General features: G+C 35.3%; 1 protein-coding gene across 1 annotated transcript; it reads right to left on the reverse strand.

The window, feature by feature from the left end:
* Nucleotides 1-3,791: 3,791 nt before the first annotated feature.
* LOC149562231 (uncharacterized) lies at nt 3,792-41,481 on the reverse strand. The gene is made up of 3 exons (XM_089825772.1): nt 40,986-41,481; nt 4,566-5,782; nt 3,792-4,404 (listed from the first exon to the last, which is right to left on the reverse strand). Exons 1-3 carry the CDS (start codon nt 41,018-41,020, stop codon nt 4,325-4,327), a joined length of 1,332 nt encoding a protein of 443 aa, XP_089681898.1. The 5' UTR covers nt 41,021-41,481; the 3' UTR covers nt 3,792-4,324.
* Between the last annotated feature and the right edge of the window lie 30,608 nt (nt 41,482-72,089).

Here is a 72,089-nt window from a genome sequence, read left to right on the forward strand (position 1 = left end):
TGGTTTACTCCTTATCGTAGTATCAAATAGGGGCTCCAAATTTGTTGGACTTTTTTAGAAAACTCTACGGACGAGATTGGAAACTGACTTGTCTTTTGGGTATGCATACCATCCTCAAATGGATGGCTAGACTAAGGTGGTTAACATGACCTTAAGAAACCTTTTAATATGTAGCCAAGGCACATGGATAGTTATGGGACCAAGTGATTCATCTAGCAAAGTGTGTCTTTAATGACACAGTTAATAGAAGCACAGGAAGGAGGTAGTAAATGGACTACATCCTAGGGGAGTTATGGAAGTTAGAGATCTAACGAGTTTAGATAAAAGAAGTGGGTATGTTGAGGAATACTCAGAAGATATAGACAAGTTAAATAGACACTAGTTGAGAACACTCAAAAGATTAAGGATGGATTTTTTATGAAGAAAAGAGATATACAATATGAAGTTGGAGAATGGTGCATTTAAACAAAGAAAATTTGCCTAAAGGACCTCACAATAAGCTGCAAAATGAGAAGAATTGAACATTGCAAAATCTTGGATAAGTATGGTAATAATGCCTATAAGTTAGATATGCATGCACACATAGCATTGTCTCCAATATTCAGTATAGAAGATTAAATACCTTATAAGGGCCCCCCTCTAATGGAAAACACAATTGTACCTTATGTTGGAGACATTGCACTTGAGTTGCAATAGTTGCCTAGTCAAACTCCACCACAGGCCAAAAGGATATTGGGTTCTAGAGTTGCCAAAAAGACTAGACATCAGGTATACTTGGAACATTTGATTAAATGTAAAGGCTTACAAGATGCAGAGGTTGCATGGGTCCGAGATCCTAACTTCAAAAAGTTAGACATTGATTAATCACTCGTGTCACCCCCTATGACGTGAGTTAATGGTGCATGAACACGTGGGGTTGTGAGAATGAAACCCTCAAGATTTGGTTTGAAGATTCTTGTATGGATTCTTGAATGTAATAAGGGTAAGTGTGAATCCCATTGAGATGTTTGAGTCAAGTGTGACGTCGTGGAATCAATGTTAGAGTATGAGAATGTTTAAAGCATCATGCTACAACATTTTGCATCAAAAGGAAGTAAGACTTGATAGTTTGAGTAAAAGTTGTGTACAACTTACAAAAGTTGCATTGCAACATTGCAAATTTTCCTTTATGCAACTTTTAGCATTTTGAGCAAAAACTTTATTGTCGCTTGTAGTTAGTTGAGATTTGGTCATGAGGCCTGCATATGGCTCCTAAGTTGATTGTATGCAAGGTGAAAGTTAGTTTATACATTTTTCAATACTAAGCAAGCGACAACTCTTTGCATTTTATGTACAATTTTCTTTGCAACTCAAGCATCTTATAGTTAATGGATTGAATAGGGGGTTTAATGACTATAACTAGTTAGATTTGAATTAGTCCTTCATTTATGTACAATTGTTTTCTTTGTTTTGAAGTTTTAGTGTATGCAATAAAATTCAAAATGTAACTACATAGTCATTGATAGTTCAAGGTTTGAACACAAAGTACCCCTAATTTGGAATTTGACCATGGAGACCTAGCAACCACTGGGGAAATGAAAGTAGAGGCTATGTACATTATGTTTCAATTGGAAGTTTGTAGAGAAGTCACTTTGGTGAATTTTGAAATCAAGCCCTAATCAAGCAAGCAATGTGCCCAGCTAGGTACTTGGCATAGCAGATAGAATAGACTGCAAGAGTGGATTGGAAAATGCAAAGAGAAGAACTAGAAGTGTTGGAAGAGATCAAAGAAACTATATGCAAAGTTGAAACCAAGCTTTGAATCCATTTTGCCTTTATTGTGCAAGAAAACTCAATTCAATACCTTGTCAAAGTTAAATAAGCATAACTCAAGGTTTGGGCATTATTTAGAAGGTATTATCCTGAAACCTAGAAACAAATTTAGGTTTCCCAAAAGGTATCTGAGATGTTCATTAGTTTTGGTGGTCCTTTGGCAAGTATTAAAGAAAAGCCCTAAAAACTTAAAACCTAAGCTCGATTAGGGGCTTAGTGTTAGTAGGTCATTCTTGCCAATTAATGAACTTGGTAAACTTTGGCTTCAAGCAATTGCCAAGTTGGATTGAACCAATTGTGTTATGAAGTGTTTAGACCCATTCCACTCTTGAATGAAAAATGAAAGTATTTGAGGAAGTGTAGAGCAAGTGATGAAGGGTGTTCCCCCTAATACCACAAACACATTTATTTAGAAAATGTGTATCTTCTTTTAAGAAGACAACTTCAAGAGAAAACTAAAAGAAGCCATTGAAATCAACAATCACCCTACTAACCTCAATTGTGATCAAGGTTAGAGCCTTAGTATATATCTTGGCAACCTTTACTATCTAGCCTTAGAAACAAGCATTACCCTACTCCTTGAGTATCCTTCTAATCCAAACCTTCTTCCCTCCCCTTTCTTCTTGTTTGGACTCTCAACCTCTGTATTCCTCTATGTCCTCCTTGCCCAATTTTGATTTTCATTGATGTGTCCATTTTGTTCTCTTCTTTCTTGTGTCCCTTCTTATTTCTATCTTTGCCTCCCACTTCGTCTCTTACTATTATCCTCTTCTCTTCTCTAACCTAACTTCAGTCTACAACTTCAATATTTTCACGTCCTTATGCTCTCTAAGGAGGAGAAAAAGAGTGTGATATGAAACAACGATGTTTAAAAAGCTTACATATTGATTCTCAAAGAACTCACACAATCAAATGCATAAGGAAAAATGATAATCAAGTGTTAAGTGTTGAAAAGTCAATTGAGTCATTATTTGCGCCATTAATGGTTCCCTTAAACAACCAAAAAGTTCACAAGATACCAAGCAAGTTTTGCACAAATACCACGATAACGATACATTATAAGTACCAATAGACTTGCACAATTGATCTAATTGCTTAAAGTTTTCCAAAAATTGAGAAGCAATTCTCAAAAATATTTTTATTGAACTTTAAATTTACAAAATGTACCACAGCTATTGGAACGTGCTAGTAGGCTATTAATGCTCTTCCTCTTAATCTCAATGATTATGGAAATATAATGGCATTGTTGTGAAAATTGTTTAAAATTGTCCTATCTCTCATAAATTAAAATTTATATGAAACCACTCCATATGCTCAAATCTAAACAGAAAAGACACAAAGATGGGGACATCATCTGGATTCATCATCTAACGTGGGAAACACGGCCAAATTCAATGTTCCCATTTATACCCCATGCTATTTCGCCGTGAAAGAAATAATGGGGACTTTTCTGCAATTTTTTTTAACGTCTGAGCATAGTTAATCACTCTTCCTGCCTACCTGATAGGTTGCCTTGTAATAGTAATCGTATTAGTTTCAAGCAAAAAGGCAGGCTTCCACAAGCTTCTTGTCAGAATAATGGAGTAAAATGTTTCTGTTGGACAGAGAAGCAAACTACGAGAATTCTGCAAGCTCTTCAACTTGATAAAGGGAAACCCACTTTAGATTGTTTCGACAACATAGGAAGCTATCAATCAGGGCGATGGCTCTTTCACCCATTCGTCTGCTTAAAATTCACACGGAAACTGCAATTTTCGCTGAGATCTCCACGATCTTGTAGCGAAATTTTGCGCCAATTTCAGCGAAGAACTCGGCACTGAGTAATTAAGCAAGCAACTCGCAAACCTCTTGGATTTGCAGGGTCGGAGAGTAATTGCCATTTTTTTCAAACTATGCAAGTGAAACTGTTAAAGCCGTTGTCAATATCAAATATCATGTCAAACTTGTACAGACAAAAGAATCACATTGCACTAATGAGATGCTTTAATTGCCCTGAAGCTATTTGGACATTTTCAAACTGTCTAATAAAGGTTGCAGATGAGTTTACAGGAGCATTATACATAGGAAAACTTCTTAGTATCTGCACTGAAGTACCTGATCCCTAGATTTCTGTTGTAGTCGATGGGTATTATACTACTGAAGAGATCTCCATTCTTGAAGATGGGTTAACAAAAACCAAAGCATTTGGCAAAACGCAAAGGAGGCGCGCTTCTTGTAACTCGCAAATTATCATTTACAAAAGCTCACAAGCAAAGGAGGCGCACTTCTTGTAACCCTCTTAGATTGTTTCGAAAGCTGTCCCTTATTACATTTTTTTTTCAAAGTTATTCACTTCTACAACATAAACGCCATTGCAGGGAAAGTCGTAAGAAATTTCCCTATTTCTCTCATAATTACACATTTGCATGATAGAAGGGACATGAAAACTTGAAACGCCCTGTTAAAAAAATCAGAGAGAGATATGCATATGAACAAGTCTAGTTCTAATGTACAAATAGCTTGAAAGCTATGGTCAGAGCATTAACTTAGAAAAATACTGTTCGAAGTCTTGATCAATTGTTAGGGCTCTTGAACCTTTAAGTTTATGCTCTTCTGCATGAGAAAGGAATATTGGAGATTAGTATCTAAAATTTAAATGTTGATGTAATAAACAGCAACATAGAATGATGGTTTAAATACTACATCGGATTAGAAAACACATCAACTTGCATATATTTACAGATATCCCCAAAATGATAGAATGAGAGCTTTACCTTCCTTACGGGTCACACGTCCAGAAGAAAGAACATATGATGGCAATGGCTCATTGATGTCAGAACTAATTTTGTTGCTTACGGTCTGTCCATCTGAATACATTTCTACATTTGCGTCTATTCCTTTATATGATTCATTTGATCTGATTGAACCCCCAACGTGCCTGCATGGAAAAGTGATGCCCTTTGAATAGCAGTCCAGAGAATTTTGACTGCTTCCATATTCAACTAAGGAACTATTGGCAGTTGATGCTAATAACTGGGACTCTGCCCCTATGTGGCTACCCTTCCTACTTCCAGGACCAAATTCCCACATGCCACTTCTTGTATTAACAGACTTGTGCCTTTTACCGATGGCAAGATTTACGGAATCTAGAGAACCTACAAAATTTGTTTTGCCGATATCTATTGCTGGTAAATTTACATCATTTTCCTCCGCTCCAAGCATACCATCTTTGGTAATAAGACATCTATCAACCTGATCATGTTCTGAATATGATTGACGAGTTTGTTTGCCCTCATCATGTATGCAATCCTGTAAATTTACATGCAGACAATCCAAATCTGTGGTTGTTCTCCTTTTAGATTCTTTTCTTCCTACTGAATGCATAGAATCCTCAGAAACCTCTAATCCAACAAAGGTTGTACAACTGTGTGAAGAACCTGAAGATTGGTTACGAGGAATGTTACAAGATTGATTAACATTATGATGATATAATTGACTGTAACGACGTGAAGCATCACTGGCTATATCTTTGGATGATTCAGAAGTGCAGGAATATCCTGTTGGAAAAGATCCTGGTCTTCCATCTGCAGGATCCAAACTGGATTGTAGTAATGAACTAGATTCTGCACCGTTGACAGAACTTGGGAACATAACATTTCCATCTCTGTTAACAGTGCTGTATCCAACGCATTCAGACATATCAATATCTGCATTAGAGTCTAATTTTCCTGCATTTGATTCCAATACAGTGCTCTCATTCAGAAAAGTGACTTCTGACACAGCACAATCAGTTTCAGGCCATGTGACAAAATCTAAACGTCTGGAGGAATCATTGCACAAACTACAAGCATCAAGCAAAGGACATTCTCTCTCAGAATAGATTAGCTTTGTTTTGAACTTGTGTTTTGATGATGGTAAGTTTATTTCTTCTTCCAACTTGCGCTTTTTACTTAATTCTCTGCAGATGAAATCGACCTGTTTGTCCTGATTCCTGGAAAGCAATAAGGAAATGAGCAAAATGCAATAACTCTATGATAATCAAGGATAATTGATAATATATAAAGAGTAGTACATCTTAACAGAAGAATATAGACAGTAAGAAGGAAAAGCATTCATGCACAGAGTAACCAGCAGTGTGCTCTTCTTATTATGGTAGATGGATTACATGGTAGCAATTTAAATAACTTTATTTGAGATTACATAGTAGCAATTTAAATAAGTTTATTCATTATGAAGTAAGTAGCTTCGATTTGGAAAGCAGTTGAATTTTACACAAATAACTTATATTATATCCTGGTGTACCATGAGGACAAATCCCCAACCCTCTGCAATACTTCCAAGCCATCATGACAGTTGTGAACATCCCTGGCCTTAACATTTTCTTTCAAATCTGCAAGATGCCTCAAAAAAGTAGAAATCAATAAAAAAAATCTGCAAGATACATCTGATACATTCTTTGACCATCACAGGGACATGTAAGCATTTCAAATGGAGAAAGGGCAACCTCAGTTGTTATAGAGAAGAAAACATAATTACGAAAAAAGGGGTTTCAAAAAAAACATAGGGGTAAATCTAAATGCCTACATGTAGAACATTTGCATTCACTTTGTGCCCGCTGCCAGTTATGAAGTTTCACTTTTTGCATCTAATTTTCTCATTCTGAGTTCCCAGGTCAGCAGTTTGAAGACATTCACAATTGTCAAATTTTGATTTCAGCAGCATCACATTAGAGGGGTAAGATGGGCTCTACACTAACCTTGTACTACAACAATCAATTTACTTCTCTTTTATTGTTCCCTTTTTTCTTTAAATTTAGGCAGTGACTATTTCAGTTTGCTCTTGCAAAACCACAAGTTACCATACAGTGAGCATCTGAGACATATCTTTAATCTGTCTTCAACGGTAAAAATGAACGATAGTTATGAAAATGAAATGGGCAGTGAAGAACTAAATCCAAAGGGAGTTGACAGCAATATTAGGGGTTCTCATTCTTATGGGAATACAAACACAAGTGCCGTTGCATGAAATGTCCCTTTTTTCAAATAGGATTTAATAACAAACAATAATAATAATATTATAATATAAAATCATTAATAAATAAAATAAAATATTTTAAAGGTGTAAAATATTACAATTACGCATAGTTACACCACCGTTGGGGACTGGGGGACAGCAGAACAGGGAGATGGGTTTCCAGGACATAGGGACAAGGCACCCCAATTTGGGGATGACGGTTACGATGCCTGCAAGGTGGCAGGGGGTTGCTGTATATACCATATACTATACATAAGGTACTTAAAATGCTAGTTATGAAAAGTTGTATAAGACTATTAAGAAGTAAAACAGTAAAATTGTAAATGTCAAATACTAAATAGTAAATACTTCAACATTAAACAATGAGCATTGAAGTTTTGAATATCGAATTACTAATTAGAAATTAGAATACTCGATACTAAATGAAAATTTATATTGTCAAATCGGCAAATGGACGATTTCTATTATATCAAAAATATCGTTAAGATGATTACAACGAGTAGCATGATATCAAAACAAGTAAAAAAAGTCGAGATGTAGTGAAAAGAGGCCTCCAATCGTCCCTTGGGAGGTCAGGCCTGAAGGTCAACTCCTTATCATTTGAACTACTAACAGGCAGTGATTGGCAACAAAGTAATGATCAACAGCTGAATGGCAATGCTGCTGAGGACTTGGGAACATCCCCACATCCTGAGGACATCCTCATTCCAGGAATGCTAGGGTTTAGGGGGATGCGTCCCCGTGTAACACTGAATTTAAAAATTAGCATAATTAATACTTATGGAGAAAGATAATTTTGAACTTAACTTGGTGCCATTGAAATTCAAATTAAAGAACCATTGGAAAGAGGAGAGGCATGGTCATTTGGGTATACCTTGGTGCTTGATCACTGGTGCGAACAGATAAGTAAACATTTCAATGTAATATAAGGACATGGCATTATGGACTCCAAGTAGGACCGACAACTAGCTACACATAAATCACATGGTTATTAGCTTTGAAAATGTCTTATGGATAAAATCCAAAAGGAGATTTTATATTACATCGAAATCATAATAATAAATGCATTTGAGTGAATTAAGGACAACATATACATGCCACATGACATGAGAAATAATAATTAGGCAAGTTTCATAATGATGATTTTAACAACCCCCGTCACATGGTAAAGGTATGTCATTGAAGGAAAATCGAACCATGCTCAGAACAAATACAAGTCATATTTCTCACACTCAGCTCAGAACTGTCCTGGCTAACTCTAAAAACTTCACAAGGGTTTGGATAAGGATTCGGCACTTCTTCTTAAGCTACAAAAAAAGAAAAATGTCTTTTTTAGGGGAAATAAACCAACACTTTTGGGGTAGAATCCTTAAACCCAACAATGATTTCATGCTTATGGTCGTGAAGCAGATTTGGGAGAACATCTAAGAACAGGTCATCAGCACAAATGAATAGCGACATTCCTGGCCTGCTTGTGTCTATTTTATTGGTAATCGATGAGTCCAAATTTGTTGCCCTCCACTTACACCATGCTATATTTGATAAAAAAAATCTAAAAGATTTGATGTTGGCAGTGGGGAATGGAGATGAGAATTCAATCGTCCCATACCCAAAGAATTATAATAATCAAAGAAATCCTAAAAATGTCTGTAGCCAGGAAGTGAACAAAATTCCAATTCTCTCTCTGTGAAACAAGAGGGCATTTGAAGAGAGGATGACGGTTACAGCCAGGAACATAGAGTTTCTACAAAAATGGCTAGGGCTGAAACTTGTTGGGGTGATGAATGGTGGAAGGAATATTTGAAAGCCGAGGGTTATGAACCTTTTAAGGCCGAGGAAGGCAATGTCAAAGCACAGCCAGAGGATGAGAAGAGGCCAAGAGGCAAGCCGGGAAGACCAAGGAAACTGAAGTTGAAGAATGCCACAGCTCATGGAAAAGTCCCTGAGGAGCCAGCGCCATCATATGCACATGTGAATAGATTGCCACCTCATGGGAATTGCTATATTGTAAATCAATGGCTACTCGAAAAGAAGAAACAGAAAGTGAGGTAGGTCCTCATGAGGATCCCGTGATGTTGGGCATTTTCATATCAAAAGTTCAAGTTTTTGCATGTTACTATGGTTCTTTAGTATGAATAGCTGATATCAATGTCTATAGGGTTTAGAATAGTTACAGTATACAGTGAATATATCTAACTTTTGACTAGTAATTGGGGCAGGCAAATATGCCTTTTTGGTATGGACCAATGTCAATGTAATTAAACAATACACAGGTCGATAGAATGTGGGGTAGGTCAGTAGGGCATGGTGCTCTGCCACAATTTGGAAGGATATCAGAAAATAGTGTGTGTAAAGTTTCTCCCAGTATGCAGTTTACAGTCAAATTTAGACAGGAGATACAGTTAGATATTCAGTTGGTCTGGAGCTATGCTTGACTCTGGTTTTGCAAACTGTAAACATTTTCTAAAGCAATATAAAACATTGATTTTGGCCTCTTACTTAGCCAAGAAACTGTAACACAATTAAATTAAGTTTAATGAATGGTCAAAAGGCATGAAATCAAAAATTGTGACCTCAAACATGGGATACAAAAGGGAGAAGAGAACGGGTGAGAGAGAGGAAGGAAGAGAAAAGGGAAGGTGTGAATCAAGAAAGAATTTATGGAAAAGAAAAAAGAGATGACAAAAGAAAATAAGGAAGTGACTCCTTCAAAAGGTAAAGTTATTAAAAGTTCATCTCTTAGATTGACAATCATGAAAGGTTGTGACTCTTTGAAAAGGCAGAAAATAATGAAGGGTTGTGACTCTTCAAAAGAGTGGTAATTGTGAAAGGCCGTGACCATTGCAAAGGGTAGACATGATGAAGAAGTGTGACTCTCCTTGAAATTGGAAGATATAGAAGGGAGAAGGTTTTACCGGAGGAGGACATCCAAGGGAGATCAGTTTGGGGAAAAGTATATTATTCCCAAAGGCAACAATGAAGAGTGGGGATCAATTTTTTATGAAAGGTGGTGACCCTTTTCAGCAATAAAGGAGATTTCATTCCAAGTATTGAAGGACTTATCAACCATCATCCATCATCCCTCAAGAAACCAAGCATCACTCTATCAAAACAACTTTCATTCAATCATCATCCATAAATTTATCAAACCAGCATTCACTATATTGCCTCTTTTCAGTCATCTAATCAAACATTACTTAATCACAACTCACCAGAACTTCAAATCACCAAACCAAAGTATTCATTCAATCAATCATTCAACAACAACTGAACAAATCATATTTTTCTTACAACAATCCCATTCAAGAATAAAGAATCTGAATATTATCTGCAAATTGTTATACGGTAACAGTTCTCAAAATAGACAGCACAGTGGGTCTTATTTATGATTTCTTGCTTATGAATAATAGTCCTATCTATGATTCTGTTTATGAATAATGTATATGAATATGCTATTATTGTGTGATCTTTTATTTGAAGGATACATGCAATAATTTGTAACTCTACGTGTTTTTTTGTAATCAAACATGGTAAGGGATATAGGGGAATACAAGGACAGAGAAACTGTTCCTGGGTCCTCTTCTAAGCACACCACCTCATGGTAGTGACAGATTGTCCCATTAGGCCAAGGGGGTGCAAGGAGTGCCCTGCACTTGGTCTTTGAAGGGAATGGCGCTCCACAGACCCTACTGTAGTCCCTTCAAACCTATACCTTGGTTGACCATTATGTTAAGAAACTCCAATACTCTAACCATGAGGAAGATCTGGGTGGCAATGGAAGAGGGGCATGGCTATGTGATTCCTTGCTAGGTACACCCTTTCATATGGATGGAAAAGGCCACATGATGGCTAAGAGGGATGACATCCATTCAGTATAGGATTGTTTAAGGTACCCTAATATGCCCCTTAGCTTAGCTCTCCTATGGTTGTATCCCATCAATAAACTAAATATACCTTATGATTAAATTAATGTTCCTAACCCTAGTAGGCAAGATTAGGCAAGATTATGCAAGTCTAAGGAAGATCTATTTCAATGATCTCCTAAAATGATGCAGGTACCTGGTAGTTACTAGTTCTATTCTATTTCTTGTTCTATTTGGACTTTCTGATTTAGGGCAAACCAAGGGTATTTACAAAAGGGGGCATTACACTGCAACACAAACAAACTGCTGCGCATTTCCTTCGAACTCTTTTCAGGAATTTACAAAATGCCCTTTAACTCCAAAAAGCTCTTGCAACAGTTTGTCACCATTTTTTAGCAATAATCAGGTTGAAAATGCAAAGGGCAGCAAGCATTGAGTGTATCATACTTGCAAAATCAATTTTCATGGTACTAGTGTTAAGACACCATTTATTAGGTGACAGTGGACATGAAGTAGAGTTTGTGGGGATATAACATTGGAAATGGCCAAGTTGATTGAATGCACACCATTGCCATCTATTTACAAGTATTCCAATATAGAGGCTAAGAGTATCATGATAGAGGGAAGAGCAAGGTCACTCTATTGCAAATGGGAAAAGGGCAGTGGTAAGGATGTTGAATTTGCGATATGAATAGGCTGATAATTCAATGGCCAATCTTTCTATATCCATGTTATCCCATTTCACACAGGGAGAACTCATAAATTTAAAGACATATTAAGGAATACAACTACAATCTGTTAATGTTATGCCTAGAAATAAAGATAAACAAAAAATAAATAACACTAAGAAACAGAAAGACACAATGATATATCCTAAGAAAACCCTTCAACTCAAGGGCAGACTCTCATACGCATGTCTCTTCATATTTCCAAATGCAAGCAAATGAAAGAGCACCATGAAGATAATCAGGATATCTCTTGCAGCTACAAACATCAACATTCCCTCTTAGCAAAGGACATGTCATTTGCAGATTTCAAGATGTGTGTCAACAACAAACCTTATTACAGATTTTTCTCAACATGATATAGTCATCTTAGCATGGTATTCACCATGGCTATTCCTAGAGGGCGAAGAACCAGAAAACTAAGTCATGGAGTCGCATACATGACTTCCACCATGGATACTCCCAAAAGGTGGATCCACCATGGCTACACCCAGAGGGTGGAATAAAGGCTTTCACCTCAAATTTCTCTTGTAAAGAAGAATGCAATCGAGGGATTGCACCTCAAACTTCTCTCTCACAAAAAAGAACTCATTAACAAGGGATTGCACCTCGAACTTCTCTATTACAGAGAAAAACTCATTAACAAGGGATTGACCTCGAACATCTCCCTCACAAAGAAGAATTTATTAACAAGGAATTGCACCTCAAACTTACCCTCATACAGAACTCATTAACAAGGGATTGCACCTCGAACTTTTGTGTCACGGAGAACTCATTAACAAGAGATTGTACCTCAAACTTCTCCCTCGCATAGAACAACTCATTAACAAGGGATTGCACCTCGAACTTCTCCCTCAAAGAGAAGAACTCATGAACAAGGGATTGCACCTCAAACTTCTCCCTTTGAGAGAAAAACTCATTAAAGCACATATAAGATTATCTGAATGTTGAGACTCCCTCTTAGCCAAGACTCCCTCTCAACAAGGACAACATGACTTCCTCCTAGAATGCATCAAATTCTTTCTCCCCTTAAGTACTATCTCTCAATATGCTCCTCAATCCATCCTTGAAACATTTAGTGAGATTAGTAATAGTTCATAGAATCAACCTAACACGAAAGGAAATACAAATGCTAGAAGCATACATAATTCACTTATTCTAATGTATGAATCAATAATTGCATAAAAAATCATGGACATTAAATACTTATTGTAATACCCCAAAATTGGCTCATTGCCATCTCAACCAATTCTGGTCTATTTCTGATCAATCTTAAAGTCCTATTCTAATAGGCAATTCTAATTCTGCTATTCGCTACTTGACTTAATTGTCAGATGCAGAAAACCTAAATCTACATTCATCATGCTTATTATTTAATTCCTATAGTATTTACTCATATTAGTCACATTAAACCTATTGATTAATATTTAATTTAATTATTAAGTATTTATATTTTAATTAAATTAAATTATATCCTAAGGCTAATGTACTATGGAATTAAATTTATTTAATTTAATAAATACGCCTATTTTAATTAATTAAATGTAATTATTTAATTAAATGAGAAAGGTATTTCTAATTAATTAAAAGAAATTATTTAATTAAATGGAGTACTTACTTCTAAATAATTAAACAAAGTTATTTAATTAAATGGGAAGCCATTCCTAATTAATTAAATGAAATTATTTAATTAAACAAAAGTGTCTCTAATTAATTAAAGATTATTTAATTAAATAGAAAAAAATAATTATGAGAGTATATCTCATTTTACTAAATTAAATATCTCAACAAAATCTCTCTTCAGTTCAAAAAGGGAAATTTCCAGTTCACTATTGATCAAAAATGAGTTAAATCAGTTAACTCCTTTTTCTACTCAAATTAAAACAGAAAACTCCTTATTTTACTCAAATTAAGTCTGTTAACTCCCTTTAATTTGGGAATCTCCCTTTATGACTGAACCTCATCTTCAATCCTGACCGTTGATCTGAATCGATCTCAACCGTTGATGGATTCCAGGAGAGTCTATTTAAGAGACCCTCATCTCCTCATTTTAGAGGATGAATTTGGTGAATTTGCATCGAATCGCTGTTAAAATTCATGCTCACGTTTGCTTACATTTCTTGCATACATTCTCATTCTTAGTTTAATCTCATTTTAGTTTAATCATGCATATGCTTAATCTAGTTTGCTTTATTTGTTCTTAGATTACATTGCATCTTTCATTTTAGATTAATTTGCATTCTCATTCTTAGCTTAATTTCATTGTCAAATCCTTCGTTCTTAGAGGGTCTGGTTGCCTGCACCTTGATTCTGAGTATATTAACAGGCAAAATCCCTTTAGATAGAAGGCAACAGGTCGCTTTGCGGGGCAAATTTCGGATGAACAATCCAATGTTCATTCCGAGATGAATCCGCATGCAATGACCGTTTTGAAGTGTGTGTGTTAGCATAGGCCGCATTTTCACATATACACTTATCTCTTTAATTATTTAATCTCTCTCACAGTCCATCAATTGTAACACAAACGCAAGCTACAAGACTTTGCAAGAACACCTTTGAATGATCATCATTGTACCTATACTTCTCACAACACAAATGATCTCCAAATGCAGAGTTCTTCCCACTACAGAGAAAAAAATCAGCATTACATTCTATCAATATATAGTAATCCCATAATATTTTGCCTAAAGAATCATCAACACTCACAGGGCTCTCCAATGGATGTTAAAACACCGTCCGAATAGAAATTTTTGCAAGGTCACCGGGAGACGGGGAGACTTTGAGGTCTCCGGTACTGGTACTGGTACCGGTACGGCAATTTTTCAAATAGGAGACGGGGGTACTTGGAGACGGCAATTTTTTTTTAAAATAAAAAATAAAAATAAATTTTTAATAGTTTAAACTTAAAGAGTCTAATACTAAAAGTAAATACAAAATTTCAAAATAGTAATACCGTAAGACTAAAAGACTAAAGTAAATAATAAATTAATAATACTAGTGTTGTCACATTAAAAATTAAAATAGATTCATAGAGTCAAACTGTCAAAGATTATAATAATAATAAGCGGTCAGATACAGAAGTATATTACTGAAATAGATTTTAAAACCTGACAAATTGGCATTGCTACAAAAAATTTGTGAAAATTATTGAATTATTCAACATTGATGCATGCATAGAGACACACTTAGGATTTCTATTTTCTAACTAAGATTTAGGATTGCTTAGTTTAAAAGGGAGTAAATCATTTTGTAATAGTGTTTTTTTTCCAGTTACACAGATTCAACTAACAAAGATTCCTATATTGGTACTAGGATATTGCCAACAGCAGATAAACAGGTACGAATAACAAATACGACTTATACATCAAACTGAAACATGATATCCTCTTGAAAAAACAGAAATATGGGACCAAATACATTCATGTTAACATACATAAAACCTCTAGTCTATCACTGTTATCGCTGAGTCTTTATCAGCAAATAGATGCTTGGTTTTCATGAGGAATAATACTATTATCAAGCATTTGCATATCAGATTTCTGTAACATATGTAATACTATCTTCTAATGCACTAACAACAGTTTTTGCACCCTAATTCCTCAGCCGCATAAATTTATGTGATTTGGGATCTTTACTGCAATCCTGTACAACTTCCAATATGTTGTCTTAGACTTGTATCGTGTTCCTGTAGGTGACGTACATCACCAAGCAGTTGTTACGGAATTCATATAGTACCTTAGATTTTTGCATTAAAAACATTTAAATGAGGGCTAAAATATATAAAAATTATTTAATATTATATTTTACATTTATATTTTATTAGGAGACTTCGGGGAGACTTCACTTTTTGGATTAGGAGACGGGGAGACTTCAAGAGACTTCGTCATGAAGTCTCCAACCTTTTTTGAGGTCTCCGGAGACGCGAAAAGTCTCCGAGACGCGTCTCGGTCTCCGAGACGCCACTTTTAGGGGGGAGACGGGTCTCCTGGTAACCATGAATTTTTGCAGTGACACAAAGGGATAAGCATTACAATACAGACAAACTGACTGCAGATCAGATACCAAGATACTCATGTTAATAGATATCTTTCAAACAAATGCAGCACTTGCTTATGATTGAAGTCTTCAAGGCTAATCAATCAATAAGCCTGCTAGTTTTTTACAAGAATCTAACCATCTCAAATGAAGTAAACTGATTGCAAATAACACAGCTCCATGATTATGCACAGATCATCTAATTTGATCATATGCCAAAACTTGTGATTATCCCTTAGCACTTGTATTCTCAGAACAAGATTAAAACAAAGACACAGAAACATATGCCTAACTCCCCTGAACTTTCTTCCCATCAAATGATCTCAACAACAACCTGGTTCTGAAAAACCACATGATGATAATGAAACACCGCTGTATAACAGAAAAGGCCAAAACTGAAGACCAATCGACGGCAGGTTGATAATAAGAAAACAGCAACAATGGTCATTAGAAAGGACATAATCAAAGAACCGACCATATTGAAGAACCTTTGGTATAAATGAATCAACAGCAGCCAAGAAAGAACCACCGACTCCAGTAAATGAATCGTTGATACTTCATTTTCACTAAAATGATGATAAATTCTGCCAGCTAATCAAAGACATTTGAGGTGCTATGTCAGCACACATAGACGCCAAAAAATGAACTCTTTGAATGCACAAAGACAACAAGACAAAGGTGAACAATGCATAACATAAAATAACAAGAGCAGAAGACAGAAAGCCTTTCACAGTTCAAGCCCAACAAAATCATCACAAAGAGTATGAAGCTATCGAACCAAGACCAAAATTGAACAAAAGAAATTCCCTTATGTGGTGTTATCCATCCTGCTTTGATACCATGTTAATATTATGCCCATAAATAAAGAAAAACAGTAATAAACAAAAATAAAGAACACTAAGGCACATAAAGATAGAATGGTTTATCCTGAGAAAACCCTCCAACTTGAGGGTAAAAACCCAGCCATGCCAAAAAATATCTCTTTTATTAAATAATAGAGGTCTGAGTACAATGCTTCTAACAGAAAACAATACTCATCACAAAAGCAATGATATATATCTAGAATTGAGAGACTTCATATCACAACCAAAAGTTTCTTCATTTTCCAAATACATGTCTCTTCACATTTCCAAACGCATGTTTCTTCATACTCTCAAACACGAACACGTGTCTCTTTTCCAAATGCAAGTATATGAAAGATCACCATGCAGGTAATCAGCATATCTCCTGCTGTTACAAACATCAACGCAATCCAGCCACTCTTATGCAGCTCCTAGAGAAGACAAATTGTGTACCTCTCTTCTCAACAAATCATATTTCAAAAGTGAACATATTGATGCAGGTTATAAAGCAAACATGGATTAAAAAAGGTTCTGTTGTCACAAATGGGCGGATTGATATTTGACACTTGCCACTCATTAATATCCAGTTATATTTATCTTTCTTGGAAAGATTGTCTTGACAAACAACATCATACAAGTGTGATAATATTTAGCACTTGGTCAGAGAAGCCTAAGAATGTTGATTACCACTCTGGCCATGGAGAAGGTTGGGCCTTCCAATGTTGTGCAATTTGTGATAGATCCAACTTTTATTTGGAAGTTAGCTAATTGATGCTTGGAAGCAGTTTAAAACACACATTTTTCAATCCATAATGTGTCATACATTGAACAATGCTTTAAAAAGCATTAGAAAAATAGATTGGGTGAAAATGGCCTAAGCAAGAGGCATGCAAATGTTCATATATAACCACCAGATGTCACTTGCATTATTCCAATTCTTTTGAAAGAGTTCTTCCAATTAATTGTGACTGAATATACTAGCTATATTTCCTAGAAGGAAATTGGAGGTGCAAGATGCTCTACACTCCATGGTGGTTTGCAATGAGTAAAAGAAGTTGCCGAATTCAGAAACAAAAATAAGAGAACAAGGTGAGACAAAGGATTCCTAATAACAATTGGGGCTCCAATATCAGGTAATAAATTTTTGTTTATAGATTTGTTCTTTGTTTTGTTTTTATTTTTTACACTAATACTGCTAATCGTTTTTATCTTTAATTTTTTTTCTTGTATATTTGCTTGTGAATATCTATCCTAGCACATGCAGTGTGAGTAATCAAGAATGCAGTTACAAATTCTCCTATTTTTGGAGAGATCATAAGACCTTTGATAGCATGCTTGATCAAATGGTGCAAGCAGCTCGTGACAGGATCTTTTATTACAATTCTATGAGGACTTATTTAGCTTGTTGTCACAGATAATAAGCCTTCAAGAAACTCAGATCTGTTCTCGGAATATTTCTCTGTTTTATTTTATAAATTTCTAAATATTTCTGAGTATCAAGAAGTTATAGAAAACCCACTAAAGCTGCCCAGATATTTTAGAAACAGATTACATTATTTTATGAGATGAAAGTAATCAACAGTGTACAGTTTATCCAAGTAACTCAAAAAATGCCTTAAAAACTCTAGCCACCCTTGCCAAAACCCTCAAAAAAACAGCACTGGGTCTCACTAAGACAACACACTTACCCTTGCTAATGTTAGCTTCAATGGTGCTCAAGTGGGTGCAGAAATATTGTTGTAGGTTTTCCAATTCTGATTCTAATTCCTCTAAATCACTCCTCCAAAGTTATCTCCAAACCTTGATAAGAATAGGCAACTCTGGAAATGATTTGCTACAGCATCTCACACCAAAGCCCTACCACTGAAACACGTCCTAATAATTAGGGGGAGCTCGTATGTCTCAGTGAAGTTTACTCAAGCATTTCAAATTTCAAGCCAAGAGATTGCAGCAACAATAGAAAAAAGTATGATCGCATAATAACATCCAAGAGAACCCAAATATGTTACAACATGACTCCCAAAAGAATGATTTAATTTCAACCCCAGATTCATTGCAGGCCCAACCAATGATCCAAATAAAATGCTAACAAACGAGCCAATAGTCTCCTTATTTTCCAACACCCCCTTGACTTTTTAGAAATATGTATAATGAAAATCAGTTACTTGTCCCTTAAGCAATGATTTAATGTCAACCACGGATTCATTGCAAGCCCAACCAATGATCCAAATAAAATGCTAACAAGCCAGTACTCTCCTTATTTTCCAACACCCATTTCACCTTTTAGAAATATGTTTAATAAAAATCAGTTACTTGTCCCTTAAGCTATGCTACCAATTTGTCCAAGTTTCTGTTCTATTTCCCAGCAGGAGATGTTTCAGAATCAAAAACTCCTGAATCCCTGTGGAATCTAACAAGGTTCAAGAAGTTTTTGCCCAAAATGTCTTAGCATTTCCCTATGAGTCGCAATGAATCTGATCGTGACATGGAGATTCTAGCCCGAATCTGGGACAAACCCATGCCCCGGCACAAATTGTGAGTGTTTTTAGCACTTTTTAAGAAGGAAACAATACACCAAAAACTTAAAACTTTAAAAGTAAATTTAAAAATATAAAATAAAAATGTCGCACATTTTTCCATTTCTTTGCACCACAACAATCAAAAAGCCAAGCTGTGATCATACAAGGGCACGATGGTACACAAGGTTGGGCACAACAGAGTCAAGAAACATTCTGGACCAAGAGCATTGCTAACCAAGATCAGGAGAAGAGTTTGAGCATGCATGGCAGGTAGTGTTTTTTAATTTGTTTCATTAGTTTCAATTTTTTTAGGACTATAGTTTAAAATTTGACAGTTTATTTTCTGTAGTTTAAAATTTAATATAATTATTTTATTTTTCCAATGTTTTTAAGTGTTAAGATATTAAACAAAATATTAAATTGTAGGTTTCATCATTTATGGAATAATATTCATTATAATCAATAATCAAATAATTTTAATATATATATTTAATATTAAAAATGTAAATTACACTTCTTGTTTGATTTATATCTATAAGATTAAATATATATTATTGTATTTTATGATTTAGTATTATTATAATTGTAACGTTTACAATTTATAGTTTAATAAACAAGTATTATTATAATTGTAACATTTACAATTTATAGTTTAACAAACGAGTATTATTAATTATTTTCTAATCAAAATAAAAAGATGGTCAGGAGGCTCCCATGTGTCCTTGCACCTCTAACTAGGGTTTTAACCTTTTCTCTTAGCAAGAAGGTTGCATTCAAATGCAAGAAGAGGCAGCTTGATTCAAACACAAGCATGAGCGACTTGATTCAACTCTATGTCCTCAAGCATTTTCATAGTATCTTCATGCATCCAATGGCCACGGTAGATTGTACTTTGATGGTTATGTGAGTGGTTATTGAGGAGACAGTGGCAAGGGTTGGGAGAAATCCTTGTGTGGCCCTACAAAAGGTTCAGATGTTCCTACTCCCACTGGGTTTGGTGTGGAATATTTTAACAGCATAATGCAGAGACCCAACTTTAAGGGTTTTGAAAAGGTTGACTCTTTCTCCACTCGCATCCCTGGTTGCCTAGGGCACGAAAACAAAAACATGTCAAAATCATCCAAGGTTGATAGGACCAAAGGTTGTTTCAAACTAGATTCAAAGGTGGAGAAAATGAATGAGGGTAAGAAGCGTGGTTTGTATGTTGAAGTGGTAAAGAAGGCAGCCAATAGGAGTACAAAATGGTTTGAGCCACTTCCAGATAAGCTGTCAATTTGTTTGAAGGAGATCAAAGAAGAGATTGCAGAAAATGTGAAATATTTCATGGCGTTTAGCTCGATAGGATCATTTAAGGAAGAATGGCCTACTCTTCAATAGATGCGCAGATGGATATAAGAGGTGTGGGGTCCCATTTTGATTGGGAACATTCAAATCTACCTCAGAGCACAAGGATTTTTTGCTGTTTTGACAATGAGCAAGATAGGTTGTAATGTCCACTTTTTCTGGGACATTATAATTTTGTGTTGCTGGCTCACTTCGCCTAGGAAGGTTCTTTATAGGGTGCAGTTTGAGGTTTGGCCTAGATATTTCTAGTTTTAGACCCATCAGAGCAATTGTGGCAGGTTCTTCGGATACTTACTATTTTTAGTAAGTAAACAGAGCTCAATATTCTTGATATCCCAATGTTGATCTAGAAGCGTCTCGCCAAGAGCTTTCCAACGAGCTATTGCACGTGCTTATCCGAGTTCGTTTGGTCAGTTATTTTAATGTCTGATGATTATTTGATTTATTGACTAAATAACTATTAAAGTTCATTTAATTTGTCAATTTATTTTAAAAAGGTGTTTTATCGCACATTGCTTACAAGGGCGTGCATCACATTGGGAAAAGTGATAAATGTACAACCGGTTCCACATGGGGAGGCATGTAGAAAATAATATTTGAAATAAATATTAATCTGGGAGCTGGAAACAGTTGTTGGTTATTTCTTTGAGGATGCAAACCCTTGAAGAAGCATTTGAAGGTTGGACGCAAACCTAACCTTCCTACAGGTTTTATCTACATTGCCAATCTGACTGTTATTTCTGTTTATAAGATTGGATCCTTTGGATTGTTGCATGTTATTGTATTGTTGTTGTATAGTACAGTAACATTGCTTGGTGGCTAATTGTATTAACTGCTGGTTTAAGTATGTACATTTGATTATTGGAGAAATAAAATAAAGTTTTTTGAGTTTCTGCAAATCTGCGAGTTACAAATCGTTTAAGGCTCTGGAATTTGTATCAAATATTGGTTTGCTATTTGGATTTAAATCTGAATGTATATATCTCGGGTTTTTGGTAAAATATCCGGAAAAGGATATTACAGTGGTATTAGAGCCAAGAATCCTACCATCCTGTGAAATTAGTCAACACTAAAAAGGGAGAAGACTATCACTGAAAAATATCTTTGTATTGAGAGTTATGGAATTTCTGTCACAACACTGGAAGAGGTATTCCTGAGAGTTGCTAGGTGTGACTTTGACAAAAGGAATCTTATGAATCTATTAAAGACAATGTTGATGTGGAAGATTGTTTCTGAAGATCAACTACTGATGATCGAAACAAGCGTTGGAGGTTCACTTCAAAGAATCACTTCATTTTTCGTGACTAGAATGTTGAAGAAAGAGTCGACACATGGATTGGTGAATCTTTTGCATTGAAGAGGTGGTTTACGCAGCTAATGACCTTCCATACGAGAACTTGTCTACCGTAAGGGAATCATTCCTCCTCAACCAATGGTATCAATAGTCTGCAATCCGTTTCTCGCCAGGCAAAGACCATACTCACAAGCTGTCTAGCATCACAATGGGAAGTAGGAGGAAGATCGTTGAGCCACCCGTAAGAAACATAGGGAAGGTGGACGCAAGGGATATCCGCAACAACAAAAGAGGCTGCCTTCAATACCGTCAAGCATTGCTCCCAGTCGACACGAGCGTCACTTCCACAGCACAGTCATCTCCAACATTTGTTGTGAAGGTTACATGAACAGGCATAGGTGTAGTATTGGCGGACGCGGAGTAGCAGGTGCATGGTCTCTTTTCCTATGCTATAAGGTATACCTATTAGGAGCTGGGCGTTTACGTTGAAGGTGAAACTCAGTGATTTAAACATCAAAAATCAAAGTGGGAGAGCATTCCGCGTGAGAATGGACTGTCACGCATTACAGTCGGGCATTTGAGCAAGGGTCAGGTGGTTACCATGGTAGACAAGACTACATCACCGAAGGCATTCATTGTTCACGGGTTGAATCGTGGACAGTCGGCATTGAATAAGGATCAGGCTATCTAGGACAATCAGCATATATATAAGCCATCGTCAACACCAGTAGCTCCAGCTGCAACTTACGAGTCTGTCCCCAAACTCATTTTACTTTCCATATTGATTGGCTAAGTCGGCAACTATGTCCTCAGCATACGTATGAGTTTTCTTGCATTTAGTTATGTGTGGAATGTCTGTCTTGTCGAGTTTGAAATTTCAAATGATTAATGTGGAATCGGCTTCACATGTTATTGTTTGCAAAAAACATTGACTTATACTGGTGCAACTGTTCTGAGATTTTATATCAACTGTTATCACACACATTAGTGGTTGGGTTTTGGCACTCAAAATCTGCATACAGTGATAATAGAAATATTACGGGTGGTCTGGGAACCATTTGACAAAATTACATCTCATACATTCAATCACACATTGGCCAAAAATCACGTCACAGCATGCGCAAAACAATATCTCCCTACCAGAATCCTCATTTACAGTTGTAACTGCATCTCCAGAGCATTCCACTTAAGTGCGAATTCCAGGCATATGCGGTTGCTCATAAGATTGCACATATATCGGGCTTTGCATAGATGTCTCAGCAATTTCCTTAATTAGCACAGGGAAGTACTGATTGGTTGCGGAGGTATTATAGAAATTTCGATGACAATCTATTATGTTGGGAGGGACCATTACCAAAGAGAGAGGTATGCAAAAATGGTGAACAATCATGGACAGCTGTTGGGAGGTGGAGAACACTGGTTTTGTGTGAGGAAAAGTTAAAATAACTGTTAATGGTTGAATCTCAAGACTGGGCATGTGTTATTAAAAAAACAATATAACAGTCGCACCACATTTAAAATTTGCATCTGTCAGAGTTTCTGTGCAAAAGAAGTGCAGAGGTAATCAACAAATTGAAAATGATGGTCTGAGTTTATGTTATTAAATGAGGCAAAGACATTTTGGAGAATTTGTTAAATTATAAGCTCGGGGTGCAGATAGCAGATATGATAAGAAACATAACACAGAGAATTCTGAACATTATCCATGATGGGCAGTCACTAAACTTCTGATTCATAAAAACCGATACAGTCTTACAATGGCTGCAAATCTGGAAGACCACTTTATTTGAAATTTCCTTAATAAATTGCTATTCAGAGTGTTGCCACAAACACCCTTCTACACATCTGAACCGGCATCTACAAATGAATAGGTTGTTGAAAAAACTCATGCAGGGTAAGTTAATTGTTTAACCAAATTGCAGCCGAGTCTAGGGTGGCATAACACCCAGCTCGGTAGATTAGAAAGGCACTATGATTGTATCTCCCTGATCGGTATCATTTCCAATTTGACCATTCACTTTCAAAAACAAGTAATATCTATTAATGGGAAAAATACATGGCTCAGAAAGAATGAGGAATGATCTTGTTAAATTGCAGCAGCAATTAGCCAAAAATTTCCCATCTGATGCAAGAGCTGAAGTACTCGACATATTTGATGAGTACCACAAATTTCCTCCACAAATTCAGAAAGAATTACCCTTCATGGACTTTGTTGCCTTTCATCCAAAGCTGCAAAACAAGACCGATATAGCAAAAAGAAGATATTTGGAATTAGTTCAGGATTTTCTTGCAAATGACCAGCACGAAGGTGAGACTAGGCTGGAAATTATGTCAAATCTTGAAGAGGTGCAAATGGACCGCAATGTTGGCAAGATAGATGATCTAGCACACGTTGAGTTAGAGGACATCTAAAAATGTTGTCTCCCTAGTTGGTGAAAAACCAGAAAATTCTATGGAGAGCAGCCCATTTGCGTTCGAAGGAGATGGTCAAAAACCATTATCTCTCCTAGACTTATTGGAAATGCTTTTGGTCAAAGAGGACAAACTTGTCCAAGTGTTGACAAGGATGGATGAAGCTACTAATTTGGTTGAGGATCTCATGCGGAAGATTGTGATAGAAGAGAGACATGAAAATGTATGTGGTGTCACAAGTCCTCTTTTACATACCATTTTTGAAACTTTGAAAATGATAAAATATGATTACTTGCAACTATTAATGGATAGAGATCTAGCAATAAAATTTGCGAAGGACAAGGAGAGTGAGATAAATGAGCTATGCCTTCAATTGAGCTTAGCACATTACTCCAACCACAAAGCTGAAAATCAAACAAGTAGAGCAGCCACTCAAGAAGAAGATAACCATGGTTCAAGGGCACACGAAATCACACAAATCATTGAAGGAATTCATAAAATGGGTAGATGTGAAGGCAAACAATGTAATTCAATCATGTGTTCCCCGTATGATACTTTCTATGGTGAGAAAAATTCTATGAATCAACAAGTTGATGAGTCTGAAAATTCTGATTTTTATGACAGCAGCTGTACATTTTCACATGAGCACATGGTTAGTGATACAACAAGTGAGGATAATGATGAATCTTCCTTTTATGGAGACCTTGACATAAGCGAGAGTACTCATGGTGAAGTAGGAAGTTCAGATTTATCCTTAGCATACTCTGAGGGATTCTTCAGCTTACTCAAAGATTTATCACATAGTTCTTACGTGATGGCCACGGCCTACTTGTTGATTGGTGATTTCTCTTGTTGGTATATTCCAGCTATCAGTGACTTGCCTATGGATGTTAGTAGTATATTCGCTGATTCTATTTGGCCTTCAGGGGTCAATGATTTATTTGCAAATGAGTGGGGAGAACATACACTACCCTACGTTCCACATGAGGTGTCTTCATTTTTTATCTAGCAACATATTGAAGACAATGTGAGCATTCATGATGTTGGCAATTCACCAACCACTCCTTTTATCCAGGATCGTGTTGAGTGGGTGATCAGGAATCCAGGTGTTAATAGTATTTTACATCTAGTGGATTACGCTATGTTGTTACACAACCACAGGATTATGATCTGTGTGTTTCAGCCTTCTGACACATCAGAGTTCCAGAGATTAGGATTACGTCAATTTCACCGAGGTGATATAGTGGTGGAGTCAGTTTGGCCAGATTTGTCATTGTCATCGGTACAGTTATTGTAGGAGTGGTACAGTGGTACAGTGGTACAGATATTACAAGAGTTGGTCAGTGGTATCTCAGACAGTGCACAAGTTCTCACTTGGGATCCAGGGGGAGCATCCCTATGTATTGCTTTTTATCGGGAAACTAAGAGGAGAGTTTGGTCGTTATCATCTTGGGGTGGATATTGGTATATTGCCGAGCTCCCATCATCACTTGACAGTACTGATTCGCAAGGTCACTCATGGAGTGAGGTATTAATTTTGACTGAGGGTATTGGTAGACAGGGCAGTAGCACATGGCTGTTGGTGTCCCTTAATGGGGAGCCTTGGGATCCTGGCATTCAATTATTTGACATATCAATTCCTATTGTCCTGTTTCACCATTCTGGATTAGGGAAGATGCATGTCGGGTTACATCGGCTGAGGAGTAGAATCTCGTTCTCAAGACGAGTATGGGATCCTAGCATTTGGTTTCTACAGGTATGAGCGGATTGCTTAAGGGCAAGCAATCTTTGAGAAGGGAGGCATTGTAATGTCCCCTTTTTTTGGGACATACTAATTCCGTGCTGCCAACTCACTTTGCCTAGGTTTTGGGGGCGAAAAGGTTCTTTATGCGGTGCAGTTCGAGGTTTGGCCTAGATATTTCTAGTTTTAGACCCATCAGAGCAATTGTGGCCGGTTCTTCAGATACTTACTATTTTTAGTAAGTAAACAGAGCTCAGTATTCTTGATGTCCCAATGTTGGTCTGGAAGCGTCTTGCCGAGAGCTTTCCAACGAGCTATTGCACATGCTTATCCGAGTTCATTTGGTCAGTTATTTTAATGCCTAATGATTATTTAGTTTATTGACTAAGTGACAATTAAAGTTCATTTAATTTGTCACTTTATTTTAAAAAGGTGTTTTATCCCACATTGCCTACAAGGGCGTGCATCACATTGGGAAAAGTGATAAAGGTACAATTGGTTCCACATGGGGAGGCATGAAAAAAATAATATTTGAAATAAATATTAATCTGGGAACTGGAAACAATCGCTGGTTATTTCTTCCAGGACCCTTGAAGAAGCATTTGAAGGTTGGACGCAAACCTAGCCTTCCTACAGGTTTTATCTACATTGTCAATTTGACTGTTATTTTTGTTTATAAGATTGGATCCTTTGGATTGTTGCATGTTATTGTATTGTTGTTGTATAGTACAGTAACATTGCTTGGCGGCTATTTGTATTAACTGCTGGTTTATGTATGTACTTTTGATTATTGGAGAAATAAAATGAAGTTTTCAGAGTTTTTGTGTATGCAAATCTGCGGGTTACAAGTCGTTTAAGGTTCTGGAATTTGTATCAACTATTGGTTTGCTGTTTGGATTTAAATCTGCATGTATATATCTCAGGTTTTTCATAAAATATCCAAAAAGGGATATTACATAGGCAAAAATCTTTTGCAAGTGTATTTGGAGTTGAGAATATAAATACACATTGAAACTATGGTATCCAACTTTCAACCCAAATACTGTATCTTTCAATAAGATTCCTCTATGAGTGAGACTTCCAAACCTACCTCTGCAATTCTAGTTTGAACCATGCTTCGAAGCTATTTGGAATACCTTGGGTAAATTTCTTGGGGTTGATGTGAGTTCCCAAGATACTTCACATTCAACATATGCCCGCATTCTAATTGAGTTGGATGTAATGAAAACCCTCCCAACCGACTTATCTCTGAAAAATAGCTACTAGTTAATGGCTTTAGCCATTTAGCCAGTGGATTACAAAGGCATTTCTTTTAAATGTAGAAGATGTTTTCAGCCTAAGCATGTGGCAACAAATTGTTTAAAGAAGAGAGCTCACAAATAGGCAACTTGGTGGAAGGAAGCCTCTAACAAATTCTATTCAATACAAGGAGTGGAGGACGAAGAATCTGAGGAGGTCTCAGAAGATTTGGATCTTTCTATCAAACATGCTTCAATTTTGGATACCACTTCTTCCCAAGATGATGGGAAGGGAATGGGAGGAGAAGGGATGACAAGATATGAGAAGTGAGACACCGATAGGCAAGAAATGAGATAATGATCAGGGCTGTTCCAATGTAAGATTTCTAGATGTACTGAAGATCTGAACAAAGTTGAGCTTAATTCTTTGATGGAGGATCTAGTCACAGCTTCAGGTGGCACAAATTCTTTGGGGAAGGAGGGTGTTACTCTTTGTGGTTGCCTTGGTAATGTGGACATCATTTCCGATAATCTCCCTAGTTGTCAGGATGGGGAGGGTATAACCCCCATTCATGGGACCTTGGCACGGCAAAAGGAGTTTATAAGAATGGAAGAGGGAAGGCAAGTTGTTATAGGGAAAAGAGACAAGAAATCAAAGAATGTGTGAGGCTTCAATATAACTTTACACTCCCATTTGAAAAGCGGGGCTATTGGTAAAACATAATTTTACAACCTGTTAATAGGTCCTCTTTTTGGTTGTCTGGTTTCTATGGTAGGTAGTTCCGTTGCTATAACTACCTCTAGTTTGGGCCAAGCTTAAACCCCAGTTTATTTTCATTAAAATTTTATGAGCCATTTCAGAGATCAAAAAAAAATTTAATTAATCTATTGCAAATAGCACAATGGTCAACAGCATGAACTGTATCGCTCAATCGATCCTCAAAATTGACCCAAATTCAAATTATGGAAATATGTAAAAATAATAGACCAAGTAAAAAGAGGTGGAGCATTTGTTTGGATATGCAATTTTTGTAAGGCCATTACAACAACACCCTTGAAACAGCTTTGGCCACTAAAATTCTACTATCTAATATTATTATGCCACCAGATTAGTAAAAATAGCCCGATGGAAAATACAAATTAGAGTTTTCTTTCAAATAACAAGGGGAATACAAACTTTACCCACAATACCTCCTGAGCCTCTAAGCCCACCAGGATGAGAACCCAGGCTCACAAAGTCAGCTACTGCTTCTATGTGGCAAAAACAGCAGCATCCCGTAAGCAAGGGGAGCATGGAAATGCCTAAAGTATTCCTAGCTAATGCAGATGTTCAACAATAAAATAACAATCAATTGCTCAAACATCTTGCCATGGATATAACTCATCCTTGCCAAGATTGAATGGAAAACTAGATTAGCAATGAAGCTCAAGTTAACAAGATTAATTAGTATATTTAGTCAATAATTTAACCACGAAGATTAACCAATATAATAATTATTAATTTATTTATTACATAGGCTTTACAACATGATTGGATGGGGTGTCTCACCTTGTAATATCCAAAAAGGCTATCCGACTCTGCACCACAAGAGAGTGACTTAACATCTTTACAAAAACAACCAAACTTAGCTTTGCAGCTGATTGCCACTTAAAAAGCCTCAACTCTCCTCAATCGTGTGAGGGACATCTCTAATGAAAGATCCAAAGAGAGTTGAGACAAATGTAATGTCCCTTTTTGGGACGACCTTATATTTTGCCCTAGAATAACAAATTCAATAATACAGGGAACATTTTATAGTTAACGAAGTAACTTTAGCCAAAGAATGCAAAAGCAAGATAGATCCTTGTTGAGACCCTACAATCATGTTAGACAATTATTGGAGATACGATTCATAAGATCAACATGGGTTAGAGAACATATATTCATAGTCATCATGATCATTTAGCATATCTATGTTATTATTTGGGTTCAACTATAATGGAACTTGAATAAGGAACATGCTAGGGTGCTTGAAGTGATCCTCTATCCTAGGCCCAAGAGCAAATATTCTATCCCTCTTGGCTTCCTTCATGAGATGGTGTACAAAGTGAGGAAGCCTATACCTGTCGTCCCTCTCCATGCCACCCTTATTCACCCTCCAATAGCTGAGGCTCCCTTGAATCCATCCCAACAATCAACCCATTTAAAGGTTGCAGGGGAAACTACAATAAGGTGCCCAAAGCAATCCTCTACCCCAGGCCCAAGAGCGGATATACCATCCCTCTTGGCCTCATGTGGCCTTCCACCATCCCTTCATGACATGGTGTACCTTGTGATGAAGCCTATAATAGTTCTCCCTCCTTGTATTCCCCCCCCCCCCAACTCCCCATGTTGATTGATGATGTTTGATGAATTGACTGAAAATCCACATTATTGCTTGTATCTAAATTTATATGACGTTATGTGCCAATAATATTACTTTTGCACACATATTTATGTCTATATTAATATGTAAAGAATTGTGCATTTAATCATTGTCATGCTACACACATCAAACATTTATTAAAGATATATTCATGCATACCATGTGATGGGCACCCTAGAAATGCCCAAAAACTGAACCAACTGCTGATAGAAATTTAGTCAAATAATTTGCATCCAACTCTTAATTTCTCCATTAAATATTTAAAGCCCTTTATGGCTCTGGAAATTAAAAGTTTGTTTGTTTTTATGTGTTTGCATAGATTTGAAACCACATAACGTGAACAAGAATGAATTTATAATAATATGCAAACTGAAGTTTGAACTACTGCTGAAATAATATTAATTTTCAAACTAATAAAATCAAATACATAGCAGACTTTTCAACTCACTAGTTACTCCAGCATTATACATAATATTCCAGTAATGACTTTCCCATCTTGCTATTACAGTAATATGAATAGTGCCGCGCTACAATAAAATCTGCCTTCACTCAGTCCAAGACCCTCATAAAATCATCCCTTCACAATGGCATAAGCATCAGACAAGAAGTGAGAATGATATGACCAAACACCCAATCCGCTTGTAGCTGGAAATGCACCCGATCTACCTGTTAATGAAGTCGATAGCAATGAATTCCAAAGGCCAAACCCCAAGGGAATGACCTCTAGAATGTCACAATAGAGAATAGACGTCCTCTAATGCCAAGAACGAATCTGCAACTCACACATCAATTTTCTTCTTATATTCCACCTGCCGAATGAAGCCACTAATGCTCCATTTTATTCTCTCTCCAAGGGTCCATTCCACTCACATGAGCAATGTGGAATAAAAGAATAAAACATATTAAAATAGTCACTTATGTCTCCCTTACGCGCCCCTTTTGATTTGCACACGTTCTCATAAAATTTAATATTAAAGTAACACTTTAATATTTTACAACTAAATTAATTGTTACTTTAATAATACTTCAGGCATAAAAATATATTAGCTATCGGACTCCGAATAGCACAAGTGATAGCTCGTCGAAAAGCTCTCATCGTGGAGTATCAAATTCAATCACCAAAACTAGCCTACCCTGTGTCCTGCTGACTTACTAAATATAGTATGCCTAAAACTAAGTAAATCAACTTTGTTTTGGCCCAAATTGGAGATGACTAGGCCAAAACACTCTAAGATCCCTTTAAACCCTTCGTTAGTCCTCAGGACCATGTAGAACTAGGTTGACGCACACACACTTGGTCGAGTGCTAAAGTGGGGACATTATAGTCCGCCCCTTTGAAATTGTTTGTCCTTAAGCAATCTCAGTCCAGCCTACTGAATAACCTACTCATGCTCTCCTCTAGCATCTTCCTCCGGCAGGTCTTTCCATCTAACCAAATACTCCTTCACTATCCTGGTTCTGAGTTTCCTCTCTCGAGTGTCCAAAATAGCCTCAGGTACTAACACGAGCTTCCCCTCCTCATCCAAAGGGGGTAAATCTATAGAAGGAACTACACTCTGACTGCCCTCTGGAAGCTCAAGCTCATAGGCGACTTCTCCCACTCTACGAATCACCCTGCAGGGACCATAAAAACTAGGCTTCAACTTCTCTACTCAGCTCCTATTGAGCAATGACTACCTATATGGTTGTAGCCTCAAATACACCATATCCCCTACCTCGAAACTGCGCTCTACCCTATGCTGATCAACATACAACTTCTGCTGATCTTGAGCCTGTTGTATGTTCTCCTTGAGTACTCTCAGGATATCCTTGACTATCCTGCAACAGGTCTTTGGCTTTGGGCACTCGGTTGTTCCCCAAAACTAAATCCATGAAGCTAAGTGCTTCATACCCATACGATGCCATAAATGGAGTCATCCTAATAGTCATGTGATATGTGGTATTGTAACAATACTCCCCCATGTATAACCACTTGACCCACACTCTCTGCTGCACAGTCACATAATTCCGCAAATAGCCTTCCACCCATTTATTTACTATTTTCGTCTACCCATCTGTCTGAGGGTAGTAACTCGTACTAGGTCTACGCTCTGTACAACACAACCTGAACAACTCCTGCCAAAAGGTGCTCATGAACTTGCCATCCCTGTCACTAACAATAAATCTTGGTATCCCATGCAACTTACAGACTTCTCTAAAGAATAAATCTGCAACTTGTGATGTTGCAGAAGTAGAAGGAATAGCAAAGAAGTGAGCGAACTTTGTTAATCTGTCTACCGCCACATAAATACAATCTCTTCCTTGCGCTTGTGGTAAACCAGTGATGAAGTCCATACAAATACTTTCTCATTTCCTATTCAGAATGGGCAAGGGCTATAGTAAACCTGCAGGAAATGTGTGCTCTCCCTTATTCTGCTGACAAACTGCACACTCCCTGACATGCTTTTGAACATCATCCTTGAGCCCTCTCCATGAGAACCACTCTCGGATCTGCCTATAAGTCTTGAAGACCCCTGGATGTCCAGTTGTAAGTGCATCATGAAATGCCCTCAGAATCGCCTCTCTAAACTGTGATGTAGGTATCAAATAAACCCTGTCCTGAAATCTGATCAACCCATCCAACACCGCATACCTGTCATCTTGAATGGTGCTCGTAACTATCCCAAAAGCCCAATCATCTCTTGCATACTCCGCTGCAATTTGATCTCTACAATCTCCTGAAACCTTTGCCAAAGCACATAAGTGAGGTCTCTGAGATAAAGCATCAGCCACCACATTTTTCTTACCTTTGACAAACTCTATATCAAAGTTATAAGCCTGCAATTTAGTAACCCATTTCTGTTGCCGATCATTAAGATCACGCTCACTCATGAAGTATTTAATACTTTGTGATCAGTTTTGATCACAAAATGCCCACCCACCAAATATGATTGGAATTTGGCCAATGCATGCATTATGGCCAACATTTTCATATCATAGATAGAATAACTCCTCTCAACTCCTCGGAGCTTCCTACTCTAGAATGCAATGGGGTGTCTCTCCTATAGCAATACTGCTCCTATCTCGTCTCCTGAAGCATCACATTGAAGCTCAAATGGCTTCATGAAATCAAGTAGAGCTAGAACTAGACGAGATGACATCACCTATTTGCAGTGGTCAAAACATCTCTGCGCTGCCTCTGTCCATGTGAAGGCTCCTTTCTTGGTAAGATTTGACAAAGGTGCAACAATCTGTGAGAATCCCCTAACGAACCTCCTATAAAAACCACATAAACCAAAGAACCCCTTAAACCGTGTGAGGTTTGTGGGAGTAGGCCAATCCACAATAACTCTAATCTTTTTAGGATCAACCTGAACACCATTGGCACTAATGATATGCCCAAGGTAAAGAAGCTCGGTCATGCCAAACTCGCATTTTGATTCCTTGGCATACAATGACTCTCTATCCAGAATAGATAACACCTCCTCCAAATGCTGCAAGTGCTCCTCCCAAGTCTTACTGAAGACCAAGATGTCATCAAAGAAGACCAAGACAAATCTCCTCAATTGTCCCTTGAACACTTGGTTCATACAACTTTGAAACGTGGCAAGTGCATTGGTTAACCCAAATGACATAGCCATAAACTCAAAGTGGCCATTATGACATTGGAAGGTTGTCTTCTTGATGTCCTTTGCTCTCATCCTGATCTGATGGTATCCGGATCGTAAATTGATTTTGGTGAAGAAATGTGCACCATGCAACTCATCAATCAACTCATCAATCATAGGAATAGGATACCTGTTTTTAATTGTTTTTTTATTTAGTGCCCTGTAATTGATGCATATGCACATCGTCCCATCCTTCTTCTTCACTAGAACTACTGCTATAGCAAAAGGACTTTTGCTAATCCTAATGTGCCCCATCTCTAATAGCTCCTTAATTTCCTTCTCTATCTCATCCTTGTGTTTCTTAGGATGACGATAGGGGGTAATCATGACTGTTTGGCTCCCTCCTCGAGCTCAATAACATGCTCTATTCCCTTGTCAGGAGAAACCCCGTGTAAATTATTGCCAAATAATTTGGCATGCCTGTCAAGTATCTCCTAGATATCTGGTGGATGACTCTTTACTTGTGGCTCCTGTGGGGCTGGCATGACGAAACACTCTATTTCCTTCTCTATGTCATTATGCCGAAAAAAGCTCTACATTCTCCTTAGGGAGACTACTTTGCAACTCCCATCAGAAAGTTCTCAAGTACAACAGTTCTTCCCTAATGTTGGAATCTCATCTCTAATTTTGCTAGGTTGAGTATGAACTCAACTAGCGTGGCAATCCATGTCATGCCAAGGATGACATCATAATCTCCCATGTCTACTACATAGAACTCATCCTACAACTCATAGCCATCTCCAAACCTGATGTGAAGATTAGATATCTTTCAAGTGCATAATAATTTGTCACCATTAGCTACCATGACTCTAAACCCAGCATGCTCCCCAGTCTATAAACCTCTCATGGCTACTAACCGTGCATCTATGAAGTTGTGTAGCCCCAGTGTCAATGAGAGAGATCACTTTCTACCCCTGGATAGTACCCCTAACCCTAAATGTGATCGTCTTCTGAGCCCCTGTCAATCATGCCAAGGACCTATCATCCTTCGAAACGATGTTCTCCTCTGGAGTGGTACTCTCATCCAAATCAAAGTGTTAATCCTGCCCCTCTGACTGTGACTCCTCCACTGAAAAATACTCCATTTGATTTGCCTTAGCCTTGAGAGGGCACTTATGAGATAAGTCCCAAGGCTCTCTACAATGAAAACACAACTTCTTCCTCCTCAACTCATTCAGGGTGTCATTATCCAACTTCCTATTATCCCCTTTTGGTTGTGCATCCTGCTAAAAAGGTTTTTTGTCCTTATCCTTATCCTTCTTCGTATGTGAATCCCTAGGCTGAAATCGGCTCTTAAAAGAAGAAGGTGCTAAGTCACGAGCCTTCTTAGTGGCCTCCTATAATGTAGCCAAGTTATGCCCCTTGACCCAACCCCTCAAGGGATCTGAGAGTCCATCCATAAATAGCACTACTAATCTCCTGTCTGAAATATCTGCAACCAACACAACTAACCTTTGAAATTCACTAATGTATGTCTCAATTGATCCCCACTGCTTGAGTTGTGCCAACTCTTTAAACTGTAACTCAGGATCTTTGGTATCAAATCTCTCTATGAGTCTCTCAATGAACTCCTCGTAAGATGTGATCTAATTATGCCCCAAGGTCACCATGCCATGGTGCCACCACTTATGCATTGGGCCATCCAAATGAATAGCCACGTACTTGATAGCCTCCTCCTCAGGCATTGGATTCAACTGGAAGTATGTATCTACCTTATGCACCCAAGCTTGTGCAGTTATCTTCCCTGAGGCATCATAATAAGGTAAAGAAAGTTTCCCAACTTTCTTTCTCAGCTCAAAGTTTTGATTTCTCCCTCCTGCTCTAGGCATGTGTCTCATCCTCAAGTCCATATAATCTCTAAGGGAAATATCCGCCTGAAACTCTGGTCCACTAGTCTTCCAATCCCTCCTGAACTGATCCTGTAACTCGGTAATCTGCGGTTTATTTACTGGTTGAACTAGATCTCTGGGTGGGAAGGTGGGTAGAAGAGGTCTCAAGCTTGTTGTCCGAGCTGGGCGTGCAACATGTCTAAAGTTATCAGCCTCATTCCCATTGTTGCCATATCCATTATTATTACCATTAATGTTATTCTTAGGACCATTGTTGTTGCCTCGGCCTCCATTATTATCATTGCCCCCATTTCCATTGTTTGCATCACCTGGATTAATATTGACACCCATCTCTCTAGCAATAAACTGCAACATCATATCCATTCACCTATTTTGCTCCTGTTGCATACACTGCCCCTCCTTTAACATACTCAGTAACCATCTGAACATTATCTCCTCCTGATCTGTGCTGGCATTCCTGCCTTCGCCTAGTGCTATATTCTTGTCATCTCGGTCACCCATACTATTGTCTTGTTCAAAGAATATCTCCTCTATGTCTATATGACTGGATTCTATGTCCACCTGTACGGATGAACTAGACTGCTCGCTCATTGAGTATGAATCTTTGTTGTCTTGCTCTAGTATGGCGAAAGTTAATGGCCTTTGTCGCATGCTCAAAGATACATTCTAAACCCGTTTTATTTCTGACTTTAGCGTTTTGGCATTTCGTCAAACACTTTTCCCTTTATCCGGCTGTTCCAAATTCCCTGTAAGGCTTCCACAGGATGGCAAGACTTAAGGCTCAGATACCACTGTGATGGGCACCCTAGAAATGCCCAAAACTGAACCAACTACTAATAGGAATTTAGTCAAATAATTTGGATACAACTCTTAATTTCTCCATTAAATGTTTAAACCCCTTTATGGCTTCGGAAACAAAATGTCTGTTTGTTTTTATGTCTTTGCATAGATTTGAAGCCACATAACATAAACAAGAAGGAATTTATAATAATATGCAAACTGAAGTTTGAACTACTGCTAAAATAATATTAATTTTCAAACTAATAAAATCAAATACATAGCAGACTTTTCAATTCACTAATTACTCCAGCATTATACATAATATTCCAGTAATGACTTCCCATCTTGCTGCTACAATAATATGAATAGTGAGGCACTACAGTGTTGTTACAGTAAAATCTGCCTTCAATTAGTCCAAGACCCTCATAAAATCATCCTTTCACAATAGCATAAGCATCAGACAAGAAGTGAGAATGATATGAGCAAACACCCAATCCACCTATAGCTGGAAATGCACCCAATTTGCCTATTAATGAAGCTGATAGCAATGAATTCCAAAGGCCAAACTCCAAGGGAATGACCTCTAGAATGTCATAAGAGAGGATAGACGTCCTCTAATGCCAAGAACGGATCTGCAACTCACACATCAATTTTCCTCTCATATTCCTCCTGCCAAATGAAGCCACTAACACTCCCTTTTATTCTTTCTCCAAAGGTCCATTCCACTCACTTGAGCAATGTGGGGTAAAAGACGTGCGATATAAAACATATTAAAATAATCACTTATGTCTCCCTTAGGCACCCCTTTTGATTTGCACACATCCCCATAATATTTAATATTAAAGTAACACTTTCATATTTTACAACTAAATTAATTGTTACTTTAATAATACTTCAAGCATAAAAATATATTAGCGATCAAACTCCGAATAGCATGAGTGGGAGCTTGTCAGAAAGCTCTTGCCGTGGAGTATCAAATTCAATCACCAAAACTAGCCTTTTGGCCCAAACTGGAGATGACTAGGCCAAAACACTTTAAAATCCCTTTAAACCCTTCATTAGCCCTCAAGACCATGTCGAACTAGGCTAACGCACACACACTTGGTCGACTGCTAAAGTGAGGACATTACATACTATGAATGGATAAGAATGCTACTGCCTGCAATAAATTATATTTTTGAGTCTGATCCTGATTGCTAGCATTAGATGTATTGATCTGCTCTTATAAGCACCAAAGCTTTTTGATGGTTTTCCTTGATGATCTCTCCCGTTATGGTCTTCCCCATATACATCTTAATATTTCCATGAAGGAGGGCTTTCTTTGGCAAGTTGCTACTCTTTCAGAAACCAGACACAATCTTTGATAAATCACTGCCCCATCAATAGTAATCTTATTTTTTAAAATACTAATATTAGTCAATCTAAGTTACACCTGCAATATGTTAATTCTTTATCGAGATCAATGCTATATAAATATGTATATTGTGTTTTCTGTCTGCTTTGTATATTCTAATCGCTCTTTCTGCGGTTGATTACCCATTTCATCGCTGTAGTTTGAAATCACATAATCACTGCTATTAAAATATTTATTGTTTTCTGTTACTGCTTTTTGTTAACTCACTGCTATGATCTATCTCTGCTTATCTCTGCTATTATATCCTAGAACATTTCCTACAATTCCTTGCTTCAATGTCACATATCCTTTTGTATACCCCATCCTAACTTTCCTTAAAAGGAAGCAAAATTTCATCATGAATCATCCTTCTTATCATTTAGTTTCTTTTTTTGCTTAATATAATAATTGATGTGATCATGTGCTAAGATAGGTCGAACTTCTTACAAGATGATTGCCTCCAATGGGTCAGCCATTCATATTGTCTTAATTTACTAATTACAGCTACAAGTTGTACTGAGCCTACATGGGGCATGACAAGGAATGCGATAAATAAATTATTATTTTACACCAGTAAAAAAATGTCTAAAAGGAACTTTGAGAAGACATGACCAATTAATCCCCTCCCTCATGTAAACTGGAAAACAAATTTATTGTGCCTAACTTGTGAAACCTTGATATTGACTGCCCAAACTATGTGAAGCATTAGCAACCCTGAGGCTTTATATTTTTAAGAGCTCTTGATCTCCAAATAGTCTGACAGCATTTTCTCCAACATGCTTCAAGATCACTTGCCCCCATCATTTGTTCAACAATGGAGAGATTGTGGAGACTGCCACACTTGATCATATAGATCTTCAATCACATATTTAGAAGGGCCATGGCATTTCTCCTTTTCAAATATTTCCAATTAATAGCTGCTCCTTTAAGTTGTGGTTTGGAATTAACAACTTTCAAATGTCATTTTTTACAGCTCTTGATTTGTTAATTATGCAAACCCTGCTTAAAAGTTCATACTAGATTCAAAATGTACTAGTATCCAATTGCTGCAGTTCGTATTTCCAAACATCTCCCCATCAAAATAACTTTTTTTCCTAAATGTTCTTCTCACTCAAAAGCAAAGAATCACTAAAAACCTCTTCTTGCAATAAATTTTGGGTACACATGACTTTCTTCAAACAATTTGAGAGATCAATATTACTATAGTGTTATAACTTTTATTAAATATAATTATTGAATAGCACTTATGCAAAAGTAGAGATAGGTATACCAAAAGGGAAAACCAACAAACAATGTATGATTAATGTACCATATAGATTTAACATAATCAATTGATCCTTGTGGAGAATGAAATGTTATTGGAAGAATCAAATACGATATCACAAAACAATTCTTCACAGTAAGTTGAGCTTATAATAACTGGTGTGTAATTGAAGTTAATTAGTGATTGCTAAAATAGATTTTATCATTTTTTGGATTTTTTTATGAATGGAAAGAAAAGGTTATTTATATCAATAAATCTTTAGTGGATGTTATTGGCCACCTTTTCCATATGGCATGGAATAGGCTTGCACAGCATGTCCGCTGCAGTTATGGACCTCTTTATTGCAGAGAATATCAATCCTTGACCATGCTCTTACAAGTACCCAAAACCATTAGACCACAACCCATCGTGCCTGCATTTGCAACTTTACTGATATGAACAAAGATTTCAGATGCCATGACTTGGTTATGCCATCGTTACTGACAACAATGTGTTAGATCTTTATTTATTTAACTATATAATCTTTAGAATATAATTATCCATGCAAATTCTATTCTTGGTAGCGATAATCAAACTAAATTTTCAATCTTGTAAACATGCCAATTAAATTAAAAATGCATTGACATTGAGCTACCATTAACTACGTTAAGTTTGTCTTGTATTTTTGGTAGACCCTAAATTAGATTAATGCAGGCCTCCGCAGCATACTTGCAATATAGAGCAGAAATACATTCAGATGAAAAAAAAATAAAGTTGTATTATAATAACTGCTTCCCACGATTGTGGACACTTTTGGTACTTAGCAGTATACAATTTTCTTCCATTTTTTCAGTGTATTTTTCCCACAATTAAATATACGGTAAAACAAAGTCACGGATATAATGTCACATTATATCCACTCTTTCACCCTAGTACTGCAGCATCCAAAAGGATAACAGCAACTTCAAGTATATTCCTCACCTTCAACGTAATTTTCATAGTTCACCAGCTATAAATTTATGATGTTTTCTCTCTGGAATATCTTTTAAGTTTATCTAATATTTATATTTCTCCACTTAGGAATCAGGAGGCACACTCCCATTTTAGCGGGTTTATATATAATCAGTTACTATAACTCAAAATCATCTTGGCCAGTTAGTTGTGTGCAAATGATACTACAGCTTTTTAATTCAGTTGCGTGCGAATGATACCTAAGCTTTTTAATTCAAGTTTTCATAAGAAAATAATAGGCAAGTAAAATTTGCCAATTAAATGGTTTTGTAAGTGAATCAGTTTATTGTACCATAGCAAATCATATTTAAAAATAACTTTCAACCTATAATACCAGAATTTAAAGTTTATTTGAATCTGTCCTATGTCCAAGGTGGTATCCATAATATTTTATGTTGTCACTCCCATAGCTTTTTGTTCTGGAGGGCATAAACAATAAAGTTTTATTTCATTTTTTTAATATATTTAGGAAAGAATTTGTGATGACCTTAAAAAGCAGACAACTTTGCTTTCCATCCAAAACTGCAAAAAGAAAATAGGGAGGAAACATATAACCAGTCCTTGTTTTCCCTTTAAGTGAAAAAAAATCAGAAACAACGGCAAAGTTTGTTGCCATCATATTTTAATCCACACAGTTTTAATGTCTAGTGCTGCATTTTGTCACTGCCAATGAAATTTGGAAGCAGCACTTTAAAAAGTCTATCGCATCATATTTGACTAAAAATACTCGGTGAACACTTTCTGAAATGCAGGGATGCCATCACATTACTTAGTTTTCGATAATAGTCCTCAGAGGAGGAAATTGTTGCGAAGGTTAGCATTTTAAAAAATAGAAGAAACCCCTCACAAAATTTGATCCAGTTATTCAAAACTTATGTAGGGTATCAGAACCTGAAACCTCAGATTAATTTAATCCAATTTGCCATCTAGACTTTCTGAAACGAATAACTTAAACTGGCTTTACATGATTGACACCTCTGAGCTTCAGATACCTCTCAAGAGTCTATTTCTACTGCCATCTACAGTGTCAACATTAGGCTGAGACATCAACAAACTTCTGGACTGACACGCATCTTCCCACTACTTTTTCTGCATATCATTGAAGAAAAACTAACAAATCTGAACCCTCAATTCAGAGATCTATAAGATACTGTTTTACCAAACATCCTGACTAACAACCTTCCTGGGAGTACCTGATGCCCTTACGGATAGGGATACTTCACAATTTTCCTACTGTATATTGTTCAGATTTGCAACTATTTGGGTTTCAAACTTTTGACAAAGCACTAGTTGGATCCAAATTTGCAGTCAGGCGGTGTAGTAAATGCTCTTACTATATTTCATAGACTCCTCCTGTCATCGACCATCGCCCCCTACCAACTACATATATAAACCCTTAAGACATGTCTTCCTAGTTTACTAATGAAATTGAGATCGGCATAGAATCTAAACTATTAACTAGTGTATCAGAAGAGCACAGATTCCCTCGTTAGCTTTTCAGTGCTAGAAAACAATCAGAAAACCATCCTAAGCTCCCAATTCTGACAGAGCAAAACAATTTGTAGTTCATTAGCTGTGTGATCTGCGAAAACGGCAAGGAAAGGCTATGGTTTGAATGTACATGCGCATATTAAGCATCAAATTGTTGATCTCTCACGAATCACCACACATTGTGAATAATGAAACGGGAAATCTGGAATAAAATGTGGGTTTCTACGTATAGTCTGTCCAGCCAAATCCTGTCTACATATCTCGAAGCCACCCAGTATAAACAGAGAATCGCAAGAAAAGAAGCAAGCTGAAACAGAGCAAACTTACCTCATCTTCTTCTCTGCGTCATCCGGATGCTCCATAATTGTTGATTTGGGTAAACAGAAACAGAAGCATAGCTGTGGCTATTCACCATAAGACGGAGATGGATGACGTCATAAGAAGATGATAGGGATGCTAATTGCAGCAGAGCTCTTCTTACAAGGCACGTGGGCTAGAAAGTTTTTTTGCCACCTTCATCCCCCCTATAGACCATTTGAGTAACAAAGAATCCAACGTAGCTCAGACTTGATCATATCCGCAACGAATTTGACAGTATTTTGCCCTGTTTATTCGTCGTTTTAGGCCATATCTTTATAACACAGAAAAGCCCCTACTTATTATTCTCATTCCATGGAAGCCTCGAAGCCCGCATTCTCGTCTGTCTCACTTTCAGTTAAAATCTTTATGTAACTTCATCCAATATATGATGAGTTTAGCAAATGTATCAGGGTTAGAGTGAGGGGGGTAAAAGTACTATTTTGAAGAGTTCAAATTTGTGTATTATGATTGTGATGTTGTAAGGATATAAAAATGATAGATATTTTCATGCTATAGTTTGTTTATTTATTTATTTATAGAGTAAACTATTGAAAAGAAGAGGATGAGTATTCTTTCTTAAAGTAGAGAAAGTAGGAGGAGAAAATTAAATTAAAATAATAATAATAAAAAAGCTAGTTAATCTTTGTCTATGTATAGTCTTATTAAAATAACATATCTACTAATTTGTTTATTTATTTTTCTTTTCTTATTCTTTGACTTAAGCTTCACTAGAGTTAAAATATAGGTTGTCTTATCATATGAATGATTTGAAATAAATAATTAAGGAGACTATTGAAAAGAAGGGGATGATTATTGTTTTTAAAGTTTAAAAAGTATTCAAGTGTGGAAAACACTAAATTGAAACAAGGACGCATAGCATCTAGTTCCTGCCGATGTATAATTTGTTATTGCATTAGTCATACAATTAGTTCGTAGAAAAAATTGAGTTAAAAAATAAATTGTATTATACTTGTATATGCAAATACAACATTGACTAATAAGCTAATACAAAATTTAAAAAATGAAATGTCATTGATACATAACGTATATTGATTTTGTTGTGGTAAAAGAAATATATAGAAATACATTTAAATTATATGTGACCAAGAGAATGTCTACTTTGTATTAAACAATTAATGATGAGCAAGACAAATAATAGTTTTTGAAAAATAATGTAGAGGTAGGTTCATTTTGTTTGGATAATTACATTGATCTATCTTGTCGTACAATTTTTGTCACTATGTGCCAATTTTGTTTTAAATTGAAATAAAAATACTTCAACAATATTGTGGAATGTAGAAAATAAATAAATAAATAAATTTCAAGATTGTTATTGTTCTCAAATGAGTACAAACTATTTATGATACTTTTAAAAATTCATTTATTATTGTCTTTAGAATAAGTACAAGATATTTATGGTGCTTTTTCAACTTTATTTATTACTCTCTTTTTTTCCACATTGGAATGTATAAAGTTCCTAAGTGAGCCAAAAACACTACTGTAGCAAAAAGAAGCCAATCATATTGAAGATAAATGTTTTCTCTATAATTCTAAAAATTTCAATATATATTAAAACTTTAGAGATCTAAAAAGTTGTCAAAAAATACTCAAATCTTATTGAACAATTAAATGAAACAGTTGCATTTCAATGAATGCTATAGTATCCTGCCTTGGCAGGAACTAATAAGATTAAGGTCAGCTAATATATAGTCTATTTATAGCCTTATAGACATTAAAAGAACATTTTTATTTATTTATTTATTTATAGATAAATTCATTTTCTCTATTTAGTTTACCTTTTTTCTCCTAATTTGCATAATTCTATCAATGCTCTCTCAAATAATAGGAGATAGAATTGTGGAATGGATGAACTTAATATTTCACTTCGTCCAACTTGTTAATTATTTATTTCAAATCATCCATATCGTAAGATGACCTATATTTTAACTCTAGTGAATCTTAAGTCAATAAATAGCAAAAGAAAAAGAAAAATGATTTTTGAGGTGCTTGGATGCAAATAAAGGTTTGGAACATATAAGACTAGTAGTGAAAATTTGATGTCTAAGAAAGAAGAAAGCACATCTACTTGACTGTGGCATCTGATGTAGGGTTTTGGGCAAACAAAAACTAAGCTTACTTCTATCTACACATATATGTAGCTATTCATTTTTTGTTTGTTTCTGCATCATTTTGTGGAGGAGTCATGGAATAAATACAAACATATATATAGGTTTTCAAGGTTCGCATCACTAAGGAGAAAACTACCTAGGGAAAGCAAAGCTTGTATTATAGAATAATAATGGAGAGTGAAATTTAATTGATGCAAAGTAGTATAGAGGAAGAATAAGCATAGTTTTTTAAAGAAAAAAATAGAATAGTGAATCAAAAAAATGACTCAAAAGAAGTAATCTATTGAAATTTTTGAAAATAGCAAGATTTTGTTACAAAGTGGAATGAATAGGAACAAAAACCAAGGGGAAACAAAAGAAGCATATGGCCCTCAAAATCTCTTACATGGTCAAAAAAAATTATGTTCAAGAGCTAATGAACATCAAAAGCAAGATGGAGGACCCACTAAATAACAAGGAAAGCTTGGAAAGTCTAGAAACTAGGTAGTAAGAAAACAACAACAAGTTTTGAGGTACCATATAACAACAAACTAATCTCTAGAGGAGGATAACATATTATTAAAGGAGTAGGTAGCAATGCTCCAAGAAGCATTAATGGCATGAAAACATGAGCTTCAAACCTTGAAGCAAGCTTGGAAACTCACATAAGAAGCAACAATTAAGGCATGGACATCACAAATTCAAAAGGTGCAATACTTAAAATGAAAATAACACAAAAAAAACAAACTTCATGACATGAAGATGAAATAAACTATTACATGTAACTTCTTAAAGGAAGAAAAATTGGTGGCACAAGTTTTAAAAGGTTGAAAACATAATGAAAGCATACATAAAATACCATTGATTACGAGAAAGAGGACACAAATGAATTGTTGACAAGTTGTAAAATACAATTATTAAAGAAGTGAATTTCTTAAACATTGTACATGCAATACAAAATCAAGCAAGGATAATAGGAAAGATATGGGAAGGGAACAATAAACATATCAAAATTGTCATAATGGGAATATACAACAAGATACACTTTTAAGAAAAAGAGATTTTTTGAAAGGTTCTTATTTCTTCTTGCATGAGAGGACCTATATGAGAGAGGATTCACTATTTTAGAGGAAGTGTAACCTCTTAGATAAAATAGGCCTCAATTACCTCAAGCACTATATTTTTAAATTATTGTACTACATATAATCTACTAGAAAGAAAAATAGAAATCTATATTAGGAAAAAGGACAACTTTGTAATTATGTTATACAAGTGCAAGATGCAAAAAAACTCTAAATTTTATTTATTTACAAAACAATAAAAAGCTAAAAGCTATAGAAACAAAAAAAAATTGAAACAAAGTCACTAATTAAGGATACTCTTAGTTACAGACACAAGGCATCATGCACCTCACAAAGCATGCATCATCAAGTTCCACAACACCTCAACTTGCATGCAAAGAGAGACTAGAAAATGGTGGAGGTAATTATACCCCCATTTTGATCTTTTTACCTCCATTAATAGCCATATTAGATTAAATAAAATGATGAATACAATCAATAATACAAAAGTAAATGTACCAGTAGAACCAACCCTATTGTGGAGGAAAGTCACAGCCATGTCAACTAATTGATAATTCAACCTTGTTATGAAGGAAGGCACTACTTGACATATGGCAGTCAAAACTCACTATGGAGCAAAGGCACTACCAACATATAAATTAAATATATATTGAGACACACATTGGTAATCTACTCAAATGCAAGATAGTGTTATAATGATCCAAGACTCCTCCCTTTAAATGCTGGATAAATTTGAAAGTGAGAGAAAATGAAGAAACTTGGATTGCTACCAATATGCTTGTTATAATGAAGCTTGTGATATTTGGAAGCATTTGAGCAGTGTTTTGTAGCTTAAGATGGAGATTTTGTTTGTTGGAGAGAGTGTGTTAAAATTGGTTGTATTGAATGTCCTTGAAAGATTAGGTCAACTAGAGTTTTTCTGGTAATTACTCATGATGAATAAAGCATACGTAGGTCCCGCTATCAAGAAAGGCTCTTTTGTAGCTAGGAATACAAAAGTAGGGGATTTTGTGATAGGAAAAGATGCAATAGAATAGATAGATGCATGCATTGCAGAATTTATGCTTCCCATAGCTCCTACTAGGACCTATGACCCAAATAATCTAGTGAGGCATGCTCTCAAACAAATGAGAAAATATACTCTTCCTAACAGAAAACCAAATTGGGAGGAAGATTATATAATGAATTGTCTGGATACAAAGGTTTGTAGAGATAGAACCTGCACATGGAGAGAAATAATGAGAGTAGAAGAAGCCATGAAGGCAACAGATCCATCTTTGTAGGGTTTCTACCATGAAGAAAGGTGCTTGGACAGGTATAATAAGTTACTTGATAATTTTTATCAGATAATGGCACGAGTACCTATAGAAATAAGGGATAAAGCAAAGCCTCAATTCCCTCGGCATGAGGATGTCATAACAATTGAGATAGAATATGATCATCCACGGAGCTCTTTGTGGGCTCAAGGAAGAAAAATAAAAAGGTGATTGATATTCCTAACAAGGTCAGAGGGAAGACATTAATATTTTTTACCAAAGGGTCCCAATATTTTGATACAGTTAGGCATAACTTTTTGTTGAAGAAGGCCAGGGAAAATGAAAAAATCCCTAACAAAACTAAGCTACAAATACAGATGTTGGATGAAAGTATAATCCAAGCTGAAGAGTTTATGAAGATGATGACTTCATAAACTCAGATGTATTCAAATCATTCCTATATAAGATCAAGCAAGGTGAGTTCATCTTGCAGGTACAACTAGGAGACTCCCCTAAGAAAACTATTGAGCTAGTGCAGAGGTTGTAGGAGTATGACCCAAATAGTGAGATCCTCATTGTAGAAGAAGCTAGATAATTAGTGAAAAGAAGTGGGATGCTTCTCTTCCCTAGTTGGGAGCTCAATTAATCCTTTATTCTTGACCAAATAAGGAGGCAAGATAAATCAATATCTTTTGAGGAAACAAATATTGCTAGTGAGTTATAGAGGCCTGGTTTTAACATTGATAGTAGAATAGTGGTAATATGGATCATGGCTCCTAAAGGAAACAAGCCAACCCTTATGGAGATAAAGGACTCTCCCCAAGGAAATTTTATATTCTGGAATGTCACTACTATATCTAGTGACTAGATAGATAACTTGATGAACATAACATCACTCGTGGGGAAGAGCAAGATGGATATGCTGGAAGAACAACTATATAAAACATACATCCTATGCATTGATGCCTAAAGGAAGTATGAAGAAGAATTAAAGAGAACTTATGTTCTGGAACAAAGACTGGCTACCTTGGATGAGGAGGTAAGAAGCCTAATAAATGTGGTCAGGCCCATCACAAAGGTAAAAGACCAAGAAGGCCAAATAGAAGTCGATACAACAAACATGTGAGAAAGCGAGCAGATGGATATTGATGAATGGGATGGTGCAAAGGAGGTAGAAATCAATACAACTCAAAACCTAATGATGCACAAAATAGGTGCTTTAAAACATGCCTCACAAAATGTACACATTAATTATATCTCTCTACAAGGAGTTGAGTTTCAATGCTCAAAGGTATTGGCTTTACTATCCCCTTTATTCACAACATGGGGGCCCTACACACAATTCTTTGATAGCTTGGTCCCTTTTCTAACTCAGAAGAAAGAATTGCCCAAGGGAGTAATCATTCTTGTCAAGAAGATGATAAATAGGGTAAAGGAATTAAAAAGGTTTTTCTCAGGCAAACTATAATTGATCCAAAATAAAATGAGGACAATTGCCATGGGGACTTCCAAGTTTATTCCTAGTATTTTAGATGTTAATGGAAGCATAAAAGATTGGTAAGAGTAGTCTTCCTCTTTTGAGGATATTTTGAGGCATTTGCGGTTTTTTGCTTATTGTAACAATGAGACAAATGTTACAACTATCTATGATATGATTAACTTATTATTCAGGATCTATATAGATATGGGAAAACTTGTTGGGAAAATAAAGGCAATCACTAATGCTACATGAAAAAAATTCTTAGATGAACTAAACACCATTCAAGATGCCACCTAGCTATACATTGATATAGATATTTCTATTTGGGAGGTTTTAGTAGAGATCAAAGCATTGCCATCTAGATATAGCAACTAAGCATGCAGAAAGGTCAAAGAATATCAAAAGGGAGTATGATTACCTATCAAATACACTTTATCTTTGCAATTTATTTTTTGTGGGTGTGCTCCTATTACAAACTTCAAAATTGATCTTGAATATCAAAACTAATAGTTGCTCAAATTTTGGTTATCTCCAGTATTTTTGTTTGCACTCTTGTCCTATATGCAAAAAGAGTTATAATCAATTTTTACATGTGTCCTCCCATTTGAAGCTTGTTACAATCCTTCTCATAAAAGGATTTCCAAGATGTGGTGTAGGAGTTTGGAAGTCTATAGAATTTTAGTATTTTTTCTATTATAGTTAGTCCAATTTTTGTGTTAATTGTATGTGTTTCAAATTTGCACTCTAAGAATAAAATGAATCTTGAATGATAGATGTGGTCATATCTTGAGTTATGATTTGAGTTTCATACTAGTAATGTATGGTTTTCAAGGAAAATTAATACAAAGGAGAGTTATGCATATTTTTGTCTCCACTTTCATGTATTTTTTATTTTGAGTCAGAAATAAGCAAAGTTCTTTCAGTTTAATGTAGCTTGGATGAGTTGTATATATTTTCATTGATTGCTTTTGATTCAATGAATTAAGTAAGTGCTTTCATGAATTGGTAGGGTTTCTAGGTATATGGGAGGGATATCATAAGAATGAAATTCAAGGTTAACATCTAATAAGTTTAATTGCAAGTCATTTAACTATATCTAGGGTTACTAGTTTGACTCTATATAACAATGGATAAGGAACTGGTCATTAATTTAGATGCAAATTGATGTAGTCATGTGGTTGCACAATACATATATAAATCAAAATCAATTTTCCATCTTTATAATGAAGAACTAAATTGTCGGGCATTCCCTTGTTGTAATGGCTTTCTTAGAGTTTATAGTTAGCTACTGTAATACATAAGTTGATTACAATATCAAGAATATTATTGACCATTTACTTGATATAAGGGATAGATCTAAAGAGAACAATATTAGTGAGAAAATATTAAAGAAGAAGATCAAAGAAGATACCATCTAAATACCTAATTGCACCTACCTTGGCCTTACAAAGCCTAAAGAGTAGAAAGCCACTTGTGTGCTTTATTTAAGTTGTTCCAAATCAGAGATAATTTCTACTAAATATGGGAATTAGCTAATCCTTAGGATTTTATTTATCTTATGCATCTTGGTACAGGATTTTTACAACTTGTAGTTTCAAAATGCCAAAAAAATGGCAACTCTATTGGGGACTTGTCTAAAGAAATCATGTCTAGACTTTTGAAATTTTTGGTGAAAAGTTGTACATCTACTATCATATGTCCATCCTCTCTTGTTCCTATGTTGGTATTGGCTCTTTTTGAGTGACAAACCTTGAGAATTTACAAATATCCCAATACCACAGAAGTTACATGACATGTGATGTGCTTATAAGTGCCTTATTTTCCATATAGAGTTTATGTTCTTGAAGTATACAATATTAAATCATTTGGGTTGGGTCCCTCTGTCATATTTGTTTTTAGAAATACCTTTCATGTCTATTTTATTGTCTTTTAGCCATTATAAAAAGAATTTTTCCCCTAGTGGGTGGCAACTCGGTCTTAGGTTTTTCTAACTAGTGCTCATAATAAAGTGAAGAATGGTTGATAGGAGAAAGTATACAAGATCATATGTTAGGGAAGACCCAGATATTCCTTTATACATGAAATTACTGAAGGGTGGTAAGAAGATTTGGCCCAAGAAGAAGGGAGAAACTTTTATGCATGGAAACCTAGAGATACTTTTTAGTTCCAACCTATAGTTGAGAGAGAAGTCTTGTCCTATAGCTTAGAATCTGAGAATACTAAGCTTCTAGGTAATCGTTTTACTACACCTTTTCATGAAGATCATCCCTACTAGGAAAAAATGGTGTCATCTTTGAGGGATACTTCTTTTAGATCTAGTGATTTAGGAGGAATGAATTAGCATATCAGACCTAGAAGTGTTCAATCAAGTAGATTTCACCCTCTTCACATTCCTTTCATCTAGAAAAATCCCGTTGATTTGAGTGACCCTACATAATCAAAAGCAACAACCACAGATCCTGATGATCTTCATATTGTAGTGGAAATTCTAAGGAAAAAGTTGTTGAAGAATAGGCCAAATGCATACATTTGGAGAAGGAGAAGGAACAAATTACCATGAATACTCTCATTAAGAGAGACAACTTACTTAGGAGAAGGGCTTCCTTGCAAGAGTAGAATAAGAGATTAGAAGATAATTCTATTTCCTTACACCCAGATTTATTTGGGGATATTGGAGAAATGAGATCCAAAGTTCATCACTATGAGCAGGTTTAGCAAGAAAAGGAGAATCAAGTAGTTGTGTATATCCATCCATATAAGCCCATTGGAAAAGAAAGTGAAACCCAAGTGATTGATCTTAGTAATACTAAGACCACTGATAAGGGTAAACAAAAAGTGATTGGTGTCAAAATAAATGAACTAGTAGCTACATCCAAAAATGCCTCTACTATGTCAAAACTTGACTTAGACTTAGAGAAAGCTAAGAAAGAAAGGGAAGATCTGGCCAAAGAACTTGAGAAGATTGAGAATGAAGCCCAAGCTATAGAAACTAGAAGGAAAATACATTTTATCAAATCCAATTTTTCCCTAACTTCATGGCCAAACTAGCCTTCACAAGCCATACCATCTGTTCCTATTTATGGACCAGTTATAACTAGTGAAAATTTATCTTAGTTAGCACCTACCACTTCATCCACAACAAGTAGTCAAATACCTACTATTTAGCAATCCCAACAAACTCAAATCCCAATACAAACCCAAGGAGTTGGACCGAGCACGTAAAATGTTATAGGCTTTCAGAGAAGACCTATCTACATGGACAAATATAAGAAAATGTCTTTCATAGGCATTCCTAGTTTTCCTAATCCTATCTTAAATTATTTGAGAGATAAAGTCATCAAATTCTCAAGCAAAAATGATGTGACTGGTAAAGAACATCTTAGAAAGTTTATTGACATGCTTAATGACTATGAGGTAGAACATGAAGATGTAGTAATGAAATTGCTTGTTCATTCTCTTACTAAAGATGCTAGGGACTAGTTTAGAAGGTTGCCTGATGATAGTATTGGCTAATGGAATGACTTAGAGAAGCTTTACAAAGAGCAATATAGAGACACAACCAATGTTATTTTTATGTTGAATAAATTTAACAACATAAAGAAGAACCCAAATGAGTCGACATTTTATTTCAATGCGAGATTCCAAAAGTTGATGTATAAGTTGTTGCAAGTGATGAGATTAGGGCAAGATGTGTGTCTCACAAATTACTTTAATTATTTTTATAGTAAGATGGCATATACTCTAAGGGACAAGGATTCTAGAACATTGAGGGATGCCTACAAAATGGTTGTGAAGATTGAGAATAACAGAAAAGCATCTAGTAAGTTGGAGAGAAGGAATGACCCAAAACTATTCAATCCAAGGGGAAATAAGAATGAAGGTGACAAATATGTTGCAACTAAGAAGCCTAAGGATGATACAATGGGCCAAGTCTTAAATCTTCTTAAGAACTTGAATCCACTAGCATACCACAGTAATAAGCCAAATACTAGTGAGAAGACCCAATTTAACAATAATTACAAAAAGCAGCCTAGGATGCAAAATTATTTGTATACTACATAGTGGAAAGATGGAAAGCCTATTCCTAATCCTACTCAAGGCACTAAAGATAAAGGTACACTAGATTCACTATAAAGAAATTCTATGAATGATGGATGATGTGCCTTGGTGTATTGTGTGGCAATCCCCTCATTCCCCTGACTACTGTGTAGTTTCTTGGTCCTTTTCTACAAATCGACAAGCACAAAATGAAGCAGGAGAGGGAGAAAATATCCATGAGGATGTAGCATGTAGTATGATAAATCTGTGTGATAATGGTGAGGAATCTAATTTAGAAGATTCTAAGAATGATGTTATAAATCAAAGAAATGTATATCAGTTGCATAATCAGCAAATGTTTTTAGATAGTGAAGATCAAGATGAAGACAATATGTGCAATATGATATTAGGCATGGATCACATAAATTTGAGAAAACCATCAAATGAAGAGATCGATAAAATCATTGCAAAAATGATAATCCAAGTGCATAGTACTTATAATCTAAGAAATAAAACTATAAACAATGTTGCTGGTAAGCCATCTGGTATTTTCATTAAAGACATTACTCATATAAAAATGGATGATGAGAGTAAAAAGGACAATCTAGTAATAATTAAAATCAAGGATAGTAAGAACAGAAAGTGGGGACCCAAAAGGAAAGTGCAATTTCAAGGATTTGAAATAGTTAGGGTAAATGTACAAGAAAAGAAAAGAAATTTTGATGTTACCAAGCAAGTGGAGGAGCTTGATGTTCAAGCACTAGAAGTTAGAGGTAATTCTTTTAAGCCTACTATCTATGATCTTATTGATATGATTACAATGTTGTCATAAATGACTGTTAAGGTTCCTTTATTTGAGATGTTAAGGACAAAGGAACCCAAAAATAAGGCTCTATCTTGGTTAGATGGGATAGGGAGTAGTAATGTTGTTGAACAAGAACCATCAATAATGCAACAAACACCATTTATAATAAAAGACATAGAAGACAATGGAGTTATGTCCCAAATACCTCAAATGTATTTGGATAATTCATTTGCAACCTATATAGAAAAAATTGACCCTTTCTTTTTGAGTCTGATTATAAATAATAATAAATTAAAAATTTGTATGATTGACTCAACAGCTTCACATATTGTCATTCCTTTTAGGATTATGGAATCTTTAGGTTTGAAAGTGGATATCAAGCAAGGTAGATGTAGAGAAATGGATTTAAGAGAGGTGTCTACATAGGTACAATTAATGCTTTTCCTTTTAAGCTAGTTGCTTACCCTGATGTTGATCTATCTATGACTATCCTAGTAGTTGGTATTCCTCCATAGTATGGAATGTTTCTCTCTAGAAAATAGAGTGTGTCAATGGGAGGTATCATACAATGTGATTTTTCATATGCTACATTCCACATAGGGGACAATGCCATAAAAATTGATAGAGAACCAAGAGTCACTCATATGTTAGAGGATAACATTGATAAAGATGCTACATGTTTCCTAAACATTAAGGTTAATGCTTTCAGAGCTAAACTTACTATTTAGGAAATTGAGTAGCTAGCCCCATTGATTGCATAAGAGGTAACAAATTGAGTATATTCCCAAAGGCTTTGGACCATGTACTTTGATGAGGCAAATTCTAAAGAAGGATCAGAGGCTAGTGTTGCTTTCATATCTCTAGATAAGAATGCTTTTAGGTATTCATTTACATGTTGTAATAATATTACTGAGTATGAGACACTTTTACTAGGATTAAAAGTGGCAACAAATCATTGAATTAAGAAATTGCATGTTATTGGTGACTCAGAACTAATTGTGTCTCAAATTAGGGAGACATGTGCTTCCAAGAATAAGAGGTTAAAATAGTATAGGAATGTTGTTTGCGACCAAATTGAAGTATTTGATGCTTTTGACATCTCTTGGATAGATAGAAGAAAAAATGAGATCGATGACTTATTGGCTAATGTAGCAATTAAGTTTGATGATATATCATTCGTTGGTGTGTCAACAATAGAGATACAAAATAGGCCATCTATCCTTGACAATGTAGAAAATTGGCAAGTGTTTGAAGATGACAAAGACATCTTGAATTTACTTCTCAATGAGGAAAAGTACCATGGCCAAGAGTTGGACTAAAGTGCTTTTCTTGAAATAGTGGATGAAAATGATAATATATTCGGTAAAGAAATTATGCAATTAAAGACCAATAAGGTACCCAAAGGATTGGTGGTACCGGAAAGTGTCTTCAATAATCAAGACAGGGCGCATTCAGACATCAAAGATGAGAAGCCACAAGAGCTTGAAGAAATAAACCTTGGTATATCTAAATCTCCAAAAAAGGTATACATTGGTAAGACTTTATCCCCTCTAATCAAGAGGTCGTTGATTGATTTGCTAAGAAAATCCAAGCATGTATTTGCATGGTCTTATGATGACCTTAAGGCTTATAGGAAAGATCTTTTTCAACATGTGATACCCTTTAAAGAGAACATTAAGCCATTTAGGCAAAATAAAGGCTTCTCAATCCACCTTAGATCCTAAAATATAGGAAGAACTTATGAATCTTAGGGATGAGGGAATAATCAAATCAATCAGACATTCTTCAAAGATTTGAAACCTAGTACTAGTCAAGAAAAAAAATGGTGATATTAGGTTGTGTTTTGACTTTAGGAACCTAAATGTTGCATCTTTGAAAGACAAATAAGGATTTCCCAATATGGAAGCCATGTTGTAGCTAGTCACTGGTGCAGAGCTAATGTCTATGATGGATAGTTTCTTAGGATACAATTAGGTAGTAGTTGATGAGAAAGAGAAATTTAAAATAAATTTTACAACTCCTTGGGGGACTTATATATATGTCATAGAAATTAAGTCATAGAAAGTGGGATGCTTCTCTTCCCTGGTTGGGATCTTAGTTCATCCTTTATGCTTGACCAAATCAGGAGGCAAGATAAATTAGTCTCTTTTGAGGAGATAAATATTGTTGGTTGGTTGTAGGGGTCTAGTTTTAACATTAATAGTAGAGAAATGGTAGTATGGAGCATGACTCCTAAGGGAAATGAGACAACCCTTATGGAGATAAGGGACTATCCCCAAGGAAATGTAATATTCTAGAATGTCACTACTATATCTATTGACCAAATACATAACTTGATGAACACAACATCACTCATGGGGAAGAGAAAGATGGATAAGTTGGAAGAACAGTTGTATCAAACATACAACATATCCATTGATGCCAAAAGGAAGTATAAAGAAGAATTAAAGAGAACTTATATTATGGAACAAAGATTGGCTACCTTGGATGAGGAGATAAGAAGCCTAAGAAATGTGGCTAGGCCCATCACACAGGTAAATGACCAAGAAGCCCAAACAAAAGTTGATATATAAAATATGGGAGAAAGCCAATAGATGGATATTGATGAATGGGATGGTGCATAGGAGGTAGAAATTAGGAAATTTAGAACCTAATGATGCATAAGATAGGTGCTTTAAAAAATGTCTTACAAAATCTACACAATAGTTATATCTCTTTGCAAGGAGCTGAGTTTCAATGCTTAGAGGCATTGGCTTTACTATCCCCTTTATTCACAACATGGGGGCCCTACACATGATTCTTTGATAGCTTGGTCCCTTTTCTGACTCAGAAGAAAGAATTGCCTAAGCAAGTAATCATTCCTATCAGGAAGATGATAAATAGGGTAAAGGAATTAATTGGGTTTTTCTCAAGAAAATTGCAACTGATCAAAAATAAAATGAGGATAATTGCCATGGGGACTCCCAATTTTATTCCTAGTATTTTAGATGTTAATGGAAGCATAGATGATTGGCAGGAGTAGTCTTCCTCCTTTGAGGATATTTTGAGGCATATGTAGTTTGTTTCTTATTGTAACAATGAGATAAATGTTACAATTGTCCATGATATGATTGACTTATTATTTAGGATCCAATTAGATATGGGAAAATTTTCTAGGGAAATAAAGACAATCACTGATGCTAAATGGAATAAATTCTTAGATAAACTAAACATCATTCGAGATGCCACCTAATTGGACATTGATACAGATATTTCTATTTGGGAGGTTGTGGAAGAGATCAAAGCATTGTCATCTAGAGATAGCGATTGAGCATATAAAAAGGTTAAATAATATCAAGAGGGAGTATGATTACCTATCAAAGACACTTTATCTTTGTAATTTACCTACTTTGGGTGTGCTCCTGTCACAAACTTCAAAATTGATCCTGAATACCAGAATTGATAGCTGCTCAAATTTTGATTATCTCCAGTATTTTATCTGTAGTCTTGTCCTATATGCAAAAAGAGTTGTAATCAAAATTTTGCATGTGTCCTCCCATCTAAAGCTTTTTGTGATCTTCCTTATAAAAGGATTTTCAAGATGTGGAGTAGAGGTCTGGAAGTCTTTAGAATTTTAGTGTTTTTTGTTATTAAAATTAGTCCAAGTTTTATGTTAAGTGTATGTATTTAAAGTTTGCACTCTAAAAATACAATTAATATTGAATGACAAAATTGGTCATATCTTGAGTTATGCTTTGAGTTTCATACTATTAATGTATGGTCTTTAAGGAAAATTAATACAAAGGAAAGTCCTTCATATTTGTGCTGAGTTTTTTCTCCACTTTCATGTATTTGTTATTTTGAGATTGAAATGAGAAAAGTTCTTTTAGTTTAATGTAGCTTGGATGAGTTTTATATCTTTTCATTGATTACTTTTGATCAAAGGAATTAAGTAAGTGCTTTCATGAATTGATAGGGTTTCTAGGTATATGGGAGGGATATCATTAGAATGAAATTTAGGGTTAACAACTGATAAATTTAATTGCAAGTCAATTAACTAGATCTAGGGTTACTTGTTTGACTCTATATAACAATGGATAAGGCATTGGTCATTAATTTAGATGCAAATTTATGTAGTCATGTGGTTGTAGAATATATATATATATATATATCAAAATCAATTTTCCATATCTATAATAAAGAGCTAAATTTCTTGTCATTCCCTTGTTCTAATAGCTTTCTTGGAGTTTATAGTTAGCTACTATAATATATAAGTTAATTACAATGTCAAGAATATTATTGACCATTTACTTGCTATAAGGGATAGATCTAAAGATAATAATATTAGTGAGAAAATATTGAAGAAGAAACCATCTAAATCCCCAGGTGCACCCACCTTGGCCTTGCAGAGCCTAAAGAGTAAAAAGTATGTTGTGTGTTTTGTTGAAGTTGGTCCAAATCTGAGATAATTTTTATTGAATATGGGAATTAGTTGATCCTTAGGATTTTATTTATCTTATGCATCTTGGTATAGGGTTTCTCCAATCTATAGTTTCAAAACACCAATAATTTTCCTTCACCAAAGATACCTGAACATAATGGGATTGTTGAAAGAAGAAACATATCAATAGTAGAGGTAGAAAGAGCATTAATTTTTGAAAAGGATGTATCCAAGACATTTTGGAGAGAATCTATCAATACAATAGTGTAGACTATAAATAGAGTATAGATTAGAAAAGGTATGAATAAGATTCCTTATGAATTATTATTTGGTCATTCACCCTCAGTAAAGTATTTCAAAATCTTCAAAAGAAAATGTTATATAAAGAGAGAGATGATGATATTGGTAAGTTTGATCCAAGAGGTGATGAAGTTATGTTTCTTGGTTATTCATTGAGAAGTAAATATTACAAATGTTTTAACTATAGAACTAAGACTATAGTTGAATGCACAAATGCAAAAGTTGATGAAAATTTTGGAACTAAGGAGAAGATGATGTTCAGTTGAGGGCTCTACACCTTTGAAACAAACTTACTTCAAAACATAGCATATGTACCAAAAATGCACAATTAGGTCTTAAAGCACAAAATCTCCAAAAGTAGGTTTTTTTTATTGAAAAATGAATTTTTGAGTTTATAGGGGAGTGGAAAGGTTCCAAGAAACTTATCCAACTCAAACTGGTGGGTTTGGTTAGCCTATCTTATTCCCAAAGATTAAAATTAGCAATATAGCCTTTTAGGCCTAGGAGCCCCAATTAGCCATATCAACGAGGCAATTAGGATTTACTTTGAAATTATTCTAAAGGATCTAGAAAAAAACTTCATATATGGATACAATTTTGGATTAAGTGTAAGATTCCAAACTTTTAGACTCTAGACTAGTCAGGTGACCCCCTTACCAAAAATACAACAAATTCTCTTGTTAGGCCTACTTACTAGGGTTTGTGAAGGAAATACTAAATAGGTGATTGAAAAAATAAAATTAAAAATTAAAAAAATTTATGGAAATAAAATACATCATTATCCACCATTATATTGGTTTCATCCATCCCCCAAGTGTCTGCATCACTTCAATGTCTATTGTCCTGCACGGAACACATAGAGATGTTTGGCCTAGGGCTTGCTAGCAATAGTATAAACCTTGCTTTCCATCTCCCGTCCTTTAGGGAACATATTTTAGATCTTCCTATATTTCATTTCACCAAGTGGCATGAGATTTCCACGGTGGGAATACAAGTCAGGCCATTATTTATAAAACTATCCACCAAATGGAGGGTTTTGGTGCACCCAAGAAAGAACTTGACATAAATTGAGCTAAAAAGAAATTCAAACCCTCACACCAATTTTATTATTCAACTATGATGTTTAGGATTACAAAACAATAAATTATTTACATGCTCCAATTTGTTCTAGTCTATACACTCTAAAAGTGCAACATTTTACAAGGGAAAATGGGATCTTTTATTGATTCCAAAGGAAAAATTACATTATACATCTTCCACCCCCATAAAAGGGATATTTGAAGACTTTCCCCAACCATCCCAACCAATATTCAAAGGTTTTGACCATTGGAGAGTGATTTAGCAAAAGTTTGACAACTTTTTGCAAACGTTGTCAAGCAACTTTTGGCAATTTTTGTGAATTGTGCAATCTGACCTATCTAGGACCTTTGCCTTGTGCCCTAGGGGCCTCAAACATTTTTAGAAACATATAGAAACTCCTAACTAATGCTAGGTCTAATAAATTACCTTTGACCATAGTCAAAACCCATGGTTTATAAAGCACCATATGGGGACTAGATCTTACAAATAGGCTCAATTTATTGAATAACTATAAATACCTATTGTAAATTTCTCTCTGGCACAAATTCCCTTGAGTACAAATCATGAAGAGTAAAAAATGATAAATTATCTAGAGATTGAAGGGTTGGGTTCTCCTACACTAGGATAATACTAGAATTGTTATAGAGATTGTAGAAGTTTTTCTTGAGACCAACAATGATCTGCAGAATGATGTGAAAATTATTGAGAAACGATGAGAAAGATATGAACCAAGAGGAGAAGTAAGAGTTGAGTTAGAAAATAATATATCTAACAAGAATTTGACAAAGAGTCACCCTCTCAAGAATATAATTGGAAGCAAAGACAAAGGAGTGATGACAAGCAATGTAGTTAATGAGGAGTTATGTTTGATTTCTTAAGTTGAATCTAAGAGTGCAAATGAATCCTGTAAGGGTGATCATTGGATTCAAGAAATGAAGGAAGAATTAAATCATATTTTGAAGAATAATACATGGGAATTATTTCCAAGGCCTAAAGGCAAGAATGTTATTGGAACCAAATGGGTATTCAGAAACAAGATGAATGAACTAGGTGAAGTTGTAAGAAACAAGGCTAGACTTGTGTGCAGAGGGTATTCATAGCAAGAAGGAATAGACACTAAGGAAACTTATGCCCCTATAGCTAGAATGGAAGTATTAAGTATGTTTCTATATTATGCAGTGAACAAGAAATTCAAAGTGTATCAAAAGGATGTCAAATCAACCTTCCTAAATGGAGAACTTGAAGAAGTATACACTGAGAAACTTGAAGGTTTCCCTTTGACAAAAGAAATAAATATGGTATGCAGACCAAGGAAAGCTCTATATGATCTGAAGCAAGCACCTAGAACATGGTATGTAAGGTTGGACAATTACTTGGCAAAGCTTGGATTTGCTAAAGGTACATCAGATAGTAACCTATATTTGAAAGAAATAAAGAATGGATTGTTGATAATAGTATTATTTGTTGATGACATAATATTTGGAGTTAATGATAAAGCAAGTGATAAGTTTTTTGAAGAAATAATGAGTATGATAGTAGAAATGAAGTTTTTCCTAGGTTTACAAATTGTGTAGAATAGTGATGGCATTTTTATTTCACAAGCTAAGTATTTGAAAGACTTGTTGAAGAGATTTGGCTTGGAAAGTTTTAAGCCTATTGGTACACCAATGATAACTAGTCATAAGTTATCTAGTAAAGATTAGACACCTATAGATGAGTAGAAGTATAGATCCATGATTGGAGGTTTGCAATACCTAACTCACACTAGACCAGATATAGCAAATGCAGTTGGGATTGTAGCTAGATTTCAAGATGATCATGAGGAGTATCATTATGTAGCAGTAAAAATGATATTTAGATATTTGAAGGGAACATTTGATTATGGAATATGGTATGATAGATTGAGTTATTTCACTCTATGTTCATATATTGATGCATATTGTGTAGGAAGTATGGATGGCAGAAAGAGCACTAGTGGTGGACCATTCTTTCTTGGAGGTAGATTGGTTTCTTGGTTGAGCGAGAAATAAGCTTGTATTTCGTAGAGTATAGCTGAGGTAGAGTATGTAGTAGTAGAAAACAACTATAATCAAGTGATGTGGATGAAGCATATGTTAAAAGAAATTAGGATAATTTTTTTATAACCTATTATCATATATTGTGATAGCACAAGTAGAGTGAGCATGTCTAATAATTTGTATTGCATTCTAAGAATAAGCATATATCTATTAAGTATCATGTATTAGTAGCAGAAAAGGAGATTAGACTAGAGTATGTGAGCACTAAAGATCAAATTGCAAATATATTTACAAAGCCTTTACCTAAAGATACATTTGAGTACTTGAGAGGTATTCTTGGGGTTATGCCCCTACCTACTTCAGAGTAGATGATGCAAAGATTACATTAGTCTAGTGGTACAGAGCACTATTGTTTGATTGGATTGAATGATGATGCTTCCTCTATGCGGGATTATCTTTTATGTGAAAAGTCATTAAGGACTCTTAGTATTTGGTATCAAACTATATCTTTGGACACTTAAGTTGGTCATAAACTTGGAGTAGACAATTGAAATAATAAGGCCTTTGTCATTGGTGTAAATGGGAGAGAAGAGTGCGTGAAAAACATCCTCTAGTTGAATGGGGGAGAGATAATTGTTCATATCTCTATTAGGGATATTTAGAAAGATTCATGAATATTTCTATGGGGAGATATACAACATGAAGATATGAAACAAAGTAGTGTTCTAGAGGATTTTAGATTTGATTGATGAAGAGGATTTGAAAAGATGAGAACAACAATAGTAGTAGAGTATTATTTGGTATTCTTAGAACTTAGATGTTTTTCATCTATGTTTCCATCAATGCCAAAGGGGGAGATTTATAGCATGAATTTTGATGGTATTCCTTTTGGGGAGTTCTCTAAGCTCTATTGAGCATTTACATATTGCTTTCATGACCGTATTTGTCATTGATGTCAACATAGGAGTAAGTCTATGAAGAATGAAAAAGTAGAAGATAGAGATCAAGGTCATACAAATAGAGTTTTGGTTGTCAAGTGATGTGTGGGTAAGGATTGTTGGAAGCATGAAAGATGATGATATTCCTATGGGGGAGTATTGTAGAAACATGATTAGATCATTATCATGACGATACATTACATTCATGACTATGTTTTTCATTGATGTCAACATAGCAGTTTTTTGTGGTATCTGATAGAAGAATAGCAGAAAGATCATGTTGGTACAAATAGATCATTGAGTACTTTCACCAAGAGATGTTAAAGGTGTTAGAGTAAATAATTAATTTACTAATTATTTATTCTATTACTTAAGCTTACTTAGGTAAATGCATTTTATTTATTAGTTGTTCTAGGAGTTTATTATAAGTTGGTGATAATACAGGAGTTTGTTCTCTCCTAAGTCATACTTATCCTCTCACCTTGTTCAAGGACTTTCCACCTCATGTGGATGTATGCTTAGTTGTCACACTTATTTCCTAGCGTCTTCTAGCTTGTTCTAGGAGATTCCTTGAGGCCTTTATAAGCGGTCTCTCCCTCATTTTATATCACATTCTCATTGTAAATACATATTTTCTTGTGTTTGCATATTTTCTCTCTCATGTCCATTTAGGGTTTTTCCCTTGCTCCACACTCTTCCTTCCTTGGCTTTCCTTTGACAAGTTTTTGCATGCAGGTGATCTTGGGCATCTTCGGAGTTGGATTTCATCAACTCCAACATGGTATCAAAGACTCCTTGCTGCTACTTCATTGAAGTATTTTTGAAGCCGTGATTTGGAGTCACAAACCCTAGTTTGTTTGTGCACTTTTTCTTCAAATCAGGGGAACAACAATCTTTCAAAGCACTTTGGACCCAAACGAACATTGCCATTAGATTCGGAAGGTTGTTTGCAGTCAGGATTCATATAAAACTTTTTGTTTTTGGAGACAGAGCTCCGAGAGGCAAAATTTTTTTGCTTGCAGGCCCTACTATACGGACTATACAGAATTTTGGCATCAAAAAAAATAAAAAAAATATTTTGGGCGACGCCACTGTGGTACCACCCAATGGCCACCATAGGGCCACCCGCGCCACCTCATCCGATAGCATCTCCAACTTTTTCCTCCCCTACGGCTATGTTTTTGGCCGCACTATCATCACGGCCACCGTTGCCCGTGTTTGGCACCTACTCTCCCCGCTCCAGTTGGTGGAGCCACCTCCTTTCTGTCAGGTTTGACAGCTCATTTGCTGCTTAGACAGAAGAAGCTTTTCTTTTGCATCCCATGTCAATTTTTTGAAAACATTATATTTTTGGAAAGCTGGTTTTGTCATCTTTTCAGAAATGTAGTCATTTTCTTTAGATTCTAGCCCATGCTCTCTCTATCATGTTTCTGGAATTTTTGCTATATGGTGGATATCTTAGGTGTTTTAGGTCCGAGGATCATTTTCTTGGCATGATTTCTTTTATTTTAGGCTGTCATATCTTTTGTGTAAGCTTTTTTCTTGTTTTGATCATTGTAGCTATCATTTTGAAGCACTTTTATGTATCGCACTGAGATAAAGTGCCACTCTTGCATTCCAGGGGTCATGAACATTATTTTGAGATAGTTGTACTTGCACTATTTTCATAAAGCACCATGGGAGGATAGTAGTTGCCATGTTTGTGTTGTCTTCCTTTGTCAAGTGAGGGTCCCTTCCATGACATTAGCCCATGCAAAGTCAGTTTGACTGTGTCTTTATGGGTGTTTTGTACCTCTTTCCCTCTTTCATCATTCTTGGTTCATCTGCATGAGACTTTGGCCCATCTTCTCAGTTGCCTATCATCTCACCTTGTCTACATTAAGGGGGGGTTATTCTGATGGTCTAATGCTTCCGTGGTTCGATGGTTTGTTAGTGTGAGCTATGTATTTAGTGGTTGATCCTATATACAAGGCGATTGCAGTGGCTAGCTACCTATGCATTTCGGTGAGATGGATCATCTACCATATAGACATGCTCGATTCATGCCATCTTCTTCCTTGGTGGTTCTTTAGATCAAAAATTTTCTTTCTGATGTCAGATTTGCAACTTCTTCTTGCTTCAGTGATGCTCTTCATGATCACTCCTTGTTCCTATTTTAGGGGACATTTCCCTAGTTGGAGGATTCTTCAGTTCTTCATTAAGTTCTTACCTCTTTTTTGGGGAGGGTTTTTCACACGAGGTTTTCTCTCCTTCCCCGTTTACAAAGGTTACATCTCTTTGCATTTGTACATGGGTACCTAACATGGCCTTGTTGTCGGGACCCATTCTGCATTTCTTATTTTTGCAAGCTTAAGGCATTTCCCTAAGTTACACTTAAGGGGGGGTGTTGGAGTAAATAATTAATTTACTAATTATTTATTCTATTACTTAAGCTTACTTAGGTAAATGCATTTTATTTATTAGTTGTTCTAGGAGTTTGTTATAAGTTGTTGACAATATGGGAGTTTGTTCTCTCCTAAGTCATACTTATCCTCTCAACTTTTTCAAAAACTTTATACCTCATGTGGATGTATGCTTAGTTGTCACACTTATCTCCTAGCGTCTTCTAGCTTGTTCTAGGAGATTCCTTGAGGCCTTTATAAGCAGTCTCTCCCTCATTGTATATCACATTCTCATTGTAAATACATATTTTCTTGTGTTTGCATATTTTCTCTCTCATGTTTGTTTAGGGTTTTTTCCTTTGCTCCACACTCTTCCTTCCTTGGCTTCCCTTTGACAGGTTTTTGCATATGCAACATATAAGAAATTCAAAGTATATCATACAGATGTCAAGTTAGCATTTCTAAATGGAGAACTTGAAGAAGAGGTATACATAGAAAAGCCTAAAGATTTTCCTTTAACAGATGACAAGGACATAGTATGCAGATTGAAGAAAACATTGTATGGCTTGAAGTAAGCACCCAAAACTTGGTATGCAAGGTTGGACAAGCATTTGACAAAACTTGGATATAACAAAGGTATAACAGATAGTAATCTATATTGGAAAGAAATTGATGATGGATTGATGATTTTGGTAATATTCATTGATGATATTATATTTGGAGGAAATGATGATGAAAGTGACAAGTTTGCAGAAGAAATAAAGAAGGAATTTGAAATGAGCATGATAGGAGAAATGAAATATTTTTTAGGATTATAGATTGTGTAGGACAAAGAAGGAATATTTATTTCTTAGACTAAGAATTGGAAAGATTTACTGAAAAGGTTTGGTTTGGAAACATGTAAACATGTTGCAACACCTATGGTAACTGGACACAAGTTATCTACAGAGGATGAGACACCTACTGTTGAGTAGAAAAAGGATAGATCTATGATTGGAGAATTCCAATATTTGACTCACATAAGGCTAGATATAGAAAATGCAGGTGGAATTGTTGAAAGATTTCAAGTTGACCCAAAAAAAGCACATAATATAGATCTAATAGTTTTACTCTATATGCTTATACTGATGTTGATTAGGCAGGCATTATGGATGATAGAAAGAGCACTAGTGTTGGAGCCTTCTTTCTTGGAGGAAGATTGGTTTCTTGGCTAAGCAAGAAGCAAGTCTGTACCTCACAAAGTATAGTAGAAGCATAATATGTTGCAACAATAAACAATTGTAATCAAGTTGTTTGGATGAAGCAGATGCTAAAGGATAGAAGGATAGAATTTAGTGAACCTATTGTCATACATTGTGATAACACAAGCATAGTGAATATGTCTAAGAATCCAGTGTTGCAAGCTAAGATTAAGCACATTTCTATCAAGTATCACATGTTGAGAGAGAAAGTTGTAGAAAAGGAAATTAGATTGGAGTATGTAAGCACCAAAGAGAAGATTATAGATATTTTTACTAAGCCTCTTTCCAAAGAAAATTTTGAGTACTTATGAGGTATGTTAGGGGTTTTGCCTCTTCCTACATCAGAGTAGATGATGGAAGAGTGCACCAGTCTAGTGTAACAGAGCACTATTATTTGTTTGGACTGAATGTTGATGTTTCCTATATGGGGGAGTATCTATGATGAATAGAGTCATCTAGGAATCTATTTGGATGTTGTTTTTAATAGTGTTTTTTGACACTTGAGTAGTTTACAGATAGTTGTTACAGAGATTGATGGTTGTTGAAACATTTGACATTGATGTCAATGGGGGAGAAGTACAACATGAAAATCAATTTGGGAGAACAAAAACATTTTGGGAGAAGTACAACATGGAAAAATAGTTTGATATAGAGCATTGAGGTATATCAATGGGGAGAATGATGATTGATGAAGGAGATTTGAAAAGAAATGTTAACAATATTTTATAGTTGGTAATTTCATAACTAGATGTTTTTCATCTATGTTGTCATCAATGCTAAAGGGGGAGATTGTTGGACGCATGAATGATGATGATATTCCTAATGGGGGAGTATTATAGAAACATAATTAGATCATTATCATGATGATATTTTATATTCATAACTTTTTTTATCATTGATGTCAGCATAACAAGTTTTTGTGGTATTTGATAGTAGAATAGTGGAAAGATCAAGTTGGCATGGATATATCATTGAGTACATTTACAAAATGAGGTTAAAGGGAGATACTAATAAGTGTCTAGTATATGCAACTAACCTTGGAAGCACAAGATATTATGTCTAGAAGAAGTTATGCAAGTTTTGGTGAAGATTATTCCAAGATAGAGTTTACAGAGGCATGTTCTGCTAACTTGTTATATCTCTTAGCAAAATTGTTATTCTGTGAAGCTGAAGTTAAAGATGTGAAGAAGACATTCTAGAGATGATGTAGCTAAGCTCACTCATCATAATATCACATGTATAGAAAGTTATTTAAGTTACAAGATAGAAGATTAATATTGTCACTAAGTGTAACATGTTCTTAATGAGGTCCTATAATAATTAATTGAGAAGGTGTAATAGCTAACTCAGAGAATTGTTTTATGGATTTGGTGTAAAAGAAGGACATTTTCCTTTATTGTGATGTGATTTTAATGAGATGAGATGAGATGTAAAAATGATTTCAAAGAGAAGAATGTGAAGATAAGCATAGTAGAGTGAATGTGAAGGAAACTTTGTTGCCAAGGTTTCATTCTATGATCCAAAGTTTGATAGTTGGATCCAAGGTTCATGACCTTGTTTACAAGGTCAGACAATGATTGATCTAGTTGATAGGATAGAGGAAAGAAGTTAAAGTATAGTACACACAATTATTCTACAAGGAATAGTTGAGAGATGAGTTGAACAGGGAGTTCAGTGATCTTGCCCTAGAAGCTGTTTAGACAATGGGTCCTTCTATCTTCTACAACTCCTAATAATGTTGACACAACTCCTAATAGGGTTGGCATCTTCTAACAAGGATTCAAAGTCTCCTAACAAGAACTCAAATGTACTAAATATTGCAATTGACTCCTAATGGGGTCCATCCTCTAACAAGGAATATTTATATTAGTACATCATCTTTTGGGCATCATTCCTAGTGGGATTTTCCCTATGATCAAGGGTTTCCCTAATTAACATATCTGTTGTAATTATGTATGTGCATCTTTGTATGGTTTTTGTTTACTTTGGTTGAATAGTTAAGATTATTTAAGGTGGATGATTGTTTTAATTATTGGATAACTGATTCGCCCCCCACCCCCTGCCTCCCCCTCTTAGTTATCTTGGTGGACTATTATCTCCAACAAAGGACATGTTCCACACTATGTCTAGATGACAAGGTTAAATTTGTGTAACATAAGTCAAAGATGTATAGAAGTTATAAGTGATTCATAGAGAGAAGTACAAAGATAGTAACTATTAAGCAGTTTCTAGTATTTGTATTATATCTTCCAATAGATACATAATTTGGATATGCATTGTTAGACAATGATAGAAGCCAATCTAATGGTGATGTTAGAGAGTGCACAAGCCCTAGTGTCACATGATTGAGAAGTTGTATAGTCTGTGAGCCAAAAGTTCTATTTTAATTAAAAATTCATTAATTATCTTATTAAAATTAATCTAAAAAGCCTCAAGGCCAGCTCAAGCAATTATTTTGAAGATAGAGTATAAAGGAAAGATGTTTTCCCTTGTTTGTAAGTGTGTGTGATCAATTATTGAATTCAAAGTAATCAAGGAAGTGTGAAAAGGAGTAGAGTATTGTGGTAGATGTGAGTAAATGATCTAAGGGATTATTGGATGCAAAGTTTGTGATATGGTATCAAGATCAAAAGGAGTAGAGGTCTGGTTGATAGGAGAAAGGAAGAGGAAGGAAGTACAATTCAAATCTATTATTCTATAAGGAATAATGCAGGGATCATTTGGACTATGGGTTCATTGGTCTTGCCCCTAAAGCTATTTGGATAGTGGGTCCATCTGCCTTGGTAATATGATCGATCAGTCAAAATATGTGAGATATGTGGTTGTCATTTATGGAAACATATGTTTTGCAATACAATTGTGATTATTTGTGAAGGAAAATTGTCTAAGTATTGGACAAAGTTACAATAGCATGATGAGATTTATTAATAGTAGAATATTCCCTTGAAATATTATCTTGTGCAGTTAACCATAGATGCATGACATCACTCTGATGATGCATAATAGTGCGAATGTCTGTACGAGCAACCAAGTTCAAGTTATGAAGGAAATACCTATGCAGTTGCTTCACTGTGCATAACAAGGCATATTAGAAAATTGAGTTGTACGACTTACATAATTATTTTGATTACTAAAACTTGATGAGCCGACTCTAAAGATGATATGTGACCTGACTAAGGAAGAATTTATTAATATGATTGATATAAGTAAAGATCTTCAATTACAAAGTTGGTATGCTATGTAATGCCATGATACGTGATGTGAAGTAATGTTATGTGACATGATAATGTGAGATATGATGCAAATTGATATATGCACAATCACTCCTTGTATGAAGAACTAACAATCAGAAGAACTATGAAGTACAAAAAGCATTCCAGTATTGTATGTATATCTATTCTTTTGAAGATCTTATTGTATAGTTGCATGTTAGGGTGGTGGGCTCTTCTTGCACACATTTGTATATGATCCACCAACTCCTAATAGGGTTGAGGCTTCTAACAAGGCCTAGTCTCCTAACAGGGACTCAAGGAACTATACATTCTTCATAGACTCCTAATAAGGTCAATATCCTTAACTGAATTCTTATATATAGTGAATCATCTTGTGGGTTTCATCCCCATCGAGGTTTTCCCTTGGCTAGGGTTTCCCTAGTTAACAAAATATGGTGTTATGAGCTCTCTTTATGTATGGTTGTTTATACTATTTAACATTATTGGTTTTCTTCCTTATGCATGTATTAAAGTAGTTAATAATATCTATTTCTGGGCAAAAAGATTGAAAATACTGATTCACCACCCCCCTCTCAATATTATCTATTTCTAACAATTGGTATTAGAGCTTAGTTATTTAGAAGAGGATTAATAGCTTGAATAAGATCCCTATGGATATGGAACAGTTGAAGAAGAATCTTGAAGAAGCTCTTGAACAAATTGATCTCCTTACTGATGAAAGAGACGGCCTAAAAAACAAATATAAAGATGCAAAAGCTTACATTGGTGAACTAAAGGACAAGATAGATGACTTGAAGCAAAAAATACCTAGTGAGCAAAACAATGATGATGATATTGAAGATCTAAAGAAATAAAATGAGATCTTAAAACATGAGTTAAAAATAGTTGAACTCAAGCTATGTCTTAAAAAAAATGGAGGAAAGAATGACTCTGAAATAAAAGCTGAAAATGCAGATCTAAGATCCCAGTCAAGGAAAGTAACATTTGAATTAGAATCTGTCAAGTTGGAGCATGTGAAATTAGAGAAATACAACACTATTGTGAAAGGTGAATTGGTGCAAACTAAACAACAACTTGATAAATTATATACCAGCAGTGAAAAGATTGAAGAAAAAATGGTTGGATACAATTGATTAATTGTGTGTTGTCTTTGATGTAACACAAATGTCATATAATTATCAGTCAATATATGTTGAGCTCACTTAGGGAGTAAAGACATTTCTTAGTATCTACCAAGCGTTCCTATTTTTTCTTAGTTCAAAAGGTAGTGTTTACCGAGTTCACTCAGATGTCAAAGAAAAAGTTGCAAAAAGCAAGTGTTAACCGAGCTCACTCGGGTAATGAAGGAAAGTTGGACAGAACTAGTGCTAACCGAGCTCACTTGGTTGCCAAAGGATTTTTGCAAATTTGTAGTATTAACTGAGCTTTCGTTGGTTAACAAAGGAAATTGTTTCCAAGTCAGTTTTTATTGAGCTGGGTTGACTATTGAAGGATTTTTAATTTTTGTTATATTAAGCTTAATTCATTTATCTATTGATTCCATCCGACTAAGGTGATGAATATTGATTATTCTAAGTTATATTTGAGTTGACTTAAGAAAGTAGAAGATATAAGGTCAAGTTGTGATTTCAAAGTGTGAATAGAATGAAGATGCTATTGAAGATTTAATGATGAGAAGAGGAAGTGAATTTGAAGGATAAGCAGAATATCCTTGTGGAGCAACAAAGATATATTTCATCAATAAGGATCAAGTACAAGCAAGAATAGAGATCTGTAATCAATAAATCAATTGCATTCAAATCAGGTCATCTCATTATTACTCTCTAACCATTGTAGAAGTGATCTAAATCTCCTGACAGAGTTGGTTTAATAGCTATTTAGAAATCCTTTGACAAGGTGGAAATTCCATTGAATTGTTTTAAAGACCTCTAACAAGGCCACTTTTAATAGGGTGATTAAATCCTTTAATAGGGTCACACGTAACAGTGTGTTTTGTAACATTTAACAAGGTTGGCTCCTAACAAGGCTCACTTCAAAAGAGTAAAAAATAATAACTAGTTGCAATTGGTGGTTTTTCCCAAATTGGGTTTCCATGTTAAATCTTGGTGTCTATTGTGTTCATGCTATTTTCTTTATGTGTTTGCAACTCAGTTAAAGTAATGGTAATCACAAACAACATCTAAAGGTTTATATGTTAATCATTTATCGATCTAATCTAGTTATTACCAAGTAACAACATTTTCTATGTGTTTATCGAGCTTCAACAATATTCAGTTATCTATTTGTATTTTTGTACTAACATCTAAGGGATCTTGCATTTATTTTTGTAGTAACTGATTCACCCCTCCCCTCTCAATTACTCCTCTTATATTTCCAACAATTGGTATAAGAGCTTTTGGTGCTTGTAGAGAAGGTTTCAAGGACCTAGGGTAAAGATCAAGATGTCTTACAAAAGAGAGATTCCCAAGTTGAATAGAGATAATTTCGTAGCATGACAGGGACTTATAAGGCTAAATCTAGCTATCATCAGTGATTTAGGTTGCAAGTATCTTGATGCTAAATACAAGACTCCCACTAGAACTTTATTAGTTGAATATATTGCTGAAAAGAATAATCATAATATCATGATGATAGATATTGCATCTACTCTCAGTTATGCTGAATTTGATGAGTAAAGGATTGCAAAACTACTTATGAGATGTGGAAAAAACTAAAAGATATCTATAGAGGAGATGAAAATGTAAAAAGAGCCAAAGTAGAAAGCCTTAGAGGACAATGTGATCAAATGCTAATGAGAGAAGATGAAAACATTGCAAAATATGTGGAAAGGATCAAGGCCAATGTAAGTGCAATCAAAGCATCTAGAGGAGACATTAAGGAGGAAATTGTTGTAAGTAAAGTGCTCAGAACTCTTCTTCCTATTTATGCAATTAGAGTATCTACTATTCAAGAAATGAGATGTGATCCAAATAACAAATTAGGCTTGGATGCTCTAGTTGGAAGATTGACAACTTTTGAATTAGACTTGATTATGATAACTATGTTCTTGCTTCAAAGAATATTGAATCTGCTTTCAAAGAAAAAATCTCACTCAAAGAAAAGGGTAAGAAATAAATGTGTAGTCAATCAAGAAGTGAAGAAGATGGATCATTACAAGAAAGTTCAGACAATGATCTTTAAGTTGTTGAAGCCCTACTTGCAAGGAAGTATTCAAAAGGAAGAGGAAAGAACAAATGTAAAGTTCCTTTGATCTACTTTTCTTGTGAAGAAGTTGGTCACATTGCTGCTAGGTGTCCAAATAAGGAAATCAATGATGAGAAGAAAAAAAATAAGCATAAAGGCAAGAAGGACTCCAAGAGCTACAAGAAATTCAAGGACAAAAGTAAGAAATCTTGTTTTATAGCTAAATATTCTGATAATAGTGAAGATGAAATGGTATATATTGTTGTGAAAGATAAGTCTGATGATGAAGGAGAGAAAATGGCACTTATCTCTTGTGTTAGAAAAAATGATATATGGATTATTGATAGTGGCTACTCACATCATATGACTGGTGCCAAAACAAAATTTGAGCATATGAAATATTATGATGGAGGTAGTGTAAGATTTGGAAACAATGAACCTTGTAACATAAAAGGAAAATGATGTATTTTATTAAATAAAGAACTTGTATGTGACAATTCTTATTGGGTTGAAGGACTAAAGCATAATATATTGAGTGTGGCACAATTGAATAACATTGGATTCAAGGTAGAACTCATGAATAGATAGGGCAAACTGCTGGATGGGAAAGGAAACTTGGTTGGATTTGGCAAGCAAACAAAAGGTAACCTATTTTATCTTGATTTTAGTGATTGTTCATGTTTTATTGCTCAAGTAGAGGAAATCTGGTTATGGCACAAAAGGCTATGTCATGTGAATTTTGATAATCTAGTTAAGATAAGAAAACATAGAAGAGTAAGAGGTATTTCTAGTTTGAAGAAGCATGACATGGGTCTATGCCAGAATTGTCAAATTGGTAAGATGGGAAAGACTAGCTTCAAAAGAAAAGACTGGTAGTCAAAAGAAGTCTTGGAAATTGTTCATACAGACTTATGTGGACCTACTGGAATAGAAAGCTATAGTGGGGAAATTTTTTTCATTCTTTTTGTTGATGACTATTCTAGATAGATGATAGTAATGTATATAAAAGATAAATTAGAAGCCTTTCAAAAATTCAAGTGGTATTTGGAAAGAGTAGAGAAGGAAACTAGAAAAAGGTTGAAATTCTTAAGATCAGACAAAGGTGGTGAATTCATATCCCATGAATTCAATAATTTTTGCATTGAAAGAGGAATCAAAAGACAAGTATCAACCCCTAGCACACCACAGTAGAATGGGATAGCTAAAAGAAGAAATATATCTATCATGAATTGTGTAAGAACCCTAATGATTGAAAATGATGTTGCTCTCAAATACTAGAAGGAAGCTATCAACACTATAGTCCATATCTTGAATAGAGTTCAATTGAAGAAAGATTCAAACAAAACAACTTTTCAGCTATGGTATGGCTACAAATCTAATGTAAGTTACTTAAAAGTATTTGTTAGTAAATGTTCTATATTGAAAGAATCTAGAAAAGGAAAATTTGATGTAAAAGGTGATGAAGGCATATTTCTAGGATACTCCTATAGAAGTAAAGCAAATAGATG

This window comes from Cupressus sempervirens, chromosome 4, assembly GCF_028749045.1.
Source record: "Cupressus sempervirens isolate cs-2001-9-10 chromosome 4, ASM2874904v1, whole genome shotgun sequence".
Lineage (NCBI taxonomy): Eukaryota > Viridiplantae > Streptophyta > Pinopsida > Cupressales > Cupressaceae > Cupressus > Cupressus sempervirens.

Coding starts and splice junctions, on each gene's coding strand:
- LOC149562231 (XM_089825772.1), bottom strand. CDS start 41,020: ATGGAGCATCCGGATGACGCAGAGAAGAAGATGAG. Junction 5,783..40,985: donor GACGCAGAGAAGAAGATGAG/GTAAGTTTGCTC, acceptor ATTGCTTTCCAG/GAATCAGGACAAACAGGTCG. Junction 4,405..4,565: donor ACGTGTGACCCGTAAGGAAG/GTAAAGCTCTCA, acceptor TTTCTCATGCAG/AAGAGCATAAACTTAAAGGT.